Source organism: Arachis hypogaea, chromosome 3, assembly GCF_003086295.3.
Source record: "Arachis hypogaea cultivar Tifrunner chromosome 3, arahy.Tifrunner.gnm2.J5K5, whole genome shotgun sequence".
NCBI classification, from domain to species: Eukaryota; Viridiplantae; Streptophyta; class Magnoliopsida; order Fabales; family Fabaceae; genus Arachis; species Arachis hypogaea.
Genome location: NC_092038.1, coordinates 135,615,510 through 135,685,181, shown reverse-complemented (window position 1 = coordinate 135,685,181; position 69,672 = coordinate 135,615,510). Strand labels below are relative to the sequence as shown.

Below are 69,672 nucleotides of genomic sequence, written 5' to 3'. Positions count from 1 at the left end.
TAATTATATCTTTAATACTCCCTAAACCTCCATTATGCACGTTATACAAATATTTCATTGGCTCTCTATACTTTCCCAATCATTTCGCACCAGTAAATATGGTGTTGTTGATCATTTCATATTATTATTCCTTGCTTTCCAATATTGTTATGCTCAGGAATGTGAGGAAAACGTTGGGACTTCTGTAAGGTTTTCAAGTATTACAGAAATATTAATATTTTAGTTGTTTTAACGTTAATTTGCAATAAATTAAAATCAATAATTAAAATATATAAAACACTAATATTTTTGAAACACATTATGGGAGCAATAACACGTCTACTCCAAAAAATACACATTTATACATTTAAAATTTTAATACCATAATTACATAACAAGATATTTGTATAAACAAAATTCAAACTTGTGGAAGAAATTAGCTTTGCTTCGTCCTTTTTCTGTCCTTTTTTTTATTTATTTTTTCTCTTTTTTTTTTCCCTTCAGTTGTTAAGTGAACCGATCTAGCACCAAATTCACACGTTATTCTAACCTTTTTTGACCATGCCTGCGTAAATCAATTTCCATTCTTAGCTACAATGGTAGGAATTTGGCCATGGTTAGCAAAATCAATCTTATTCAAGCGTAAGCTGCACAACACTTGCTCTGGAAGTTCCTCCTGTTTATGTGCCTGTGGAATAATAATAATAATAATAATAATAATAATAATAATAATAATAATAATAATAAAGGTATTAAAAAGTGAGCATTTGCCATGCACAAAATTATTCAGGAGTAGTGTCAAGGTCGTAATATATATACCTCAATAGTTAAACCTACATCGAGTATTACATTTTTTGAATGGTCTCGAATTGCAAGAAGCCCTTTCCTACATACATAGCTAAAGCGATGTATATCCAGATCAATTTCTAGATAATTAGGTCCCTGCACAATTTAAAAACAAAACAATATATATATATATTAATTAAAATTTACAAGAATGTGATGCATGCCCATTAGCAATTTACTATTTTAAATTGAGGTTCACCTATGCTACTAAAGTAAATGCTTTGTACTATAATATTTCAACAAATTGAAGTTATTATAAAACTATAGAAGTGTGGATTATTGAGAGAGAATGCACTGCCTACATGCAAAAACTATACAAGAGTAAATTACAAATTATTTTTATCATAATAGATTTAAAAGCGTCGGTACTTCTAAATTGACTCGACACTTATTATTATAGATTAGATTAATTCGACAAAATTACTAAACAATTAAATATTTTGAATAGTTTTATCGACCTAACTATTTTGAAGAATAGCAAAAGGGTGAGTTATTATTTAAATTTTTAAGATTTGGTCAAATTTTAATTTATTTTTTAATATTTTCAATGTCCTATTTTAATTTCAAAAAATTTTAAATGTGAATCAATGTTATCCGTTGTTAAATTTAACATGAAAAATTAGTATATTAAAAAATTAATAATATTTAATTTTAATACGTAAGTAAAATCGATTCATCAATAATCTCTAATATAAAAGTTTTTCATTTTATTTTAGGGCGTTGATAATTGATTGTTAATATTTAAAATTTTATACAAGAAAGAGAACAAGAAGAAAAAATGTTATAAAAAAGTTTTGGTTATATTTAGTTAAAATGCAAGAATAAGAAGATATGATTTAACTAATGATGTTGTTAACATTTACATTACTTGCTTTATACAATGTGTACAATGTGTACATATTAAACTCGTCTAAAACTTGTTAAGATAGAAATAAGATGTTTAAAATGTTAAAAACCAAATGATGATTTGGCTTAGTCGTTAAAAGACGAAAATAATATTTTATAATAATAAATAGTAATTAATTTTGCTATACCTTAAAGAAATTGTGATGAGGGCGTGAAAGCACTGGCTTGCCATTGTAGGCATCTATACACTTCTTCTCAGCAGCAGTAAGAGTAAGATCGTCTGGATTAACCACCCCAGCCAAAATTTTTAGCCTCTCCCTAAATGGAACCAAGTTGTCTTTCGTAAACCCTTGCACCTTGTCCATATCATCATTCACCAATTTCTACAAAAACAACCATTGCTTTCTTAATACAAAAATAATGTTATATTAATAGTATACTTAATACTATAAATTTTGCAAACAAATAAATACTCTGAAAATTCAAAAGATGAAGCATGTATAAGAGACAATAATATAATACCCGGATGCTCTCCTTAAAGTGTGGAGAAATCTGAGTGTCGAAATTTTCGGACAATTTAAAATATAATACAAGGCTCATTCCTTCTCCATCACCATCATTAAGAAACATGGATGGTGTGTATGTTGGCAACTGAAAAAGATAAATTAAAGATAAAAATAAAATAGAACACTTTAAGGCTCGTTATTATTAATAATTTTGATCAAAATGCAAAGAATGAAGTAAATGTATATAGCTTGAGATGGAGAGTAAACCTGTATATTAACAATAAGGAGAGAAGGTACATTCTGATGTTCTTTTACAAAGGGAAGTTCAAGATGTTGAGCAATGTGATTTACCTTCCTTGGACACAAAAATAAATCTACACCCATTGGTACATAAGGGCTGAAATCTGGAGCAGGACATTTCTCCTTATTTCTGCATATATAATTCTTAATTAATTATTGCCATATTCAAATATTACTCTAATTTTTTTTTTATAAATTTTCTGATACCATATCATAAAACTACTTATTATAAAAGTTTATGTTGTTAGGTTAAGTCCAACATTCAATTTGTTAACATGCCTGAAAAAATTTTCTCCGCGAAGATGGAAGACTGAAGGTGAAATTTGTGACCAAGAACCAGGGGGAGGCTTATCTTTGGTTGAACCAAGAACTTGAAGCCCTGCTTTAGGACGACGAGCAAATCTTTCAGGTGCTCCTCCTACCCATAACTGATTTAACATTTTAATTCATAACTCTCACAATCTGGATTTATGTATCTATTGTTGTTTGACATGAACTTTTGATCATGCATTGCCTTGACCTGTTCAAACTTCAAATAAAAATATTAGAAACAACAAATCATGTGAAAAGAATGCTACATACAAGTGGTTGGCAAGGAATGCTCCTAATCTTAGTCATCAATTGTTTTTACAGGTAATTTTAAATCTTCTATATATAGTGAAGTATTAATTCATTTCAACACACCATCAAAATTTATATATTTGGCCCCATTTTTATTGTATTTGTTTATTTATAAAGTGCCCTTTCTTTTAAATCTTCACATGCTTAATTAATTGTTTAGGCATAAATAACTTTAATTATTTGTAACCATGTTAAGGATACCCCCACCCATCATTATCTATAATTATTCCAGGACTTTATTTTGACCAATTTCTCAAATGTTCAAAAATCAAAACAGGGCTTCGTATTCTGCATTCCAATTCCATTTCCAATCAGAAGCCATTATATTGGAATCTGTCTTTATCTTTCCCTTCCAATAAGATGGCGACAAGCAAATTCCTTTTTCTTTTCTTCGGGTGTAACTGCTCTTTGCCGCAACAATAATGAAGCAAATAATTTTTTCGGCTTATTAACGATTCTGTGTTTTCTTGGTCTAAATATATGAGAATGTCTAAAATACTTTGAGTAAGTATAGGCCTAAGCGTACAATGTGTACAATGGAGGTTTAGAAAGTATCAGAGATATGACCATTAGTGTTACATTGTTCTATCAGGTTACGCTTTTGAGATGAGTGATTTCATGACATGATATTAGAGTTCTAGATCCGAAAGGTCAAGAGTTCGATTCTTGGTGAACCCAAAATTAGCTTATTCATCGACCAAATATTTAGCCAAAACCATTGGCTCCCTAGCAATACTCAAATACTTTTAGTCGGCTGTATCAAATTTAGTTGTGATGTATTCACAGTATAAAATAATTATTTTTTATATTAAATATGTGAATAATTATTTAAAAAAATAAATATAATTAAATAAATAAATAAAATATTTTATATCACATATACACTAAAATTAAACTCTATATTAATATAGGTTTTTTGTACTTTTTCATATTTAAAATTATCTAACCACGGTATTTGTTGTTATTATTTGCATAAAACTAAATTATATTAGGATCAAATTCTTTTAGTTTGAAATAAAAATATTAAATAATTAATATATTTTTTATTTTTATCTCATTCTTAAATCAATACTGGTCAAGTCTTTACATTTATCTAAAATATTAGTCTCCTAATGTTTTCTTTAAAAATATGATATTGAACTATTTTATTTTTATAGAATAAAATTTGATTTTAATGAAATTATTGCTTTGAACTATTTTATTTCCTCTTCTCACTTCTCATAAGTGACCCACTACTGCTGCCCATCCTTTGCACTGGCAGGCCTGAGCCAGACTATTTACACCTCTTTTCTAGCGTTCTACTTCTACAATTTTACTTCTCATTCGGTCCTATTTTAGTTCTAGTTAATTGTTTTTCTCTATTTTTGTTTTAGATTTTGGTTTTGGTTAATTTAATTTGATATTATCGTTAGATATTAAATTTTTCTTTTAAATTCTAATTGATTAATTAATTTTTTGAATTTTTTAAATTTTTTATTTTTTGAATTTTTAATGTTCTTTTAAAATTATCTGATAGTGATACCCAAGACAAAAAAAAAATTGCGGATATCGAACTCAATTCAATAATTTCAATACAGATCAAATTAAAATTTTCATCATATTTGATCTCATCCAATCCTTGACCACTCTTACTTTAAACAAATAAATTGTACCTATATCATTGTGTCTCAGTGTCTGTATTCTTTTGTTTTTGTCACTTTAAAACTCAAACGCACATCCAATAATTATAACAACAGGGCATTTACCGTATTGACCTCCAGTTTTACAATATTGTATTATAAAAAGCAATTTCTTTGATGAAATAAAGAAAAAAATTTTTAATAAAATAGTATAATTGATAAATAAACATATAATATAAAAAAAGTTTCAGTGTTTAATTAAATTTAGTTTTACTTATCAAATAAAAAAAAATGAATGAATCATCTTTTGAGTGAACAATAAAATCTGTATTGAGCCATATTATATCATCAAAAAGCATATTTATAATTATAATTTTATTGTAAGACAATTATTCCAATAAAAATGTCAAAAATATCTTTTTATGATGATTTTAATTTAAAAAGAGTGACTTATTTATTTTGTCACATTTTAAATAAAGATAATATTTTTATACCATATGAAAATCAAGTCTTATAATCTATTATCTAATAATTTAAATAAAATATTTTTACATGATGACAAATATAAAATCTTTATTAAAATATCCATCTTATTGTAATTCACAGTGACATCCACTATTTTAGGAAGAAAAGAATAATACTTACAGTTAAAAATATAATTATTTTTTATTTTTTTATTAACTTAAAATTTAACAAAAAAATAATAACAGGATATAATATCAAAATTTAATATAATAGAATATTAAAATGTCTATAACCAAAAATTTATAGTAGTTTAATTTTTATTAGATTTAAAAAAAAATAATATTTGACAAATACAAAATAGTCTCAGATAAGAGTGAATCTTTTTAATTTTTTTAATTATTTAATAAAATATTATCTTGTATAATAATAATAAATCATACTTTATCAAAAAATAAAAAAAAAATTTGAGAGAATCTATTTGGCACATACGCCATTGACCCTCTGAATAGCTATGGTTGTCATACGGCGTGGTGGCCAGTTATCCGTCTATTCAAATCACGTGTGTCATTTCAGTATAAAATAAAAATAAAAATTATTGATTAATTATTTTTGTATTGACATTGTATTAATAAGAGCTGGACATGTTTTAAAATTAAATTTATTAAATTGGTAATAAATATATATCCCGTTGTAATTAATAAGATATAATTAATATATAAATAGAAACATAACAGTGAGATAATACATGATCTCTTTTTCGCATTTAGCCACACTTTCAACAATGTCACGGGTATAAGTCACCACTCATCACGGGATCAAACCAAAACCATAATCTTTTGTCTTCTGCGTACACCACGACTCCCTTGGCTTTGCATGCCTTCTTTTATTTATTTCTTTTTTAATATATATTATACGGTTACTAATATAAATAATTAATAAATAAAACTAGGGATTGGATGAGATAGATCTTGACAACATGTGCCAAATCCAACTATCTTAAAATTAATTAATTTATGAATTTAATTTTAATATACTGTTATTATAAAGTAATTTTATATGTTATTTAATTAAATAAAATCATATCAGTAAAAATAATTATTTTTAACATTAACTGCGTGAATAATCATCTAAAAAAACGGATCTAATTATATAACTGTGTAAAATACATACAAATATTAAAAAGTCAATTTGTGCCTTGTTCTGTTATGTTCTTAAACTATTTTTGTTCCATGTTTTTGTTTTACTCCACAAGTTTAATATTCCCCTATAGGCTTCAAGTTTTGTATTATTTGGTACATATATATACACACTATTCAACCCTAATAAGTACTATTAAGTATATATATATATATATATAGACTATACAAAAGTGAAAACAACTTTCCATTCGGGATTCACAGTTATTGTAAAAAACAGTAGATATAATCATAATAAGAATGTGATTATGTAATAAAATAAAATCAATTACACTTGAATAGAAATTTTCATACATATATATATATATATATATATTGGTGGTGTTTGGAATTCGATACTTTGTGCTCAGCTCAATGCTATAGCAGAGACTTGTACGAGTTTTTTCCGTAGACGACACCGTAGATCCAAACAAATTCAATGAGCTGCTGCATCCACGGTAACATAACAATATATTATCCAATTCTATTTTTTTCAATTGCATATCCAATAAATATTTTAAAGATATGTTTCATAAAGACGCGTAAAACATGTTTTTGTAAAGATGTTTACGTGTAGTATTATTATTGGACGTATTAATGAATCGATTATTTTAAATTTTTTAATAAATTAGAATAAAATTGATTTTTTTTATAACAATAACAATAAATTTAATTTTTTAGGAATCTAACTGTATTTTTTAATTTTTAGGAATTTAAATATTCGTAAAACAAAAAGTCAGAGATATATTTGTCTCTTTATCAAAGAATTTAAAGATATTCAGTTTAAATTGTGTAATTTCGGTCGGATAACCGGATCTAATAATTATAATGCAGACAATTGAGTTTATTATTGTTGCTATAATAAACTGATTTTGTTCTAATAATTTATTAAAAAATAAATTATTAACTAGTTTAATAAAAATGTCTAATAATAACATAACACATGTAAACTTCTTTAAAAAAAGATATTTGTAGTGTCTTTATTAAAGTGGTCTTCATATTTTAAATGTTTGTAATACGAAGAATTTAAATATTATTTAAATAATTATTGGTTTATATTTTTAAAATTAGAATGTTAAATTTAATTTTATATATTTTAATTTTATTTATTTAATTATTAAGATTTTTTTATTTTAACTTAATAAGAGATTGTAAAAATTTTTTTAAACTATTGTAACCATCTATGATAAAATCATATACGGACAAATAAAATTGAATAAGTATCTCTCTTGGTATATTAGATAATTAAATAGAAAATTGAGTGATTTTTTTAATTTAATTTTTAGTGTGAACAAGATAGATTAAATTTGTCATTTTTTTATTGTATAAAAATTTTTAATAAAAAATTGAATAATTCTTTTTATATTTATTTTTAATTTATCTTTTTATTTTTTATTTTAATTTTTATCTTTTTATTTATGAGTATTTTTTTCTCGTATTATATTAATAACCTTCATTATTGAAAAAGTTTGTATTTTATTTTATTTTTAAAAAAATTATATTAAATTTATTGGGTTCCACTTAAGTGGGACTCGTATAGGGGTAGCAATGAGTAGAATAAGATATGGTTTGGATCCAACCCTAACTCTATTCGCGGGTTGAGATTTTTATATAAACTCAACTCTATCTTACCTGCAGGTTGAGAATATCCCAACCCTAATCCTACTCGCTCTTAATCTGCGGGTACTCGATCCTATCCGCGGGTTACAAAAAATATACTACATTATTATATAACTTGATGATAATTTAAAATAGAACTGATTTTTATGTAAAAAAAATATTAAATTATCAATTAGTAATTTTTTTTAGTGGCTAAAGATCTTTTGCATTTAGTGAGAGGTTTTTGATTCAACATCCACTTAAAATATATTTTTATATAAATATATAATATAAATATATATCGAGTACGGATTAATCGAGTAATATTAAAGATCAACCCGCATCTTACACAATCCGTACGAGAATCCTACCCGCATCCCATCCCATCCGTTGTGAATTAAATTGGTAATTCTACTTAAGCGAGTAAGATGGGATTAAATACTCACAAGTAGAATACATATTGTCACTCCTAAACTCTGGACCCAAAATTAAAAGACAAATGCAATGCGTTTAGACGAAACGGAAGCAAGTCTAAAAAGGCACTGAGTTCTTAGTTATGATTGTAATTGTATAATAATAATATTAGGAATTAGTATATTTTATGATTTGTAATTATTAATTAATTATTATTAATAATTTTTAATAATATAAAATTATATTTAATAATATAAAATTATATTTTTTTAATAATTAAATATTAACTAAATTTTAATAAAAATGTTGGTCTAAAAATTTAAATGCCTTTATATATTTGTATATTACCATATTCCAACAGCACATACACGATGTGTGCTTTCTCTAAAGTCGCTCTCTTACCACTTTGCATCCTTTAATATGTTATTTTTAATTCTAGTCATTTTCATTCTTTGAAATTTGGGAATGTTACGTTGCATGAATTGGCTTTTTCGCTTGAAATTTGTGATTGATACAGATTCTAAAATTGACCATGTATTGTATTCGCCATTTATAAATCAGTGGTCAGGGAATAATGATAATATACCCGGCGTTAGAAAAAGAAAATGCTGGTTTTATATATGGATTAAAAAACATATTGAGCCAAATGTCAATAGCCATTAAGCTAAGCATACTTCAATGGAATTTTTCAAACCTTGATGTAAGCTAAGCTGACATCGCAACTAATCAACATCAACCATATCGGTTGTGAATTATGCTTGGTTTCTATCTTGCATAGTACTACTTTCATGGTTTTGTTAATAATTTAACATTTCAACAAATTAAAATTAAATTTTTAAGTTTTTCAGTGTTTAATATATCACAAATTATTTTTTTTCAATGCAAACTAATTTTATTTAAAGTATTACAATATTTTTTTGGTAACTTATTTTTTTTGTTGTGACTAAAAAATATTGTAATATAAAGACACATTTTAAATATATAATAAAAATATATTTGACTAATTTAAAAAAATTATATTTCTAAGATATTTAATATATCAAAAACTTTTAAAAAAATATTTTATTCGTAACATATGCCAGTATGCCACAAATTTTAGCTAACTCCATAGCATATTATCGAAGGAGGAACATTAATATTATTGAAGTGAGGTTATAATGAGGATGAAATTTATTATGAAGATAGAGATCAGGAAACTGGGGAAGAAAAAAGGTTCCGGCAAAAGCTAAGTTAATTATTACTTAGTAAGCATGAGACAAATTGGAGATTCAAAAATAAAATAAAGTGTCGTTTTTGTTTTTAACGTTTGGGGATAAATTTTATTTGTATTTTTAATGTTTAAATTGTTTTATTTGTATTTTTAACGTTTATAAAAGTGATTTAATGTTATTGTGTTGTCAATTACACATCATGAATTTTAGTTTGAGTTTTGAAAATCTCTTCTTGAAATAAGAATATAAATACCTGGGACAGAATCGATGATTCACTCCGAAAAATAACTCATCAAAAGTTGAAACTGATTAATATTTACATATTTCACTTTTTTAGAGACATAATTGAACCTAAACACAAATAGTGGGTATAATATTAAAATCGAACACATTTAAGTGAGATATAATTTAAAATGAATACATCTAAGTGAGAATAATTAAAAAATATAATTTGATTTGTTCGTATAATTAATGGCAGAATAATATTAAATCACTTTTATAAATATTAGAGATACAAATAGAATGATTTAAATATTAAAAATATAAATAAAATTTACTCCAAATATTAAAAATAAAAATAATACTTTATTCTTTAAAAATGATATTTATAAATCAAAAGAAGTTATTATGTATTTACGTATAAATATATATTGTTTAATTTGTTTTAATATATATTTTATATTTTAATATACATTTAATATAATTGTTGTAGATTAAACCAAAATGTGGTTAGGTATACATATGTAGCTGCTATAACATGTGCATGGTGCTACGCCATTAGACCTGATATTTTTCCCTACCAATATATAGCATCAACTGCCCTGCCCCACACTTGATAATGGTTCAAGTGTTCAACAAAACAAGGTAGGTTAGGGTAGACCCCAAAAAATGACAAATAATATACGATAGGAACATAGTAGATAAATCTTTGGAGAATAGTGGTTTTTTATACTTAATATTGGAGAAGATAGTGTGGTTTGTTGTTTTATGAAAACGAGAGGTGTATTACCAAATTATAAAGGATAATTAGAAGAAATTTAAAAGTTAGATTTGAGGTAAAAAATTTGAAGATTACATTTGTGTTTATACCAAAAATTTAATGGTCAAATTTGTGTATATAATTTTTTTTTATTTTTTTTAAGTTATAAATTTAACGCTCAAATTTATATATTTAAAAAATTCTATTATAAAATTTGACTATCAGATTTTTTTTATTTTTATACTAAAAATTAAAAGAAAAACTCAATTTATCTATTTTAGTGGATAACACATCATGTTTTATTAAACTACTCTTCTACTTGGTTTTTTTTACCTAAATGCGCATGTAAAATTCTTTAATTCCTAAAATGCGTATGGTTGGAAATTTTTTGAAAATGCGCACTTCCATTTCTTGACCGGCGTCCGTGAAATGTTCATTTCACCCCAAGTGCCCACGAAATGGGCAAACCATATCAGATTCAGCTCCCACGAAATGACCAGCCCATTTCCTTGGTGGCAGCTGCGAAATGGGAGGAACAACTCACGGGCGCCAGGCGCGAAATGGGAGCACTGCGGAGGTGAGTTGGACACTCCATGTCTCTTGTACCGCATATGAAATGTGACAAATCTGTGTGTACTGCACACGAATGGGAACAACGTCTAGGCTATAAAAACACTTCTCCTACATAACTAAAGCCACATTTCCAATTCTCACTTCTTCTACCTTTCCTTCCTCTCCGAAAATTCCATTTTCATAGAAGCTGCTTTCACCAATTTTTTGGTGTGATAATGGCATCTGAACACATTTATGTGGTCATATATCCCAACAGAGAAATTTCGTATACAGCTGAGGGAGTGACCTTTATGTGTGATGACCCACTTTGGATAATGATTCTCCTACAATCATGTCTGCAACAACTTAAAAATATGATTCTGATGAACACTGGGTTGATTGGGAAAAAGGAGATCAGTACGCTGATTTACAGGATACCGGTTGCAGTAGCAAGTTCGTTTACATATCAGAAAATACAGATTAAATCTGACCAGCACGTGTCGATGATGTTTTCTTATCATCGTAGCATTGGAAGCATCTATTCGATGGAACTCTGTGTGAAGCTCCAAGATGTGGGGGGCAGCTCATCTAGTTCGAATAACGTGGAGGAAATGCGAAATTCTGGTGCTGGTGAAGGCATTCCGTTTTTTGGAGATTGGTAGGGCTCGCAGTCCGTCCTTTAATGCCTTCGTGGCCCCCGCCCAGAATGCAGAAATTCCTGACCGACGTCCCTCCCCCACTGTCCATGTCGCATATCCGGAAGGAATGGCCGACGGGTTGGCTAACTCCTCTGAGGAAGACGAGATTGAGGATGATAGCGGAGATGAAACATAAGTTGTTCCGGAAACACAACCGCTTGAGGGCGAAAGGGTCATCCTAACTCGTGTTGAATCGATAAATGTCGCAAGGGTTGGAGGTCTTTCCAGCAGCACCCCCGACCACTACTTGCACCTGAGTCTTGGTCCAATGAACTCGACAAATGCGAAGGACATACCCAGTAACTATGGTTTGACCGGTGAAATGGAGCTAGAGGTTGGCTTGAAATTCTTGAATAAAGATGCAGCAATGCTTGCCATTAAGAACTACAACATCCGTCGAAGTGTAGAATTCAAAGTAGTGGAGTCAGATCATACTCGGTATGTATGTCGATGCAAACTTTTTGGTGACCAATGTTGCTGGATGGTGAGAGTTGCGAAGACGAGGGCGTCCAGATTTTGGGAAGTTCGAAAATATCAAGGGCCTCACAGTTGTTTGGCGTCTACGACGTCGCAATATTATGCTCAATTTGATTCAAATGTCATATGCCAGCACATATTCCCTATGGTTCAGGCAGACGCGACCATTTGCATAAAGGTGTTGCAGGGATCTGTGGAGTCGGCATACGGATATAAGGTGTCTTACAAAAAGGTTTGGCTAGCGAAGCAAAAGGCAATAGCAAGAATCTATGGAGACTGGAATGATTCTTATAACCAGCTACAGAGATACTTCAACGCGTTGTAAACTTTCGTTCCAGGTAAGCCTTATTTCGGATTGCATACTTGTTTTGTAATAATTATTATGTTCATATGAATTTGCACTTTCGTCGTAGGTACAATTGTCGACCTTCAAATCCGACCATACTATGTCGGCAACATGCTCGACCGCGAAAGTGTCATGTTTCATCAAGTATTCTGGTCATTCCCATCGTGTGTCGAGGCATTCCAGCACTGCAAGCCCCTAGTCTCGGTTGATGGAACACACCTGTATGGTAAATACACGGGGACCTTGTTGATGGGAATAGCACAGGACAGAAACAACAACATTCTTCCGATAGCTTTCACGCTTATGGAGCGGGAGAACACAGATGTGTGGTACTTCTTTCTGACTAACTTAAGGAGACATGTGGCTATAAAGACTACGCTCGAACGAGACAGTTGTGTCTGGGAACACAATGTTTACTATGTCCAACACATTGCGTCAAACTTTGCAACAAACTTCAAGAGTAAGGAAGCCAAAAGACATCTTGTTAACGCGGCATACTCAAAGACGCAAGAGCAGGCACAATACTACCTTGAGTTAATCAGCGCTGAGGATCCCGCCACATCCCCGGCAATGATGGCTTGGATAAGAGGGTTAGAGCCACCGAAATGGCTCCAACACCGCGATGAGAGTCGCCGATATGGTCACATGACAACAAATCTTTCTGAGTGCATCAACTCTGTGCTCAAGGGGACTCGTAACCTTCCGGTATGTGCAATTGTCAAGTCCACCTACTACCGTCTAAATGCATTGTTTGTCAACAAGGGTCGGCAGGCAGAAGCACATGTTGCATGTGGCCAGATATTTTCACAGTTCTTGCAAAAGGCAATACTTGCCAACAGGGAGGGAATCACACAAATGCTTGTGATATCATACGACAGGGCGACATCGATCTTCACCGTCGATGAGATAGCCGGTGTAAGGTAACAATCCAGATTCAGAGTTTTCCTCCAGCAACGACGGTGTGATTGTGGATACTTCCAAGCATTGCACTACCCGTGTGCCCATGTGCTTGCTGCATGTGCCCATGCCAGGCTTGACTGGCAGTCTTATGTTGACGATGTTTATCGGGTTGAAAATGTAGTCCGGGTCTATCAGATGGAGTTTCCGCCATTGCCTAACGAGGAAGTGTGGCCACTGCACGATGGAAAACGTCTCCGTCCCAATCCCCATTTGCGCCGATCGATGGACGGCCGACCTGTGTCGACAAGAATTTGGAACGAGATGGACGACGTCGAGCCTGGACCTGGAAAGCGATGCGATATTTGCAGGCAACCAGGGCATACTAGGAGACATTGTCCTCATATTGCTGGCACTTAGCATGGTGGCTGAGCCGGTGATTAAATGTTCTTTTATTTTCGCTTTAATTAAATTCCCCAATTTAATCGGTGTGATGTAATATGTTTGGGCTTAACGAGATGAATGCAATGTTTCCGTTTATTGGCAAATGAACACACACGTTTGCAACCATTAGAACATGAACCTTAACAATACTGAATTCAAAGCATTACAACAAAGAAAACAATAAAAAGATACAAGCACCATGTACGAACACTAAAACATAATACATTGCGAACAACAAGAAAATACTACAATACGACGCTTATACAACAAGGAGAAAGCCATAACGTGAACTAGTGCTGGTGTCCACCATGTCCCAACCTCCAACCTGTACCACAAGAAGGTGCTCGAATGTTGCGACGGGGACGTCCCGGCTGTGCCTCCTCCCCTACATCATTAGCCCCCGCATACGATAAGTGAGGACCCTCTAACAATGATGGCTAAAACGAGCGCATATGAGATCCGGCCGTGTCACCTACAGAAGCAGATCTCCTCCCTCCGACAGGGGGTGACTACCTGAATCAAAGCGTCGAAGTGCAAGTCCTAAATCGGTGGGTGTGTGTGGTGATGCTTGCGTAGGAATGAATTGATCTAAGCCATCAAATAAAGATGAAAAGTTTGTCCAACCAACTCGATCCATATAGTCAATCAGGTCCTGTGTACCGCCCCCTGCGATGAACCACCCTCCTCGTATGTACTATTATAAGGCATATACTGATAGACTGTGGATGACTGAAAGGGGTCATCTGCGACGAACGGTTGCGGGCAGTAAACATCTCCTGGCAAATGCATCTCCGCCGGTGGACGTTCTGGCTGATCCCAAGCATTAACCTGAGGTGGATCCTGTGCTGGAAAGTTTGGGACCTGCATCTCCTCATCTTCGACAGCTTGATGTCTTCTACGGCGTGCACGATGGCGTCTCCTGTCCTGTGGAACTGCTGGTAGCTGAACAACTGGGCCTCTACCGTACTCTGTCGGGGCACCTCGCAGAATGTCATCTCCTCGGGGATCGTGGAAGGCATCCGAGGATGACAAAAACCTCTTTGTCCTCGAGCAATACCACCTATAATAATCACGACTGGGCTGCAAGGTATCTGCCCTATCAATATGTAGCCGATATGATACAGTCCGTCGGTTTGCCAACACTTCAACCCATGTCTGCAAGCGGATGGGCCACCATCCATCTTCGTTGCGCGCCGATTGGCGATGGAAGGTGTCTATATTTAACGGAGGGTTCAGTGGACCTTGTTTGCCGCCAAATTGCCGCATGACTCTATCGATGTTCACAATCTCGATCCAGCGGAACAAAATCAGTGGCACGACCGCCGTATAGAAATCCCCATGTGGAGCTCCAAGAAATTCAGCAGGCACCCTCGAGAGAATACATGCATCCCTGTACGGCATCCACACAAACTACCAAAGCCAAGTGTCATTTACACAGGTAGACGAACTTTCAGGGACAACAAATTCATGCTAGAACATACAACAAGAATAATTACCTCGTCCACCTTCAAATTGTCCAACCTCAGACGGTGCCTTTGTAAGCGTTGCTCGGCGTAGTCATTCTTTCCTCTCTTGCCCGCCCACCTATGAAAGAACACCATCATCATAACCACATTTAAATAAAAATGCAAATGAAATAACAACACAAGTCATAAATACAGAAGATATGTAACTTAATATATTACGATGTAGCTAATGGAAACATGTAAGGGCTCCTCATGTCCGGTGCCCAGAAAGGAAGCCTGAAGTATATCCAAGACATCAGCAATGTATGACAGTCGGACATTCCCTCGATGTTATAATCAGTCGTTAGGCACATGCCTCTATACAACCAACAGAGCGCGGCACTGCCCCAACTATATGTACTAATGGTGTCATAGTTGGCCAGGAGAGGAAGATAACGTATGTGAACCGTGTTATTCGCTTTGTCAGAAAGTAAAACGCCACCCAATAAATACATAATGTAACAACGTATATATCGTGCGAGGGCCTCCTCGAGAGAGTCAAGAGGCATCTATTGTAGTCTACTCCTGAGCCACTTCAATTTTATGTTATACTTCGTGGTCCTAACATGTCTATAAGGAATTTCACCGAGAAGTTCCTCACACCATTGCCAAATATCCCTCTGGTGGAACTTACTCCATGACCTTAGAGTGCTGCTCACCGGCTCACCGTCGATTGGTAACCCTACCTGCATGGCAACATCCTCTAAAGTGACAGTATACTCACCCCATGGGAGGTGGAATGTATGGGTCTCAAGACGCCATCTTTTCACAAGAGCGCTAATCAATGGGTTGTCGTACTCAAAACGCTTTATCAAAGACGCATAATAAAAGCCGGGTCTTCTTAGATATGGCTCAAGCATCTGCCTCTTAATCTCCATACTCGGATCTGCTTCGTCTACAGAGAAAACATCGACTAGTGTGCCATGCGAAGTCAACACACGTGCCGGCTGAAATTTTAATACATCAAAACACAATTATTCAGTTTACAACAATTTTTTTAATCATTAACAAATTTTTATTTATTTATAAAAAAAAACTCACCTTCACATGTAAATGAGCAGAAATGTGAAATTCATTCAACCTATTAAGATTTTCTTCCACATTAATTCCATTTCTACTCATTTTTATGAATTAAAAAATATTCCTCCAGTACAAAAACTTTTGTTCACCCCACCAACAAACACAACTATCCCCTACACCCCACTACTTCTCTTCTGTTGTTTAACCTTCGAATTGGTCCCCTCCCTTCACTCCTTTTTATATTGCTTCACTCACAAGAGTACAATAAATTGCCTCCCAATCAATCCAATGCATGCTCGTACGGAAACTGTAACACTGGGAGTTGCTGCCTTCACTGACCGCCTAACCATTTCGTGTCTGCCACACGTGAGGAGTGCCATTTCGTGTGTGCCTCCCATAACTTGCCCAATTCGTGGCTGTCATATGTGATATGGGCCATTTCGTGTGTGCCATAGGTGAAATGAAGCATTTCGTGTGTGTCATGGCTGAGATGATCCATTTCGTGGCTGATCCAAATGAAATAGTTTGTGTCAGTCGCCAGAACCCATTTCGCGGACACCCCCATGATATGCCTCCTTTTTCCATTTCGTGTGTGATCCTTGCGAGTTGGCAGTGCGTATTTTTAGAAAAATTTCAAACCATGCGCATTTTGGGAATTAAAGTATTTTACACGCGCATTTAGGTAAAAAAGCCCTTCCACCTTAGCCCATGACAATAATAAAGAAGTCTCGTAGCCCACAAATTCAGCCCAACAGAATACATAAATTCAATTACAATTTTAGTCTTTATTATCTTATCTTATCTTTTTTTTTTTATATTTTCTTTAGTTTTACCCTCATAATTTACAATTCAATTTAATCAATCAACAATCAATAAAATTTCTTCATCTATTTTTTTCCTATTCTTTCACAATTTTATCATGGTATCAGAGCCTTGCCTTGGTATCCTCCTTGAAAAGGATATATAAGCTATCATCTTCCTGGTAAAAAACCACTCTACTTCTTTTTCAACCTCCTCCCACAATGAATAATCAATCTTCTAATTTAGCTCAAAATTTAACCAATCTCTATTACATCCATCCAAGTAAAAATCCAACATCAATCTTGGTTATCCCTGTTCTAACAGGAAATAACTATCATTCATGGAATAGTTACTATGACCTGTCTGCGCCTTCTTCCGACAGTTTCATCTGCGTCTTTTTCTGGCAGTTCCGTCTGCATTTTGTTTCAGCAGTTTAATATGCATTCTGTTTTAGCAGTTCCATCTGCATTCTCATCGCGCTCTATGCGCCCTCTTTCTTATCGCGCTCTACGCGTCCTCTCTTATTGCACTCTACGGGTCCTCTTTTATTGCGCTCTATGCGCCCTCTGAAGACCACTCTTATTGCGCCATACACGCCCTCTAAAGATCAATCTTATTGCGCTCTACGCGCTTATTTTTTCATTTTTTTTGAAGATCGCTGCTCAAGCACAACATCTCCTTTTATATTTTTGCCACCGGCAGCTCAAGTTCCGCCGCACGCATTTTTTGAAGATCGCTGCTCCAGCACAGCATCTTCTTTTATATTTTTGCCGCCGGCAGCTCAAGTTCCGTCGCACGCATTTTTTGAAGACCGCTGCTCAAGCACAGCATCTCCTTTTATATTTTTGCCGCCGGCAGCTCAAGCTCCGCCGCACGTATCTTCCTCCGCGTCACCACGTCAGACGCTCAACAATTTCATCGGAACTTATCTAAGCTATGAATTATTGACATTTTCCATCTACCAGCTTGCGGGGGCATATGCAACTACTCTTCCACCTTAACCCATGACAACAATAAAGAAGTCTCGTGGCCCACAAATTCAGTCCAACAGAATATATAAATTCAATTACAATTTTAGTCTTTATTATCTTATCTCATCTTTTCTTTATCTTATCTTTAGTTGTTCTTATCTTATCTTTATTTGTTTTTATCTTTCATAGGACAATGCTCTATATATATTTAATTTTACCCTCATAGTTTACAATTCAATTGAATCAATCAACAATCAATAAAATTTCTTCATCTATTCTTCTCCTAATCTTTCATAATTTTATCATGTTTATCTATTTTAAAAAAAACTAACCTAGAACAGTGAAGTAAAAAGAAACCGACACAAAAGAATTATACAAAAATATTATGTATATATTAAATGTTAACTATTAAATTAATTATTATATATATTTATTTATATATATATATATATATATATATATATATTAGTTAAATTATTTTAATATATATTTTATATTTTAACCTATATTTTCTATGATTGAAAAGCTTATTTTTTTATATATACTTAATATTATGGTTGAAAATAAGCAATTAGCTGGCTTTAGATGTATTATTAGAGACAGCATGAGAATTTGAATGAAAGGTTGTTCTGTCAGTATGCCTCTTTCTAGTGTTCTCTGTTGTGAGTTTCATGCTATCTGGAGAGGCCTTGTTATGGCTTGAGATTGTGAGTGCAAAAATGTCATATGTGAAACTGATAATCTTGATGCGTTTCTTCTTGTTTCGCGAGGCATAACTAGCATGATTAGGAATGACTCTGATCTACTTGACAAAATCAAAGAGATGTTTCAGCGTAATTGGACAGCTACTTTAGTGCTCATCCAGTGCACAGCAAACAGAGCGACTAATTTAATGGCTAAGACTGCTGCTTTAAACAAGCAGGTGTATCTAAAGTGGTTACTACCCCCTAATAATTTAGACATTATTAAAGAGGAGTGCTACTCTTTCTCTTAAATCCTTTTTCTTTGTGTTATATTCAATCACCAAAAAAAATATTGAACCAACAAATTGATAAAACTGTTTTTTTTTTAAATATAACTTCTAATGATGAGCTCTAATTATAACTGCATTATTTGTTTATTATTTCCCTATATATGTATTATTTCTGTTACTCTTTATTCTTACAATTATATTTGATCGAATAGTGTTCATCACTTTTATTTTTTGGATAATATATATGCTACGAAACGTGTTTAAGTTAAATCAATAATTTAGGATTTTTTTCATTTAAATTAAATAAATATAATATTTATGAAAATAAATAAACGATGAAGTGACTATAAAAATGCATCTTTGGTCATATCTCAGATGTTGAGGGTGTTTTTAAAATATGAGCATATTTCGAATGCACAGACTCCGTTTTATGATACAGTGACTGCGAATCATATCTCACATACACCCGTGATATAAACATGCGCTGATATTGGACATTAAATATCTGAGATATGCATGTTTTGTAATGGGGTTTTAGCATCCGAGATAAACGCAGCTTCCAATATATGCGTACCTGGAAGGAAGTGGAAACCTGACGACGTCGTAACCCGTCAGACTAAAAGACGGGAACCTATGGTAGATCCACCATACAAGAAGCGGCGTACACCCCGCAGTGTCCATCACATCACACGATACCGCGATGCACAATGAGTAGTAGGTATGACAGAGCAGTGCAGATCCCTATGACAACCGACTGCAACGATCGAAATCTTCCAGCAGCGACAACCATCTCTAAGGGACAAGTGTAGCCGACTTGTCCGTAAACAGAAACACCCCAATCAGCATCATCAACTAGCATTGAACATACGGACGGAGTGTATCTGGGACTGCCCCATCAGGAGTGTGTGCCACCCGGTCCATGAGCCATGTCATCTTGACCCAATAAAAACCTGCTTCCCTCCTTCCGGTTGTGGTGGCGGCCTGGCCTCTAGTAAATCTTCAACCCACTTCCATGTTGGGTGTCCATACCACTGTTGGAAGTCTTTGGTACAACTCTTAACAGGCTCACTAGCAGTGCGCAGTCCAATGTGGTAGGCAACATCTTGGAGCGTAATGTTGGCCTCACCCCACAGAAGGTAGGTGGAACATGTGGGTCTTCGGCCTCTACAGCTCGACAAATGCAGATATCAATGAATTGTCAAATATAAAATCTTTCAACTCTACTATATGTCCAAATTCCGCCTCCCTTATATAGGGCAACAAGATGATGACAGCGGGAGACCTAGGGTCACACGGCATGAAATAATAACCGTGATTTCTATAATTCCCAAAATACTTACTAGCGCATATTAATTACTTCTAAATCATTAATTTTTGTTAAACATTACTAAAACGTATAATCCACCTAGATAAGCATTTACATTAAATGTAACAAATATCTATTTATTGTACTAATAGGTTCAATGAGAATTACTTATTTTATTTCTTTAGTTTAACTCACAATTAGGTACCTATTTTATTTATTTAATTTAAACAATTATAATTAATTATACAAAGTATACAACGATCCTAAGTAGACCAAACAAACTAATGTAACTCTTCTAACTTCAGCAACTCACAATACCTACTCCACTAACTAAGTCACTAAAGACTAAACATCTAAACTTATTATTAACTAACAATAAAAAATGTTAAACTACTAACTTCAAAGTCTAACGCTTCAATTACGTGCCAAGTATCATTCAGTCTATTGATGTCTTATTCGCGGACATATTGTTGAGGGGGCCATATTTTCTGAAGGAACTCAATTTCACACGTCCAAAAGCTCAAAAAAATGGAATAAAGAGTTGTAATGCACGTTATTCTCGGGTGCTGTGATTTATATACGCAATCGTTCTTATCTCAAATGTTGAGATCCCATCATGAAACGCGCGTATCTTGGATGCTCAGTGTCCGATATCAGCGCATATTTATATCATGGGTGCATTCGAGATATGATACGTAGTCACGGTATCACAGAACGGGTCTGTGCATTCGAAATATGCTCATTTTTTAAAAATACCTTCAACATCTAAAATATGACCGAAGATGTATTTTTGTAATTACTTCACTGTTTATTTATTTTCGTAAATATTATATTTATTTAATTTAAATAAAAAATTCAACCATTTAAAACTAGAATAAATAACATTAATATGGAAAAAAAGGGAATTATAATATTTGGTTTGCTTGGTGTCATTTTTTAAAGGAAAGATATTTTACTCACTTTATTTATTTATTTTTGGTGCAAAGGGATGACAAAATGTTGTTTAGCTCATTCTGTCTTAATCTAAAAAAAAGAAAAATTAATCACTACTTTAAAGAAAATAAGTAAAACTATTATTATTATTTTTTTTGGATATCTACAACAATAATTAGATTAATTGAGGGATGCAAATTATAAAAAAGGCTTTATATATTGTTGTGAGTTTGGATCTCAATTATAGTCTTTGGAAGATCAGAAGCCAATTAAATTTTGCGATTACAAGTAGAAAATATAATTAATAATAATAATAATAGTTAAAATATGTCTTAATAGTATATTTTAAGAGTATAATAATATACTTTTTAAATTTTTTATTATTTCATATACTACAAATATAAATTAAATGTATCTTTTTAATTATCATTTTAATGAAATATCTTTTATAATACTCTTAAAATATATTATTAAGACATAATAATAATTTAATTTTGATGTATTGATAGTGTATAATTATTTAATTAAATTAATGTGTTTGGATGATTCTTTAAATAATAGACCTAAAAATGAATTTTTTTTACTGATATCATAATACATGATTGAATTTTATATTGTATAAAAAATAAAATTTAATAATAATAATAATAATAATAATAATAATAATAGATTTAACTACCATATATTCTTAAAATACAAGTTAAAATTATTATTAGTAAAAAAATTTAAATATTGTATTTTGTTTAATACACAATAATTGGATTTAAAACTAAAGTTTACACAATTTTTTATAATAAATTTATTAATTAATAATTTAACTTGTGTTTTTAGAATATAAATTAACTAAACAACAACAACAACAACAACAACAACAACAATAATAATAATAATAATAATGATAAGAACAAGAAAAAATTTTACTCCTCTCTTCTGAAATATGCTAAAATGATACTTTTTTTCTTTCTATTTGTAAAATGTATATTCCCCTCCCTTATAACTTTTAAAAATTTTTCTCAATAATCCATTTAAATTTTTTGTGTTAACTAATGTTAACTTTATTCATTTTTCAAGAAAAAACGAAATCATTTTTTATAAAAATACTCTTTAGTAAAAAATTGATTTTTTTGTCATTAAATTTTTGTTACCAAAATATCCTTTAATAAATTACTTTTTATTGATTAAATTATTTTTTCTAAGATACCCTTTAATAATTTTTTAATTATTAAATTATAATTTTACCAAAATTTTCGTTAACAATTATAGTTATATTTTATTATTAATTTTTTGATATCAATATATATTATTTTAATATTAAATAAAAAATATTGATAAGATTATTTTCTGATATCAATATATATTAATTGTTATACATATTAATAGTGGTAAGATTTTTTTATTTAATATTAAAATAATATATATTGATATCAGAAAATTAATAGTAAAATATAAAAATAATTGTTAACAAAATTTTTGATAAAATCACAATTTAATAATTAAAAAATTATTAAAGGATATCTTAAAAAAATAATTTAATTATTAAATTTTTAAAAATATTTTGATAAAAATACAATTTGATCAATAAAAAATAATTTAAAAGGAATTTTAGTAAAAAATTGAGTGACAAAAAAATTTTTTTTAAGGAGTATTTTTGTAAAAAATAATTTATTTTTTCTTGAAAAATAGATAAAGTTAATATTAATTAATACAAAAAATTTAAAATAGATTAAAGAAGAGATTTTTTAATAATTATAAAAAAAAATATACATTTTATAAATAAAGAAGAGAGAAGTATTATTTTAGCATTTCAGTTGAGTAAAATTTTTTCTAATAAAAAAAAAAAAAAAACGTGAAGTTGGCCTCCCAATACTCTGTCTTTAAGTTATTTGTCTTCTACCTCAAATTTTAGTCTTTTCTTTGCTTTAACTTGGAGTCAACTTCTCATTTAATAAGGTTGAGAATGTTTATAACTACGAGTGTATTGGTTACATTAACTGTGTCGCTAAGTATATACATAATGGGTTGATCAATGTTGTGATGCTGCAAGGTACATATTAAAATTACAAACTGAATTTTTTTATTAGAAATATAAAAATTTAAGTTTTTAATATATTTATTTTGTATTTATTAAAATAAAAAATTTAAAATTTTTTAATAGCAGTGAACTTATTTTATGTTCTAAAAACACACGTTAAATCCATATATAATTTAAGAATTTAGTTAATATATATCCAAAAAATACATAATAAAATTATTATTAGTAGATATTTTAGATGTTATTTTTAATGAATATAAAATAAATTAATAAATATATTAAAAATTTAATATTTTTATATTTTTAATAAAAAAATTTTTGATTTATAATCTTAACATATACTCTTAAGATATAAAATAGTTAAATCCATAATTTAATTAAAACTAAAGTTTTGCTAAGTTAAGAAACATTAATTGTATTTGTTTTTTTTTTTTTTCTTTTAACTAAAGATAGGAGACTCGAACCCACAACCTCTTAATTGAGTATGAAGAGACTATACCATTTGAGCTATTACTCATTAACCATTAATTGTATTTGTTAATTATAAATTTTTATGGTATTTAATAAATAGTTAGTCCACTTAATTAATATGATTTTTTTTTATATTTGTTTGACTAAATAATAACTAGTTTTATGACTAAATTACCAGTTGAGCAGTAATGAGTAATTAATAGAGAATGATAGAGTACTGAGAGATTAAATATGAGAGAGATGGCTTTAAATTGAAACAAAGTCATGCTTGCTGGCACATACATACATACATACATACAAACACCGAAACATGATTTGTCCCACTTCTCCTTAAAAAGGTAACACTAGCAGGTTGCAGCTGCCGGAATAGCCTTACCCCTACTCAATAACACAACTACTCTGTTAAATTATCTCCATTTAAATATCACACTAAATAATACAATACAGTAGTAAATAAATATGAGTTTATATATTAAAATAAGATTTACATGATAATTTTATAGATAAAACTTAAAAGATAGCATGATTATTAAATACTCTTATTAATATAGCACGTTACTCCATGAAACAGTAAAAAATCTTTTTTTTTTTTCCAAACAGAAACGCACCACAAACATACATATACAGAAGGAGAGAAACCCAAAAAGTGAAAAGGTGTGCCCCAATGTAATTATGAGCATGGAAAGAGAAAGACAGAGAGAGAAAGAGAACATACGCCACAGTAGTCACAGATCTCTTGACTCTTGAGTCTTCAAGAACAACTACAAATAAAGTGTCTGCACCCACCACATAAAAAAAAAAGAGAAAAAGAAAAAAAAAAAAACATCTCACACACAACCCAAGAATCATTATCCAGGAAAGATTATTTCTCTACCTATTTCATAATCTGGGGTTTGCTTTCTCGTCAAGCACTGAACCACACAAAACCTCTCATTACTTGTTTCTTCACACCCACCACCACAACTACCACCACCTCAATTCTCATCCTTTTGTTTTGGTTCCATCTCAATATGTCATTCCAAGCTGCTTTCTTTCGTGTTTGGTTAACTTAAATCTGGGATTTTTTTCCCACCCCATTTATCCCATTGTAACAAAAGAAGAAAATGAGATAACAGTGTTGAGTGTTGTGAAAAAAGCAGCAAAAAGCAGTGGTTGTGTTCTCTGATTAGTGTTCTCTTCTGCATTGCTTTTGTATGCCTTTTTGGTTCTGCTTCTTCAGAAACGTTTGCATTTCAACTTGTAAAATATGAGGAAGCATGGATGGCAGTTACCTTATCATCCACTCCAGGTAGGTGTCAATTTTAAGGTTCATTTCTTTTTTTCTTTCGCTTCTTTTGAGTGTTGTTTTTTCCTTCAATTTAATTTATTTCCTGGTAAAATGCTTGTGTAGGTGGTGGCTATTGCAGTGTATTTGTCTCTGGGGTTTGCCTTCTATGTCTTCTTCGCTCCTTTTGTTGGTAAGAAGATGTATCAGTATGCTGTCATGGGACTCTACACGCCGCTGGTAACCCATCTTTGAATTTTTTTTTTTTTTTTGGTGTTTTGAAAAGGAATGAGATCTATGCTTTTTTTTTTTAATTTTATTTTACATTCAAGTGTTTGATTTCATTTGTGTTTCTGACCCTGATTCCTTCTCATAATTTACCACTCAGTTTAGATAGTAATGTGGCTTGAGGTTTTAGAGAAAGTGTGCTTCTAAAGGGAGTGTCATTAATGGTGTAGTAGGTAGTGACAAGGGTTGATACCACCATTTGGGAGCCTTTATGGTTTTTTTTTTTTGTGAAGAGGAGGGGGGGGGGTTGGTTGGATCCACGGAGGGACACTGGCTTGCCCTTCTCTGATGGCTGACACACTGATTGGGGGTTCAGAAAGAAACCATGTGCCTATGAGACCGAGGGCCGGCTTCCCTCAGCTACTGCATGCCCTTTGACACCTTCCCCTCCCAATGGATACTTCCAGATGCTGGTTTTCTGTAATGACCTTGCTAGTTGCCACCACACCTCACCACTATCTTTAATAGTTTAATGAAAAAGGGGATGAGTGGCTTAGGGTGGAATGGACAAATGTAAGTAAACCTTCTTGTTTGAAAGAATTTTTAGAGGGAGGAGTGTCCCATGGTCAAGGAGCGAAAAAATGTCTATTGCTTGCCATCCAAGATCCCTATTTTTAGTTTAGAACCTCCAAATTGGAAGGTCAAGGAGCGACACACTAAAAAATCTCATACATTGCCATTCTTTTCCATCATAAAAGATATTATACATCCAAACAAGAGAGTGGCATTTTCTTCTATTCCATTATGTGATTTCTTGAGTTCTGTTTCCTTAACTTCATCTTCTAAAGTTGAAGACAACAAATTTGAAGAATTCCAAAATAGGGGCAAATTTGCTAGTAGTACTACAATAATTGATACATTTGAGTTATTTCAGTACTTCCTCTGTTTTCAAATAAGTGCCCATTTATAAAATTTTATTTTTTCCACAAATAGCTGTCTACTTGGCAAATCACTGTAAGATTATTATTTGTTTTAGTCATACCCCTATTAGTACTACTTTAGTCAATCTCGGAATAAGTGGTGACAGAGATAAATGGATAAACTAATTAGAGAGAGAATTATTACTGTAATAATCTAATAGGTAATTTTGTTAATTCACTTCTAAATATTGAAACTCCAATACATTACAATCGTTTTCATACTCCAAGTAGAAATTTAAAGCGGGCACTTAGTTGATAACGGAGAGAGTATATATGATAAAGCTTCTGGAATGTTTCTTAGGTCTTTGTTGTGAATTTGGGATTTGCTCTGGCTTAGTAGCTTAGTTGTTTATATTGATTGTGAGCCGGATATGAAAAGAGTTGGTGTTGTTAAGTTAGTCAGGTTTTTTCTTCTTCAGTGGAATAACAAATGTTTGACTGTTCACACATAGGCTGATATGCACTTCTAAGCTCTGAAATTTTTCCTTTCCTTCTCTTTTCACAGTTGTTTTGGCTTCCACATCTATACATGACTTTCAAATGTATATTTTTTTTGTTGAATTATTTGATGTGATTTTGTACATGCCTGTAACAAAATTATTAGGAAAGAATCATAAATTTACTTGTGTCTTTGGACTGTACATCTGTTGATATCTCTAGCTCACCTCTTTTGGCAGATTACTTGTGTCTTTGGATTGTACATTTGGTGTGCAGCAACAGATCCAGCAGATCCAGGGGTTTTCAAATCCAAGAAGTATCTCAAAATCCCATACAGTGAGAAACATAGTGAACCAAAGAATTCTAAATTAGGAGGAGAATCAACCTCTTCGATACACGGTGCAAATGCTTCAACGGTTGGAGCAATGTCTGTGGACAAGGAGGCACCTGGAACAGAAGGAACTATGAAAGATGCTTCTGATTCAGTAGAGAAGAAGAATGCATCGTCATGTCTTCTCTTGGTATGCTCTCCTTGTGCATATGTCTGCAGCTGCTCTAGCTCAAGCAAGGAATCTTGTGATAAGCAAATAAGCGAAGATGGCATGTTCTATTGCAGCTTGTGTGAAGTTGAGGTGGGTAGAAACATTATAAGCATTCCAACGAAGAAATGCATTTTTGGAATCTATTTTTCAACATATTATCTTTGGTTACAATTTATTATGCTTATGCATTATATAAAAAGTTTATACCATTGAAGAACATAATGTTGTAGGTCTTCAAGTACAGCAAGCACTGTAGAGTTTGCGACAAGTGTGTAGATCACTTCGATCATCATTGCAGAGTATGATATAATAATCTGATTGCTCATTTATTTCCTAACCATTTTAAGACAAGATCTGAAGGACTTTTGCTCCTTGGTTTTTGCAGTGGCTTAACAATTGTATAGGGAAAAGAAACTACCGGCAATTTTTTGCTCTCATGGTTGTTGCTATCCTCTTGGTAAGCAAGATATCTACCTATGCCTACCACCATATCATTCGCATGATCAAACCTGCCAGTCATTACATAATCTCTTCAACTATGTAGGAAGAACTTCTTTACCCATCCATTCAAATATGCTTCTGTTTTGTGGAAATCCTTGGGCTTGTTTGCTTTCTGTTTTTATTTTTACTGTTTACGATTTTCAGAATTTTGTGAAGGATAATATGAAAATGGTAAATGAAATAGAAAATATGATACTATTTTAACTATTTTTACTTTTTCCTTCACAAAGTTATGATACATGATAAGGCATAATGGCATCGTTTGATCCATGTAGCCGACTCTATCTAGTGGGATAAGGCTTTGTTGTTGTTGTAAAGTTATAAAATCCCTTTTTTATCATAAAAAAAAAGAGAAACTAAACAGGCCCATGTATTACCCAAAATATTGTGTGTCTTTTCCATGATTCTCTGATTTCCCTTCCAAGCGCCAAACTACTAAAGAGCAACACCAGTATTCATTTTTATTTCCTATTTAATTTAAATTTAGATTAACTACTAAAAGGTCTATACATGGTTTTTTAAATCTTGGGCTTGAGATTGCAGCTTATTCTTCAATGGTTGACTGGGATATTTGTGCTTATCTATGGTTTTGTTGAGAGAAAGCAATTTTCTGCTGACATCTCCTCCAAGTTGGGAAGTAGTTTCTCTATTGTTCCCTTTGTCATTGTGGTGGTAAGCATTCTGCCTTGTCTTTCTCTTATCTTAGTACATGGCTACTATACTGCTATAACATATTATTTTATTACGTGTTCGGAAATCGGAATATATTTCATTTCTTTTGTTTTCAGTCTGTTTGCACCATTCTGGCTATGATTGCTACCTTGCCTGTTGCACAGCTTTTCTTCTTTCACATCCTCCTTGTTGAAAAGGTAACTTGGCAGTTGCTTGCTACATCATTAATCTGGTGCAATGTTTTATTTCATTTGTAAAACATTAGGCATTAAGAGGAAAAAAGAAAGCAAAGAGAAAATGATGGAGGCCAATTGAAAATATTCTGATATTTGTGTACCCTTTTCTGAATCCTCTGCAAGTTCATCTTTCTAGTAATTCTCATTAAGTGTACGTTTTTGGTGCCAAATGTTATGGTTATTGCTGAGTTACTCAGGGAATCAGCACTTATGATTACATCATAGCTCTGAGGGAGCAAGAGCAGGAGCAGCAAGGAGTTGGTGGTCAACAAAGTCCTCAAATGTCAACTGTCAGCTCACTTACTGGATTCAGCAGTGCGAGCTCCTTCACTACGTTCCAGCGTGGTTCGTGGTGCACACCACCACGCCTGTTCGTTGAAGATCAGGTAACATTTTTTTAAAAAAAAATTCAACTTGCTTTTGGTATTAATGTGCTTTCTTTGTCAGACATGACATCCCTGGTGCTTTTGTGTTCCATTTTCTTATATGGCACCATATGTTGCTTTCATTGGCTGCAGTTTGACGTAATCCCACCAGAAACCGGTTCCGTAAGCTCACTTGGAAAGAAGAGTATTAGAGAAGAACCATCTAAGAGAAAGAATCCTGGAGCAGTCAAAATTAGTCCTTGGACATTGGCGCGATTAAATGCAGAAGAGGTTTCCAAGGCTGCTGCTGAAGCAAGAAAAAGGTCCAAAATTCTGAAGCCTGTGGTGAGACACAATGATGCTTTCAGACTAGAGCCAGAGAGCAGTTTTGGTAGCCGGGGTCGACAAGTCCCCAGAATCGACAACAAACGGCGCGCTGCCAGCAAGCAGGGTTTCCTTCCTGCTGACATAGCTATGGCTTCCATGACAAATGTTTCTGCAAATAATATTGGTAAAGGATTCAGTGGAGTGTCTAGCTTAGCCCCTCTTCAACTTGAACCACGCAGCGCATTTCATATGAGTCAAGCAATGTCAAGCTCAGCTGCGAATGTTGTGACTTCTTCTGAAAGCAGTATAGAGTCTCCCGATATCCACCCTTTCCGGGTGTCTTCGTCAAGAATCGAAGAGGCTAGACAGCTTGCTGGTCCTTCGGCTGCTGGTGGCAGTGTTGCAAATTTGAACGGAATTCCACTGTCAAGGTCAACTAGCGACGGGTATGAAGCCTCAGGCGGGGAAGATAGCGATCAACTTCCTAGTAGAATTGTTGAGAGATCCACAAATTGGACTAATCTTCTTTTCAACCCTGATCAAGATGAGAGAGCTTTTAGGCACAAATCTTCGTCCAACGTGGTTTATAGCAGAAAATTCTAACAATATCTGATTTTGACTTATGTTGGGGAATTGTTGATTCCTTGATTTGTGAGCTATAGGATTTTCTTAAGCATTCCTTAGCTGTGAACCTTGTTGATGTTAAGATGATGTCCTCTATTGAGTTTTGGAGGGAGGATCAAGCATTCAAGCGTGATGGAGATATTTTTGGAACCAATGTACAAAGTTGTAGGTTAACAACGGTAACTGGTGAGGTTTAGCATCCTAGTGCATTTTTATTTATGCTTTGTTTTGTGCTCTGCTTTTCTTTGCTTTGTTTTTGTGCATTTTTCATTTTTTTGTGTCTAAACAATGCAGAATGCCAAATAGGTTGCATTTATCAAGAGTTCAGCTGGCTATATTCGTATTAGATTTAGGAGTTATGACCAATTGTCCTTAGACTCTTCAATATCGTGTTCATGATTTAGAGATGTATCTCTCATCTTTGATTTCTCTCAAAACAAAGGGATATTTATTTGTTGACTCTGCTTTTTTCGTTAAAATTTATTTTATGTATTTCTCCTGAATTTTTGCGAGCATTTGAAAAGGGGAATAACAAATCAACTTGCAATAATTCTATTTCATATACAGTCCTTTCGAATTCACAGAAGACAAGTAATTAATTACAGGCCAAATCTACTTTATTTGACAAATATTAAATCAAATTAGCGCGTGCAATATCCAATAACGAATCGTTATTCATCAAGACGCATTCTTTTTAGTTTTTTTTTTCTAAAGTAAAGAGTGAGACTTATCTCGCTATTTATATGCGAATATGAGAAGATATAGCTCATTGCCGACGCATTGTTTTTAGTTTACACATCAAATTCTGACCAAATTTATAACTTCGAGCATTTTTCGTAATACAAAATTACAAATACATAAATAGTTACTACAGCAATAACAGAAAAATCAATGGAAGTCGCAAAAATAGGTGATTCAACGCTTCTAAAGCTTGGGCTACTTACTTTTGGGCTCCCTCAACTCGAAGATTCACTCGTAAGATACGCGTTACCGCGCAGGTTCAGCCATTGAAGCAGCATCATCGTATTCGTATTAATTCGAAAAAGGAAACAAAGACATGCAATTTATTTCACAAAACTATTGATTGGTATCCACAAGATTCAGATTTTTGTTTTCTCCTTTCAATTTCCAACACGAACAACTAAATATCAAATCATTCAATAATTTACAGTATACACAAAAGTCTATAACATTTCATAATAAGCATTTAAGCAAGTCATTGCTAGTAAGTATTAATTCAACCCTATATCATGATCATAGAGATAGTGATGATGATAGCGTCGTTATGTTACAAACTAACCTCGTTGCCATCGAAACCAAAACGTGATTTAAACTGAAACACGAGGAACAACAGAGACGACATGAGGTACTTTCTCTTCATCGAAAGGGAGGCTAACATACTCCCTGGCGAACTCCTCCGCGATCTCCACCGCCAGCTCGCCGTGCACCGCCTTGCAGTACATGTACAGCACGGTGTCTGCGGCCGTGTGGTAAAGCATCAGCACCATCAGAGTCGTTGACGTCAGCACGATCTGTAACACAACGGCCCAGTCCTTCCACCAGGCGCCAACGCCGCCGCTGGTGACGAGCACGGAGCTGCTCCATAGCAAGAGTCCCTCGAGGAGGCCGAAGAAGAGGATGGTGGAGGCGGCGAGGGGTTTCATGGTTCTGACGAGGGCGGCGCTACGGCGGAGGGGGCGGAGGGCGTAAGAGGATTCGGCGACGGCGATGACGGGGGCGAGGGTCCATGAGACGCGGAGGTTGACGAGGAGGATGGTGAGGAGAATGAGAAGGAAGAAGTAGAGGATGGTTTGGATGAGAGGAGAGGAAGAAGAAGGGGGTGGGATGAAGAGAAGGGGAAGTAGGGGGAGGAGGAGGAGGAGATGGGAGAAGAAGTGGGTGGACAGGAGAGGGAGGAAGGAGGAGAGGATTGAAAGGAGGGCGGAGTGGAGCTTGACGGGGCGGCCGAAGAAGCCGTGGAGGACGCTGTGGGTTATGGAGGAGAGTGCGCCGATGGAGGTGAGGAAGAGGAAGATGGAGAAACAGAGGGGGAAGAGGAGGGAGGTGAGGGTGACTTGGGGATGGGGTTGGTGGTGGGTGTGGTGGGAGGTGGTGGTGGTGAGGCGGAGGAGGACGTGGAGGCGGGAGGAGGTGGATTTGGTGGCAGAGGGGTCAAAGAGAAGGAGGAGGGTCGGGGAGACGATGAGAGAGAAAGAGAGAGGGAGGAGGAAGATGACGGAGAGGGCTAAAAAGTGGCGAGAGTGGGCGTTTATGATTCTCTTGGATTCGCATAGCACCGCCCAGAGGCTCAGGGTACCCATGGCTGCTGCTGCCGTCTGCTTGCTTCTTTCTTGCTTTGGGATCGCGAAGGATCTATTTCGTCTCGCTTTTCTATTTATACACCGCTGTCTAGGTTCAAATTGTTGATCACTTTACAAATTACTTTTTGTTTAATTGCTGTAAGATTTTACTATAATTAAATGAATATTTTAACTTATTTTAGTTAATTAATTTTATATTAATATAGATTAAAATGAATCTAATTAATTCATTTGAGATATTTGTCTAATTATATTGAAATCTTTGTCATGGAACTAATATTTAATTTGACTCCATTCAAATTAATTATTAAAATTACAATTAACTCAATTTAAAAATTAAAATTTATAATAATAATTAATTTTTTAATTTGTATGTATAACGTGTTGATTTTATATGTTAATATGCTAAAATTTATTTAATGTCACTGAAATTTATTAGATTTTGTATAAGTTTGTCTGTCTCTTTAACATTTTCATAAAGACAATAATAACAAATTTAATTTAAAAAATTTAGAGTTTTAAAAAGAGGAATCAAATATTTGAATGTTCTACTAAATTTTAATCACATAAAATCTAAACAAGAAATCTAAATCACAACAAGTTAGTATATTAAATTAACACGTGATTAACAGAAATCAATTCAAGAGTTAAAGAGTTACGATTACAAATTTTAAAATCTAATTACAAGAATCAGTTTAAAAGTTAATATAAATTATGATTGCAAATTTTGAGATTCAATTTGAATTCATTAAAATTTTAAGAGCCAAATTAAATATTAACTTGTTAATTTTTTATTGTATTATTAGAAATATTATGGTGACATAATAATGTTTTATGTTAATGACAATTAAATTAAAGACAAATAGAAATTTACTTAAAGGTCAATTTAAATATTTTTAAAAATAAAAAATTATTTTAATGAGTACTACAAATTTTAAGAACATCTATTTATATAAATATATATTAATTTAATTTTTATGTTTTAAAATATTTTTTTACGTATATGTAATTTTATAATGTTACATTAATAATATATTTTATATTAATCACGTGAATAATAAAAATATCATCAATTAAGAAATTAATTATTATTATTTAGTAGTAAATAATTTGGAGCTTTAGACAGGTCGAATGCAAATCTGAATGCAGATGCCTTGCTTCCTCCAAATGTGACTGTTGATGTGAATGGGACACACTCTTTTTCTGATCTCAGATAATCACGCATACATTCATCATTCCCTTCTTCTTCTTCTTAATTCAAACAACTTCACCTCCCTCCCTCTCAAATTCCCCATAATGCCCCCACCCTCACTTCCTGATTCACCCTCTCTCACCTTAATCCACCTCGTCCAGATCTTGTTTCCTCCCAATCTTGGATTCCAATGAAATAATCAATCTCTTTTCCTTTCTTGTTCATATATAATTTTCTATTTTTTATATAATTCTCGTTTTAGCACTAAAAAATGGAGATTTCAAGTGGAGGTTGTTCTCCAAGGGGGATTTCGAAGAAAGAGGGATCTGAGGAAACAACCAATTTGCAGCTACAGGAACTCTCTCATCGTGTCCATGAGCATGTTGATTTCAATTTGAATAGCCAAGTCCAATCAATGAATGCATTGGATATCCTCAGAGAAACCGTGAGGATCCTCAGGTTCAATTCTTGGGGTTTCATGGCAATCACTGTTGTTCTAATTTGCCCTGTTTCTGCAGTTATACTTTCAAATGTGTTAGTTGATGAGTCCATTGTCAAGAGCCTTAGCATTAGGCTTATGCTTGTTGCAAAAACCAGTGGCCTCCCATTGAGGCCTTTAATCAAACAGTCTTGCCACCGTTTCGCGGAGATGGCGATTTCATCAGCTGTTAGCTTCCCCCTATATCCCACATTGGTGTTGTGTTCTAAAGCTGCTGTGGTGTACTCTGTAGATTGTACTTACTCCAGGAAGAAGTGTGATGCTTCAAAATTTTGTATGATCATTGCTAAGTTCTGGAGGAAGATCGTTTCCACTTACATGTGGTCTTGTACAGTTATAGTTGGTTGCATCACATTGTTCTGTGTTTTCCTTGTTGCGTTCTGTTCCGCATTGTCTGTTCTTGGATTCTCGCCGGATGTTATGGTGTATGCTGCTGTGATGGTGGGGCTCGTTTTCTCTGTTGTATTTGCCAATGCCATTATAATTTGTGACATTGCAATTGTTATATCTGTGTTGGAGGATGTTTCGGGTGCGCAGGCAATGATGCGGTCAAATATGTTGATTAAGGGACAAACTCAGGTTGGTCTGCTCATATTTCTCGGATCGACAATGGGAATGGCTTTTGTGGAAGGATTGTTTGAGCATAGGGTGAAGACACTGAGCTATGGTGATGGATCTTCAAGATTGTGGGAAGGGCCACTCTTGGTAGTGATGTACTCGTTCATGGTGCTTATAGATTCCATGATGAGTGTAGTTTTCTACTTCAGTTGTAGATCGTGTCGCATGGAGGCTGCAGATGGGGAAAGCAGCTCAATTTTAGAAATGGCCATGTCTGCTGAAACAATGGCCATTCAATGACATTGTTGTTGTGATTTTGATATACCAATACCAATTGAATTAATAAGATGAAGAGGGAAGGTGCAAGAGATTGTTCCCAGCAGGTTATGTTGCCATTGAGGAACCTTGCAGCAATACTTCTTCAGAACATTGCATATAGGAGCTTATAGAGTGTATTACATCAGATGGCGTTCAACTTCACGAGATAGCTTATTTCAGAACTTGGTAATGGCTTCTTTTAGTGATTTTACCAACACTGAGAGGCTTAAAACAGGGTACCCAATGTTTTGTTTTCCGTAATGTCAATGGAAAAGTTAATACTTTTGTAGAAAAAAGAAATGAAGAAATTGTTTCAAAATGAGCACGAGCATTCAATTTATTGTTTCTAGGTGATACATAGTTACTTCCAATCTTTGAACACTGTATAGGGTAGCATTTGGAAATGTTTTTGGCGAATTGATCTTCAATTTGAAAAAAACTAATGAACTATAGTTGCTTTATGTAGACTAATACATTCATCACTGGTAGTGGTTTATGTTACTTTTTTTTCCTTTTTCTTAGGTAGAAGTTTAGTGGATAATTCATTCCTAGGTTAGGCCATATGCAATATGCTGAATTCAGGGTTACTATCATATTATAGTGATGGTCCAACATCCAGCGCTTGTTTAATGTTTTATATCTTCAAATTTTAATGGAAACATTTTCTTTATTATACAACAAAACACATGTTTATCTTGATCAACTTCATCTATGCTTTTTGTTTTACAGTTTTCTTCAGCTAAAATGAGTCATGATTCATCTGATTTTTATATATAAGCCTTCTTCAGAGTCATTTGTCATTTTTACCTTTTCTTTTTTCCCCAAAGAGATTGCAAAATCTTTTGAAGGGCTTATATATATAAATATAATAAACCACTGATCACATAGCAAAACTAGAGCAGCTTTATTCATAACCATTAATCAAATTAAAGAATATAAGCTAATATGCCATCCTCAATTACAAAAAAGAATAATCTATGCTATTCCAAATTTATTGGCTACCTAAGTAGAATGAAAACCAATAAGATAGATCCAAATCAATTGAATAAGATGCTAATCCTGTTAGTGCAACTGCAAAGTCAAAACTATTCAGGTCGATCTTGCAGCTTCAAACACTCACCAACACCAATGAATGTATAAAGACATGCTGAGAATTTTCTTTCATACTTCATCCTAAGCAATGGTGAATCATCCACATCATAATTCTCTTCCACCATTGGCCCTACCATTTCCTCAGTTATTTCAAAAGGAGAAGAAGAGCAAACCAATGATCCAACAGTGTCCAAAAAGTGGAAGTCTATGAAACCAGCATTGCAGTCTTCAAATTCTCCTTTAGGCCTAACAATTTGATTATTTCTTCCATCATCAACATTGTTAGCACAACCATCCTCCATCTTGAAATTCTCCATGCAAACCTCTTGGTCAAAATTTGCTACATTGTTAGTTCCACCATAGTCACAAGTAATGGTACTACAGTCACAACTAGTTGTGGCAGCGGAACCATAACTAGCACCATCATAATTCTCTCCAACAGCCCCATATCCCTCAATATCTAGAAAATTTTCTAATTGGTATGTTTGTTCTTCTATTAGTTTAGAAAAAAGTGGTTCTGGTTTTGGTTCTAGTTCTAGCTCTGGTTCTGGTTCTGGTTCGGCCTTTTTTTCTTGCTCAAAATGATTACTAGGAAAAGTAGTAACCATGCAAGAAGAGGAAATGCTTCTAGCTTTGAGCCTAAGAAGGAGGAGTTTCGCGATCTTTGGAGGAAGAGCTGGAACAGAATTAGGATCTTGTGATGGAAAGAAATTAGTGCGGGTATTAGCGCCGCGAAGCAAGCGAGCAGCCTCATCATAAGCTCTAGCAGCATCTTCGGCAGTGTCGTAGGTGCCTAACCACAGCCTAATATTCTGTATGGTGTCTTTGATCTCAGCCACCCATCGCCCTGAAGGACGTTGGCGCACGCCAATGTAGCGCTTCTTTGCTCTTCTTGCCCCAAGTAGTGCAGCTGCCACTGATGCAGCCTCCTCCCTTATCTGCTCCCATTCATTGCTCAATTCTTCATTGTTCTTAGTTCCCACTCCTTCTTCACCTTCCCTCTCTTTTCTTTTATTCACCATATTCCCATTCAAAAATGGTTGGTATGTGGCTTGTTGGTGCATGGTAGCATATGGGGTGCTTTCACATTTATATGGTAGTGGTTTTAAGTAAAATATCTTAAGTTGAAAGTGAGATATTTGGAGAATGGAGACCTCCAATCTAATGCTTTGTAAATTGTAATTACCCTTTTGTTCTATGTCCAATACGGCTTTGTTTACATATGTACTTTTTTTATTCTCTATGAAAACAAACTCAAGAACCGTACAGAGCTTTCCCTTTCATCTTGGAGGAGATTTCAAGGTATGTCTTTCAGTAAGAGACTTTTCTTTAACTGACACTTAGTTGGTAACTGCTTAAAATTACAAGCTTGTATAGTTGTATTTATTAAAGAGTTGTTTGTTTAAACAACCAAAAGTGATTGTCTCTTTTCAGAAACACTTCTTCACTATTGGATTTGATGCCATAGTCATGACCATTCTAAGAAGTTCCCCCATCACATCCAATCGTGATAGAAATGGTTCTCTAAGTTGATAATCAATTTTAGTTGTTCATGTAACATTTTTCAATTATAACTTAAACGTTTCATGGCAGAAATAAAAAAATGTTATTTGTATGAACATTATGTCGATATAGTCTCATTCTCTCCATTTGATACGAATCTCATTTGTTAGATAACATTGTATCAGTGCCATGTTAATTACAATATTGAGAATGTCTATGTAAATATAACAATTAGACATCTCATAGTGGTTGATACTTGATAGCCTTTTTGGCTATTGTTTGGAATATTTGGTGGGAAAGAAATCAAAGGATCTTTCAGAATAAGGCGTCAGAAGTTGCTGATGTTATTCAATCTTTATTTAAAAGCTATAGAGAATGGAATTGTGTTGATTCCTTTAATTATTGATGACAATGCCGGAGATGACAAAGGAATAGAGGTCATAAATAGTCTTTTATTCTTGTTGTTCCACTTTGTTGTGTCGAATTTTGTATTTCAAAAAAAAAAAATAGACATTTCACATTTGATGTGTGCATGCAGCTTATGCAGCCACTAATTAGGCCTATATGTGATTTAGTTCCTTAAAAAAGTGTCCAAATCACTTCAAATGGAAGATTTTGCACTAAGAACCCAAAAACAAAAGGAAAATTCTTTAATAGAAATCTCATGTTGTGTCTGCTTTTTGATTGAGGAAATAGCAGAGACCATAAACAAAATGAGTGTAGGATTCCAAAATTTTGCACCAGTTAAAACATTTCAAAATATTCATTCCCCTTCTCTCTAAACAGACATTAACAAAATAAAAAAAAGAGTAATGCTATGTAGCAAAAAATCACAAATAATAAATAAAAATGTATATTTAATAACATTCTTATTTTTAAGAGAGTGTGAATCACTCTCCTTAATTATAAATATATCTTTTTATTTAATTATACTAAGTCAATTCAAATTTGATGGGAATCAAATCCCAAAAATCTTACTTTCAAAATAATATCATATGTTTTTTTCTCCCTGATACTCACGGATATATTTTTATTATAAGGAAATACAATAAATGTATCCCATAAATATCTATATCAGTTACACATTAATTCTCATGATCAAAATCAGTTAAATGTGGCTCAACAAAAAAAAAAAGAAGTGCCTGGAATATAGTCATTAACTGGGGTTCAATCAAATAAATAATATAAAAAAAATAGAAAGTTTAGGCCGTTTTGAACTAAATTTTATTGGTTACCAAATATTAGGTGAATTTATTTCTTATTGTTGGTCACTTTGATACGATTGTTCAGTACTTAGCCACTATAATACAGATACCGTATAGTCATATTCTTTCATATGTGCTTCTCAATGATAGAAGCCACTATTCTTGAGTTATGACAGATTTTTTCACTGGATTTTCCTTTGATAAATAAAATTGGATTAATTTCCGGCATATGAGGACTATTTGTCATTGTCAAATAAACCTTGTAGAAATCAATCTTAATCACAGTCATAAAAAGAATATACCGTATCAAATCAATAGCATTAGCTTTTATGACGAGATTCATTGAAGTTTCCAGAATAGCACAACTTTTATAGTAAATATTATTATTTGTACATATTTATTTTCTTGTTTGTCGTTTTTACCAACATGTAGTGCGCATTTTTTTACGTTGTGGTAATTAGCTTTAGAAAGACAAGTTTTATCCAATGTAAAAGACGCATAAAAACAAGTTTAGGAGAAAGAGAAAAAAGTTGTGTAATAATAATATGGGTGCTTCAGAGAGTTAAGCCCCATTTTAGTAATTGAGATTGACGAGTTGTATTGATTTAGTTTTTGATTTTTTAATTGTTACGATTTAGTTCTCTAAATTTAAAAAAGTGCACCAATATAGTTCCTCGTGTATCTTTCGTTATCGGAGCTCAACACCGTTAGTGATGTGGCTCAAGCCTTGCCACGCTGAACATATTAAAACAACGTCGTATGCGTTTTAGCGCTAAAAAAGTACTAAATCATGTCATTTGAGGGTTTGAACAATACTAAAAAGAGGGGTGTAACGTTTTAGTATTATTTAAACCTTCAAACGGCATAGTTTAGTGCTAAAACGTGTACGACGTCATTTTTTTTTAAAAGAAGAGCTCAACACATAAAGTGGAGCAAAGAGTACAGACATCTGAATACAAACCAGACCAAACCACCCAGTAATGAAAAGTATGATATATCATTTTGTTATCTCCGGCATTGCCATCAACAACTAAAGAAATCCCCACCTAACCATTCCTTATAGCTTAGAAAGGACATGTTGATAATCTCATCAACTCCTTTTCCTTTATTCTGGAAGATCCTCCTGTTCTTTTCCAGCCATAAGTTCCAAGTAATCGCACAAAAGCACACCATCCATTCTTTGCACACCTCCTTCCTTTGTGACGTCTCTGTCCAACTTAAGAAATGCTCCTTCAATGTACCCGAGCAAGACCATTGTCTACCAACATATGATAGCTATGCACACCAAACCTGCCAAGAAAAACTACAGCCAAGAAACAAGTGGTGATTTAGCTCCACATCTTTGTTACATAGATCACATAAGGTATCTTGTTGGTTAATGACTCCAAATCGACTCGGTCTCTCCTTTGTACTGACCCTACCGGTCAAAACGAACCAAACAAGCAACTCCACTCTTGGCGGGACTAGTCCTTTGTACGACGTCATTTTAATATGTACAGCGTGACAAGACTTGAGCCACGTCACTAATGACGTTGAGCTTCGGTAACGGAAGATACACGAGAGACTATATTGTGTACTTTTTTGAATCTAGAGAATCAAATTGCAGCAATTAAAAAGTTAAGGACCAAATCAATACAACTCGCCAATCTCATAAACCGAAATGGAGCTTAACTCGTGCTTAAGAGCTTAGTTTATAGTTGGTGCATGCTTTAAGTCTTAAGATTTGGCCTAAAGCATTAGCGCATCACAAATAATTTCATTTCAAAATCATTTTCCTTTGCGATTTTGTTTTTCACGGTATTTTTCAACCTGGCGGCAAAGACTAATCCATTGCCATTATGGACTGGAGTTATATTTAACGATTTACCGCTTGCTAATAAGTTACATACACAAAATAAAATTCAAATCATAACACTCACTTACGTTATGTAATATGCTGACACTGCATAATAGACCCGGAAGAAAAAGGCGTAAAGAAGCGACAAGGATACCCCAAGTGTCTCAAAATATTCCCTATTTTGGTGTTTTTCATTTGTTGTTTGCTTAAGCGTTACAGATTATTGCATAGAGTGATAATAGCGAGTTTTAATTTATTTTTTAAATTATATATGTTACTTTTTAAAATATTTAAAAATTAAAAAAAATTAAAAAGATGAATTAAGATTTTTTTATTTTTTTATTTTTTTTTTCAAGATATATAATGTCTCCACTAGGGGTGGCAATGAGTAGGATAGGGTAGGATTTGGAGTTAACCCTAACTCTACCCGCGGGTTGAAATTTTTATATAAACTCAATCCTATCCTACCCGCGGGTTGAGAATATCTCAACCCTAACCCTACCCGCTCTTAACCCGCGGGTACCCAACCCTACTCGCGAGTTACAAAAAATATGCAACATTATTAGATAACTTGATGATAATTTAAAATAGAACTGACTTTTATGTAAAAAAAAGTTTTTTAAATTATCAATTAATGATTTTCTTTTAATAACTAAGGATCTTTTGCATTTAGTGAGAGGTCTTTGGTTCAACATCCACTTAGAACATATTTTTATATAAGTATATAACATATACATATATAGGGTGCAGATTGGTGGGAGTGGATCCTCTCCAGTGGAAGAAAAACTGGATGGTATCCAGTAGAAGATCTCACCTTTCATTGCATTCTCTCTCATATTTATTTCTGGTCCCACTTGTAGAATTAAAGGTGGGAGATTACACTTTATTCTCTCCCGTGACAAAAAAAATGGAGAGGATCCATTTCCGCAGATTGGTCGGGTAGGGTTGAGACTCAACCCACACCCTATCCGACCCGCACGAAAATTCTACCCGCACCCTACCCTACCCGCTGCGAATTGGGTTGGCAACCCTACCCGATCGAATGGGATCGGATTAGGTACCCGCAGATAGGGTACATATTGCCACCCCTAGTCTCCACCTTGGCCAAGAAAATAAAAAGTCTGAAAATAACTTTAATGAACTAGTGTTTGCATTAATGTGCACAGTGTGAGGGCAATCTAATAGCAGTTGTAACCTGATTCTGATACTATATGAAAAATTAAGTAGACTTAAATCAATCTCCAAAACTGGCTCAAGAAAAAAAAAATTGTTGCGTCACACATATGCTTTTATGTTTAGACAAGGTATAACTTTATAAAATGTATTTGGATATACTTTCGTTCACATCGTAATTGAGAGTCAAAAGGGAACGGTCTTTCTAGCAATGCAACTTGGTTTTGATTTTTGGCTAAGAAAAGTGCTAGAGGATCAACAGATTTTGTAATTTGTAGCCATCAATTAATCATTCGATTCGATGGTGTCTTTCATTTGGTATTTAATTTTTGTCAAACTTATCTTTTATAGTAACTATTAAATATTTAAATTTTTTTAACTTTTATACTTTTAAATTTAAAATTAATTATTTAACTTTTTTTAACAATTAGACAATAATTTTTAGACATCAGCAAACACCATAATTTGCATGCCTGGATAGCTATGTTGTATCTGTTTTTGCATTTTGGCTTTTTTTTAATCTGAATATTCATTACCTTTCTATGTTCAAAATTTTATCATGTTTTTTTCTTTTCGATTTCCTTTCTTCTTTTTCTTAATGCACTTTCTCGCTTAAAACACTAAGTTATGCAGTTTTTATAAGATTTATCTTGTTAAAGCTAAAAAATCACATTGGTGAACCTATTATGAGTTAAAAATTTGTGAATCTGAATCCTTTTGAGCAAGGAACTCATCAACCATACAGATTCTGCATATTTCTGAACGTAACAAATGAAGATTGGACAAATATTGTTAACTCTAATTCACAACAACTCTATTTGCAGTTTTGCACACAATGGCACACCTGCATTCCACTGTTCTAAGAAATAGTAATTAATTTCGCATCACATAGAGGAACAGCCTATACAACTGGACATAAATGAATGAATATTGTGCCTCAGTGTTGAACTTAAGATAATAGGGGATCGAATAGATCATCAGTGTTTGATGTGTATTGAAATGGCAGCAAAGCAGGGTCTTTATAAGCAATTACCAACTTCTTGTAAAATTCAGCCATTCTTGGATCATTTTGGTCTTCTCTGTCCTTCTTAATCAAACTCTGGAAACATAATCACAAATTAATATAATCTGCTTAGAACTGAGGACTAAATGCAGCAATGCAATTACTCTTCGAAAAACATAGGCTACAACACTTGACTCTTACCTCTGTAGAGTATGCGATAAATATGGGCAAGAATCGCTTTCGGCAGTACTCGTTAAAGAGAAGAGTGAGAACTGGTAGAGGAAGCATCCAGGAGGATGCTGGAGAAAGTTTTTTCAATGCAAAAATTCCCAGTGCAATCATGTGCATGAGTATCAGAGAGAAAATCATTGTATTGTGCACTGTAGGCCATAATTTCCCACCGGTTTCATACTTTGGTGCATATACATTTATAAACTGCACAATACAAAAGGTAGAGGATCAGCACAAGCTATATCATAGTGAATTTTGGAGAGTTGTATTCTCAACAAAAAAGCTACTTTAATGATGTTAGATTCCAGAATGGCAATGATATCATGGAGACAATGTTCTTATTAATTTAAAAACCACCCCACCCCTAATGGTTAAATTGTTAGGCGGAGTCTTAATAATGGTTTTATATCTAACTCTTCGTACATTGGAAGTAGGCTACTCAATATTTCAAAAATCATAACTATGCCTACTTACTATCCAAAGCAAGACAATTGATAATTGTCATGTATAATAGAAAATAAAGATAAAAGAACCTTCCTTCCAGAAGTAGATAGATAATATAAGCATACAAAGAAATGCTGACCTGGTTTCGATAAATGATGTATGCGAGACAGAGATAGGCCAATAGGAATGGTAAAATTAGTGGAGCTAGGAAGAAATATGTGATACCAAGAAGTCCAAAGAAAAGGACCCTTGGAACATCCCTGTGGAAAGGAAGAGATGGTACTTCAAATTCATCATCAGGACTTGAGAAGGGCCTTGTAATCAAACTGCCAAGTAGAGGAATTATCCGAAAGAGCTCTGATGTCACACTTGTCCATCCTGATGTGACAACATAAGTAATGAAAAAAGATGCCTACAATAAAACAAAGATTTATGGCATTAGAAACAAAGAAATAGAAAAAAAATAATGAAAGTTGGTAACTTGGTATGCAATTTATAGATCAACAATACTAAGATTTATAAAGAGTGATTTTAATATTTGAAGAGGTCACTTGGCAGTCAGGTTTAGGCATCTTGGTCTGTTAGATTAAAGATTTCTATTTCAAAGCGTTTGCCTGATTAAGTAGATTATTAAGTTTTCAATTTATTAAAAAATTAAATTTTCTGATTCACTCACTCACTCAGGATGAGAAAAGAAGTATAACGTTTGAGACATAATTCATCATGATGTTTCATTACATGATGCCGAAAGACATAGTTATCCTAACACTAGATTGCTTTACCTGACACAAAGCATTGTTTAATTCTGGCTATAACTCAATAGATATTGTCTAACCTGTGCTGGAACAGCAACTGCCAACCTCTCAGGAATGTGCTTTGGATCAAGGATGACAGATAGCAAGGATAAAAATGACCCAGAAAAAACAGTTGCAAGAAAGACGTTCCATACTGTGAACCATATCACTTTGTTGCATGCACTACTTTCTATATCACTATGTGAGATGTAACCTTGCATGGAGGTAAGGAACCCCATGATAGGAGGTACCGCTTTCAGAGACAATTGAAGAATAAGACTGGGAAGATATCCTGTGATTATTTGGGTAACAAATTTTCTGCAAGCAGATTCATGAAAGGTTCAGGAATTATCCATTAACAGATTAAAAGAGAATTTAATGTAAAGCTAGCATGCCTTCCTAATTAAGATATAGCATACAAAATTAAGGTAGTTACAATGAATCTGACTAGAAAGGATTAATCACAGATGCAGATTATTGAGTTTACAGAAAATGGTATCGACTGTCCTATTAGCAATAATTGAAATCACAACAGCATCAAGGAAACCTGGCAGAAAGCCTTCGAACAATTCATGGTGAATAATATACAATCAGATATCATCTTTATCAATTGAAAAATCCAAGTTACAAGCACAACCAAAATGTACTTCAAATGATGCTTTGGCAAGCAGTTCCTACGTGTGACAGGCAATTCACAAGCAATCAAGTTATAATGCAAGTATCAATTCATTAAAATTTTTCTTTCAGCGCAAACTGGAACACATGCTGATTTACATTATGCTTGTAAAGTGTATACTCGAGAGATAATCAACTATAACTTTGATCTAGTTATCATATAATCCTATTCTAGGACAATGGAACCTTAAGATGTGGGGAAACAAGATAGCAGAGTTAGCAACTTAGCATGACAAAGAAGAGATGAGCATAAACAATTACAAAAATATATCAGCAAACCAACTTCACTTACATGGTTAGAATACTTGTCAAGAACGGAAACAAAACTTCCAGTTGTTTGAGGTTGGTTAGGCCCTGTACAATCACAACTGGTATAAGGAACAAAAGTGTGAATAGAGTAGTTGCAACTAAAACCACCAATTTAGAAATCCATCTTCGCATGAATGATTCAGAAAAGAAAGGCCAGTAAACATCCCGAGGTTCTGGAGCTGGCTCAGCAATCCACTGGGTGGGATTGACTGATTGCTGCATATGGAAGGCAGTTGCAGCGGCATAACGAGACTTGAAGAACACAAACGCAGCTCGAGCCTCCTTGAACATTAAAGAAGAATGTGGATTCGATCAGACATAAGGAAAGGGAAATGAGATAACAAAAGATTGAAATAGTTCTAATATTATATAGTATATTAAGAATCAGATGGGTGGCACATACTTCTGTTGCCAGTGAATTCTCTGACTGATGCAATCTTACATTCTGTTCAATTTCGCCCAACTTCTTTCCATATTGATCTATAAGACCATCGTCTTGTCCAAAAAGTCGAAAATAATCACCTTGTTTATTCTTTTGGCGATTGTGTTTTCGTAATTGAGTAATCTTTTTATACAAATTCTTTGCTTCAATCTGTATTTAAGGGGAAACTCATATAATGAGCTATATAATTACTGCAAATAAAATAAGTACAACAAATCAAAGTCAACAGCATTGCTTCCATCTTTTACATACAATGACAAATAACAGGTTACCAGAAAAGATGCTAAAATCACTGAAGTTAATAGAATAACAAGATATTACTCGAAGATTTTGCCATTTTGGTCACTAAAATTGTCTCAGAGAGTTTCCCTTTTGGAACAATAATAATCACCTGGGATATCTCATTAATGTTTTAGACCTTCTGCAACATGAATCTCAATTGCTGGAATATGGAGCTTAAACATTATTAAGTGATTGAGAAGTGGAGAAAATAAGGGGAAATAGTAAACAAAGGTTTTGTATGATTTAAAATCATTTGATATGGAAAGCCAAAAGATAGATGGATGGGTTCACACACACTTAAAAATTTCCAAGAAATTGTAAACATAGAGAAAAGAGTAGTGAACAGAAAATGGAAACAAAATTCAACAGAAAGCTTACTAGGAGACTTCTGATTTTGTTTGTGCGACGAATGACCACATGCGACACATATGTAGATGGGTAAAACTCCCTAAAGAAGCTCTCAACACTGTCACTGATACCGTAACTTGAGGAGCTTGGAATGCTGCGAACCAAAATGGTGAACTGATGTGGCCGAGGATCCGATGAATAAAAATAAGAGAGTCTTTTCAAAGCTATGTACTTATATTCCTGAAGATTCAAATATAAATGAGTAAAGAGTAAGCAGTTGAATTACTGAATCTTGTACCAGCCACTACACCCAAATAGGGAGAGGGAAAGGAAAAACCTTATAAAGCTCTTCAGAATTATAGATATAGTATAGATGTGCTTACATGGTGAAGTAGTAAGCATATAAATCCAGTGAGAATATATACAGCAAAGAAATGAACCCACAACCTGAAATAAAAAAAAAAAAAAGCACCAAGGACCTCAATACAAGGCAAAGCGGAAACAGAGATAAAACCTGAATTTAAAAATCTACTGAATTCAAACTAGAATCACGAAGCAGTATTCACCAATTAGAACCACTGTTTACATTTGATATTGTGAACACATCCAATGAGTTGTTGGCGAAGTCAACAACATCAAAATCTTGCAGCTGATTTCCCCAGCAATTGACTGGAAGAAGCACAAAGATCCCTATAATCCCAGCAAAAGTAAATATTTTCAAACTGCACATTCAACAAATTACACAAACTGTTCAATTTATTCTTTTCTATTCATGAAGGCAAGCCATGGAATTGGAACCATCCTGCAACAGAGGATGTGCCTGCCAGTTGGAATTTTGGATAAGAAGAGAAGGCCTAGAAGAGTAAACTCATCAAGGCATTCCCTTCCCTCCAAGATCCCAACTCGCAAACACGCCGGAAGCTAAAGAATAATCTAATACCTGAACGTTATCATGCGCATAAACACAACAGCATCTAACCCTGACAATGATAAAAGTTCATCTTCAGAGAGCCTCCATGCTCTTGCAACCCAGTTGGAGAAAGGTAGTATTCTCTCTAGATTGAAACGTGGTATCCTCTTGGATGTTCCCTCAGCAAGTAGGCGCGGTATATAGACTGCATAGTTACTTGGTTGCTTCCTCAATATGGAGTAACATGCGAAGAACACTACACAGAGACCAGTGTTTATCCCAACGGATGTCAAGAGTGCAGAGATAATCATGTTCTTCAAGGGAATCTCGGAACTAGAAAGAGAATATCACAACACTTAAAAAGCAGTCTTCAAGTTCTTGGAGTTGGGTAGGTATGGTAAGAGTCTAAGATCATGCTATGTTATGTACCCCTGGAATCAATAAAATATTCAAAATAAGACCTTACAATTGTTTGTTTTATTATTGACTTATAACGCTGGTTGGCTTTTTTAATAGAATATAATTAACGACCAAGCAATCATATTGAAAAAAAATAGCAATTAGATTTTTAGTTTCTCTTTCTGAATTTTTAAATAAGTAGAAATTATTTTATAATTTTTGAATAGGTAAAATTTATTTAATTTTAGAAACATAAAAAAGTAAAAAAAAAAAAATCATACTAATCATTTATGTATAATGTATAGAATAAAATAATTTATAGAGTTAGTTAAATACCCTTAAAAAAACACTAATAAAAAAAGAAGGGGGAAGTATGAAAACATTCTTGTGGGAAAGGAAGAAAATGGCCTAACATGCAAGAAGCAAGTGACATAATTTGAAGAGAAATGTGAGAGGTGGGTTATTAAAATTTATTTTATACGTATATTTAATTACATAATGTTATATTAATAAAAATAATTATATTTTTTATTAATTACATAAATAATTATTTAAAAAAATTTATATGATTTTATGTAAAATATTTTATATTATTAATATATTTTTTTAATTTAATAATTAAATAATATATTTTATTTCACACTTATAAATATTTATGATTAATTGACGATAAAAATTAATAAATTTTGATATTTTTTTAATTTTATTGTGGTCACTCAGCGTGTACAGGTGTTAGCCAACGATTTAGGCGTATTTCAAATAATTCGCAAGATTTGGTCCCACTTCCACAGATTAAGGACACATGGTCACCACGCCTTCCCATAACTACAATGGAGGGAAGAGATGGGCCGCTTGACAGTTTAACTTGCAATTGATTGATGATACTGCTGCAAAATTGTGATCCCAGAAGGGTCCAATAGTTCAATTCTTTCGGCTTCAAAATTCAAATTCAATCATGGTTTCATCTTCATACTATTATTGATAATTATAATATTATAGGAAATATTATTTATATTAATGGAATACCTTGTGTGTCCTTTGGATACTTTTGAGATGGATGTGATAGAAAAATATCTGGCCCACCATATCCTTCAGTGTAAGGTAGTGAATTTTCCCCTACTAGAACAATCCTACAAAAGTTCAAGCCATCCAAAAATGAAAAACACCAAAATTACCAAGATATTTATCCACAAGGTTGATGCAGATATTTATGATCATCAAATAGGGATTAAGACATGCAGAAAATTGAAAGAAGATCTTTGTATTCAGTTTCAGCTCTAATAAGAAGTGAATGAAGCTTTGCACAAAATTGAACTCATCATAGCATGGATAACAGAGATTCAGAGGACATCAACGAATGGCAAGAAATAGAACCAGGTCTCAGATGGGGCATGGTGACGGTCAACGATGACTACCTTCAGGTTCCCGTTGACCAATCCTCTTCAACTGACGACCCTCCAATTCACCATCAACAAGCATCGTCGTCAGAAACTGTTTCGACGGCGGCGTCGGAGGACGACAACGGAGCTTCGTCGCCGTCGTCCGTTGAAGGTGATACGGCAGTGACGGCGGAGGCGCCTGCACCGTCGGATTGGAGGATTAGGGTTGCGAATGAAGGAAGGAAGCTATTGAAGCTGCGGTTAGAGGCTGCGAGAAACGGCGTCGTTCGTGTGGCTTCCATGGTTCGTGAATGTGTGGTGTGTGTGGGTACGTTTTGGTCAGTCACGTGCGTGTTTGGAGTGGCTGCGGCGGTTCTGGTTGCGGTGGTTTCCGTGGGGTTTCGGCGGCGGAGGAGGAGAAGGGTTGACCGTCGACGGAGCGTAGAGGAACTGGTTGATCTTTTGAGGGAGAAAGACGAGGTAAGTGTAAACATTTCTACGGCAAAGAGAGAAAAATAGTATTATTTGCACAATTAAATTCATATCTAAGGATATTTACCAAATTTAAGCATGTCAATAGATGAAGAAATACAAGTAGATTAAACTGTTATTGATCAGAAAATATTAATAATTTTGCATGTACTACTTTTAATGTCTTCTCTATTTTACTAGAAATACTTGTACACCTAGTAATACCATAAATTTCATAGGTGTATTGAATTATTTATTTTCGTATTAGTGAAAATATTTGTTTTTACAATTATTTTATGAGTGATCATTTAAAAATTTAAATTTGATTAGGTAATTGTGTAAAAAAATATATTATCAAGACATCAAATTAAAAGTAAAATCTTTAAATGTAGAGTACAAGTGTACAACACTTTTATCCTTTGATCTAATTAAATAATATAAACTTTAGATGTGTGTATTTTTTAACTTTTAGATGCTTAACATTTTAATTTTGTGTTTGTATTGACTTTTTTTTTTTCTAGCACTAAGTTACACCACTGATAAAGTTAGTTGGACTAATTCTTAAGTGCTTCAAATGGAAATTTTTGCTTAGTTAGTTCATCTCATTTTGGCACAATTGTTTGTCAGAAATAGATAACGACGATCCATTTTAACAGATGATTTATTGTGATCTGCTCTTACTTTAAAAGATATACGGTTAATGTGGAAGACATTACCCTAATTATATATCTGGTGCAGAAAATTGGGCAACTCTTGATTCAAATTGCACAATTGAATGAAGCATTGTCCTCACGTCGCAAGGTTCCAGTGCTCCGAATCAGCAGCTGAATATACATTGCAAGGCCAACCAGCCTGATGAGTTTTGTAGTGCTACTTTGGACTTTACACTTTAGTTTTCTTCTTTTTATATGAAAAACTGTATGTTATGGCTTGAAACTTGGCCGCATGTCAACGTTACATTTTAAGAATCTTATATTCTTATATAAATATAGTTCTATTTGTTATCATTAATTTGGTAGTTATTTTTTTCCCTGCACAATCTATAAGAATCAATAGTCAATATATCTAACCATTTATTACGTTTTCCATTTTTTGTGTTGATCGAACTGCTTTTTTTGGGGGTCGTGGATATTGTCATACATTCAATCGCATGACATGAATGGCTCCAGTTTTTTTTTTTTTTTTTCCTTCAGAGTTTATGTTTTTCTATTAATTCATCCATTAGTATATTGATAAGAGAGGCATATGTATACTATTGTTGCTTAATGGTTACGTTTAAAATTTGGCTTTCACGTGAAATTTGAAAGCTATTCTAGAAACCACCATTCTTATTAGAATCCAAAATTTGTGCACAAATAAATTTGTGAATTTGTTATATAATAGCTGTGGGTCGTGTCGTGGCTCACCAAAGAAGGAACGCCCTACTATTGGAACGTTTCGAATGAGGAATATCCGCTAGCTGCTCCTGCTACCAATACCATGTGCCAAAACTTCAGTTGGTGTCACCAATCTGCAGAATTTCCTATCGCACTTTTTCTTATTTGTGGGCTTTATTATTAAATAACGGCAACCCATAACAGTTTACTATTATATATGGCATTAGATATATCATGTAATGTCCGTTAATTGAAGTCAGATCTCATTCACTATTGGTCAATTTTATGGTATCTTATTTTAATGTCTAAATTATTTGACCTTTTTTTTAAGTAAAAAGTTAAATATTTAAGATTTATCAAATATTATTGATTTATTTATTTTAATAAAATAGACATAATATTAAAAGCACCATGGAATTACCTTCACTATTTTAGATTTATCAACTTCTTCCCGTCAATTAAAAAAACGATTTATCAGCTTTCGCACTTGTAAAGGGGTAATTATATATAAATGTAATTATTTTTTAATATTTATATATTTTCTTAAATTAATTTTAATATTCTGACAGTATAAATAAATATTTTTTGGTGTCTGACAGTATAAATAAATGTATATTATTATCTGATTAAAATTAATTTAAAGTTTAGTTACTCGCTGACGTGATAATGCATGAAAATAAGTAATTGTATGAACAAAAAGTTTATGAGCAATGCTAGGGGGCCAGCAACTTTTGTGATTGGTAGCCATCAAATAGCCATCAATGATGATCTAATAGTATGAGATTAATGTGAGATTTCATCCAATGACTCACCTTTCTCTGCTGGCTACATGCTGGTCAAAATTCAACAAAACTGTTGGCCCCTAGACTTTTCCAAAGTTTATTTCTGCGAAATTCTATCCTAATTCCTATGACGCGTGAATTATAATACATAGCGAGAAAAGTCAACGTCACCTTTTATTCTTTTATGTTTTTGACAACTAGGATAAGAAAAAAAAATTAAAGGAAAAAACACTTTACTTACTGGAATTAAAAAATAAAAATAGAGATGGTTTATCTGCTATCTGGAATGAGTTGATTCTACTGCAAGTTGATCCCTTCCTTTATGAAAGATCTCATTTGAAAAAGGTTACAGGATCTGCATATATAAACAATTGAACCCCACAATGCAGGGCAAAATTCTCGTTTCCTTGCTTCACACTTGATCTCACTATATAATATATAAACCCCAATTTCCCTGTTTCAGTTCATTAATATTAATAAATAAGAATAGTACACACAAATTTTAACACAAGCCGTCACTTCGATTCCGCCATCATGAGCTCCGGCGGCGATTCTTCCGGCGGAGGAAGCAGCAGCTCTGCCAACGCCGACAACAAGGAGAAGGACAAGCAGAAGGAGAAGGCTAGGGTGAGTCGCACCTCCTTGATACTGTGGCACGCGCACCAAAACGACGCCGCTGCGGTGCGTAAGCTTCTCCAGGAGGATCCTTCACTCGTCAAGGCAAGGGACTACGATAACCGTACTCCTCTCCACGTCGCCGCACTCCACGGATGGCTCGACGTCGCTAACTGCCTCATCGAGTACGGTGCCGACGTCAACGCTCAGGATCGCTGGAAAAACACCGTAATTCAATTCAATTCAGTTCTCCGCCCTCCTTGATTATGATTTGTGAGAATTATGAGATTTAGGTTTTTCTTTTGGTGCGCAGCCTCTTGCTGATGCGGAAGGAGCTAACAGGACTTCGGTGATCGAGCTCTTGAAAACTCACGGTGGATTGTCTTATGTGAGTTCCATAACTTCCGTTACTTTCTTGATTTTTGTGCAATGATTGATGGAAAACTTGAATGCGTGAATGTGGATGTGGTTTTTTGATGATGATGATGCAGGGGCAAAATGGTAGCCATTTTGAGGCGAGGCCAGTACCGCCGCCGTTGCCGAACAAGTGTGATTGGGAAGTTGACCCTAACGAGATTGACTTCTCTAACTCCTCGCGTATTGGAAAGGTTTCTCCCTTCACTTCACTCCAGCTACTGCCTTCTCTTTGTTTTAGTGCCAGTGTTCAATTGTCCCTGCATCATATAAAACTTAAGCTATGTTTCTGGCTTTTGGTCAGTTGTATTTTTGGTTGTTTTGTTCTAATACCCTAGATAATAGTTTATTCATTGAGAATTGGCATTAAATTCCTGTGATGCTTCAGTAGCTTGGGTGAAGATCAGAAAACACATGAACTCGCTTTAATTTCAGGTTGTCTCTGTGCTCTTGGCATTTCGTTGTTGTTTGAGTAACTGATCACCAAAGGGAAGTTTTTTGTGTTGAATTATTTAGGACTGAGTTATGGAAAGAGAGAGGAGATAGATACTTTGTTTATTTCAGTTGCTGAACTTGTATTCTTGTATGCATGAAGTGTTTCTTGGTATTATTTCTGTCTTTTTGCTAGCTTATGTTCATCCTTTTTCCCTTCTATGCACCATGTTTCTTGATGGTAGCTTTGTTAGTAGCTGCATGTTTTCTTCTGTTGTATGCATGTATTGTTTCTTGCTGTTTCTTTGTAGGGGATATCACTTCACTTGTATTTTTAAAATTTAGCTACCAATAAACTATGTTGGCATATGATATCTCATGCAGGGATCTTTTGGTGAGATTTTAAAAGCCTATTGGCGTGGGACTCCAGTTGCTGTTAAACGCATTCTTCCATCTCTTTCAGATGATCGATTGGTGATGTGAGTCTCTTTCTCGCATTTCTAGCAATTTCTCCAATTTGGTTGCTGCTAGTTTCTGGTTATTTATTATGTGAAGGTTTTGTGATGCCATGTGGTTGGTAAACCAGTTAAAACTAATGTCTAAGGATTTGCTGAACTGTTATCTATCCTATATCAAGTCTTACATGAGGCTATAGTGAACATCTCAACAAGTAATTGAACTGTTTTCGCTGAGTGCATTTTGTCTGGTTAAATTTACTTCCTATTTAGGGCCAAATGATTTCATTCGAAACCCTTTTGGTATTTGGATGTTATGCCTGTTAATGATGAATAATCAAAACTAAAGAAAGGGAAGGCTGGGGGAGGGAGGCACACACACACATACTTGTGAGTTGTGCTTAATCTGGTACTCATGCAGTAATAACTAATAAACCATAATATCTCTCTGCCCCATCTTTTTTATCATCTTATTTATCAATGACTTATTTGTCTCTTTATCTTTCATTCTTTGTCTGTGTTTATTTTGTGTGTGTTGATTTTTCATGCAGTCAGGACTTCAGGCATGAGGTCAATTTGTTGGTGAAGCTTCGACACCCTAATATAGTTCAGTTTCTCGGAGCTGTTACTGACAGGACCCCCCTTATGTTAATTACTGAGTATCTAAGAGGGGTACGTGAATGACTATAATATGTTCCAATTGTTGACTCTGCATCCAGTTTCTGGCCTAAATGTTGAACTTCTGTTTCATTCATTGATAGGGTGATCTTCATCAGTACCTCAAAGACAAAGGTTCATTGAGTCCTTCAACAGCTGTCAACTTTTCCATGGATATTGCCAGGTATGATGCCTTGCCTTCCTTTTCCTTTTTATTTCTGCTATGGTGCTATTCTTAATACCATTTCACAAAAGATAAATTCATAAATGAAGGATAAGAAATCATCTTATCTTTTAATAATTTAAAAATAACTGAAAAAGGAAACAGAATGAGAACTACTTGGCTGAACAATTTTGGTCAAGAACTATGACATTGTGCTTCAACTGTGGATGCTACTTCACCACATTTCTGAAAGAACCTTTCTCTTTTATTTCTTTTAATGCTGCTCAAATGCAGGGATTGGCACCTTCAAAGATGTCTAAACCTACTTATCAAGAGTATTTTGAATGCTACTAATCAAATCCCAATCCCGTGAAAGTTTGGGATTCCCCGTAAATGGATATTGTCAAACCTAATGCTTACGCTCCTTACATCTCACTGCTATCAGTATGCAGTGAGCTGTTTACCTTACCATGATTTCTGACTATCAACCAAACCTTCATCCTAAGGATTAGGATATGCTACAAAGCAAACATTCAAAGACTGGTTTCCAACAGATATTACATGGCTGTTTTCCTGTTAAGAGATATGGAACTTATCTTTTAATTCTAGTCAACCTTTATTTTACCAAGGGAGTTAGGGAGTGGGAGTGGGAAGCTGAAGTGGGAGGTGTTAAGACCTCCACTGAGAAATTGCAAGTGAATGTCAAGCAAGTGGACTTGCTTTTGTGTTAGTAGTTCAGGGCTTGCAAGGAATTAAGCAAGTAAACAGCTGCGTGCGGAAGATTATTTCACAAGTTGACTTTGAGAGATTGAGATTTTTTTATTACCGATGCCTCAGTTAAGTAATCTGAGCAAATCTTGTTTAGGAAGATGTCCACCAGAAACTGCTGATGTATAGCTTTGCCAATTTCAGAGCAAAGCATCATGTATTTATCATGCTGAGATCATGGCAATAAAAAATGTATAAGCATTTGCAGAAGTCCGCTTCCCTTAATCAAATCGTTTCAATAATCTATATTTGTGGATGTTTTCTGCAGAGGCATGGCCTATCTTCACAATGAACCAAACGTTATAATTCATCGAGACCTAAAGCCAAGGTACGTTGGTCAATTGCCTCCTATATATGAATGTTATTTTAGCATGGATGACCTGCCACAGACAGTATAATCTTTATTTATGTATTAATTTTAAGTTTTAACAAATTGAAACAGAATTTGGTTTTCTTCCTAGATTGACTAAATTTTTGTCACAAAGAGCATGCAGCTGGAATATGGATTTCTTTATGCTGAAATTTGAATTTTGTTACATGCTAAAATTTCAGGAATGTTCTTTTGGTCAATTCTAGTGCCGATCATTTAAAAGTCGGGGATTTTGGATTGAGTAAAATTATCAAGGTCAAAAATGCTCATGATGTATACAAGATGACCGGTGAAACAGGGAGCTGTGAGTATTCTTAGAAATTATTTTAAATTAATAGTCATTCATATGCAAAATTTAATATAATTTCTTTTTTCTTGGATATATAAAGACCGTTACATGGCTCCTGAAGTTTTCAAACACCGAAGATATGATAAGAAGGTTGATGTGTACTCCTTTGCAATGATTTTGTATGAGGTAATTCAGCTTGCTTAAACATAGGAGTTTCTTGTGATATAAATTTGAAGCTAGTTTTGATTCAGTTATCCTTGTCTCATTTAGATGCTTGAAGGTGAACCCCCTTTTGCAAGTTATGAACCTTACGATGCAGCCAAACGTGCAGCAGAAGGACACAGACCTACTTTTCGGGCAAAGGGTTATACCCCCGAACTGCAAGAGTAAGTCATATATTTCTTCAATCCAATTTCCTAGCACCCAAAGTAGAGACTCAGTTCTGGACATGATATCAGACTCTTTGACCAAGGGGTCAAGCATTTCTGTTACCATTATTCAGTGAGCTGATCCTGCATTTTTGCCTATTCATCCTTCCTGACACATGGAGAACACTCAGAAACTATACGCTTATTAAAGTTACTATTGAACTTTTCACATGAACTGATCAACTTAATAATCAACTTCTGTATTCTTACCCTCCTTTCATACATGGAGATCATTAAGAAACTACACGCATATTCTTGCTGCTTAGAACTTCCATTTTCATCAAATATGAACCAGCTCATTTTTTGCATCCGTACAATTAGAGGTTCTAGAAGTTGCAATCAGCATATATTTGTTTTGTTTACATAAACCACTTTTGGCCTCTAATAAGTAATCCATGGTCTCTGATTTGATTGTTCTTAGGTTAACGCAACAGAGTTGGGCTGCTGACATGAATCAAAGACCTTCATTTATAGATATCCTTAAACGGCTTGAAAAGATCAAGGAAAATTTACCTTCAGATCATCACTGGCATTTGTTTACTTCATAATTGTCTAATAGCAATGATATGTCCAGAAATTCAGATTGGTTTATTGGCCAATACCATTCCTGTGGTTTGGCTTCTCTGTTATTGGATTTATGGATTGGTGGAGCCAACGGGAAAACCTAAAAAGTCACCGGTGGTTAACCAAACAATATCAACTGTTTTGTATTGTAATGAGCGGGAACAGGCGATGTTGATATTTTTTTTTTTCCTGTGATTTGTTTCCCTATTGCTTTTTTTTTTTTTTTTGTACCTTTTTTCATTTTTATCTCATTGATGCTCCCGTTCCATTCAGGTTAGCATATGATAAGTGTAATAAGTTGTATACAAACTGTTCGAGGAATTAGGCCAAATCATACTATCCACTATTCGATGTTATATCTTTTGTTTAAAATCTACTGTTTCCATCCTTGGATATTTTTTACCAGTTACAAAATCATGTGGTATAGATACCAGCATCATGTCTCAGATTGTCTTTGTAGAAGTTCTATTTCGCTGGTTTCACGTGATATTTCATGTAAAGTAAAATAATGCAAACAATGGATTAGGAAGATTATGACTTATGAGCAAGTATCCCCAAAACGCAGCTCCATTCTTATAATAGTTAAGCCACAAAATGCATGTCGCAAATTCGATCCTTTATTATTAGTTTATTACTACCTCGAAATTATCATCATTTTGATATTTTAAATAGGGCGAACCCGTATGATCTTTGGATTGGATTCAATATCCGTGTTTTTTAAGTTTAACTATATGAATCAGATCTTGAATATATCTATAAAATATATTAATATTTAAAAGTTTATTTTTGTTAAAAAGATTAATAATTTTTTTTTAATTTATTTAAACATGTTTACTTTTAAAATATTGAACTAAATATCAAATTGGTACTCGAAAAATTATAATATTGACAAAATTGTATCTGATTTTTATTATGGACAAAATGGTCGTCGAAAAATTTTAAAATTTGACAAGTATACCCTTGAATTCGCTGGAGTACATCTTCGACGAGTACAATGCTGACCTGGCCACTAATGACCTAGCAAAAAAATCCCAACCCTAATCCCTCCCCTCCCCACCCCAACGCCCTCCCCACCGTGTTGCTGCTTTTGACGCTTCTCATGGTTTTAGTTTCAGTTTCGGGAGTGGGCAATAACTACGGCACGCTAGGTATCCTTCCATCACCAAAGAAAGTAGCACGAATTAATACTCAAAATGACCCCTAAAATTTGGGGACATACTCAATTTGACCTCCCGAAATTTTAATTGACTCAATTTGAACCTCCAATTTTTAATAAGTGACTCACGTTATCCCTTCTGTTAATAGCCATTAACGGCACGCTTACCAAGAATGTTAAGTGACACGTGGGCCTGACACCTAGCCTTATTAAACGACGTCGTTTCCTCCTTGGCTCGTAATCTCTCTTCAAGCGACATCGTTTTAGCCATTTTGAGTTTAAAATTCAACAACACTTCATTACCAATGATCAAACCACTCAAAACAGAGAAACTCTTTTTCTTCTTCTTCATTCTCTCGCATGCACCATACTGTGGAAGATTAATGTCGCTGCTAGTGTAGGTAGCCGGCAAAGCTCGTCGCACGCGTTTCCGTTTGCTAGCACAAGGAAGAAGAAGCTGCGCACCACTGTTTCTCCGAAAAAGGTTAGTAACGCAAGCATTCTATGTTTGGGTTCAATGTTATGTTTTGTGTCTTCTCTTGGTTGGGGTTTACAAGCCATTGATTTGTGCTCTATTTGATGTTCAAATGGATTTGGTGAATTGTGAAAGAAGATAGTTTTAGTTATTGATTCTCTTCTGTTAGGGTTTTTTTTTTTTTTTAAAAAGTTATGATTAATGTTAACTGTGTTACAGAGAAAAAAGCACATCCAAGTTAATGAATTCTACCACTTCTTTATGTACCAGTTTCTCCTTATAGATGATTTCAATAGCTGAGCTTTTACTGTGATTAGTGTTAACTGTTTTTTTTTTTTTTGACAAATTACTTGGTTAAGTTTTTTGTAATGATATTTTTTTTAAAATATAAAATGAAAAATTCATCATGAATGAGTAAATAGATTATGCTTGTCAATGTGATAATACGTAAAATTGTATAGCTATTGTTACAGGAATAACTTTTGTATATGAATTTTTATATTTTTTGTTCTGAAAAAAGATTGCTTGGCATGTTAATGTAGAGTCATCTGATGCATGATATAAAAAGCCTTGGATGTTAAAGTTAAATTGTTAATTGTTTGAATTATATTTGTAGATGGGTGATTTGATAACCATTGTCTATCATCACGGAGGCAGCTTTGTTACAAAGAATGATGGCAGTGTAGTTTACGAAACAGACAATACGGATGAATTAACTGAACTAGATGAAGATAGATTGGATGTATTTTCACTGAGGGATTACTACAAAGAATTCGGTTATGCTGACATTGTTGAATGTTGGTGGCTTATTCCTGGGAGACCTTTAAAGAGTAGACTAAGAGCACTTTCACATGACAAGAAATTGTTAGAAATGTGCTATCTTGCAAGAATGAACCAAGGAAAAGTCCACTTATATTTTGAGCATGGAATTTTCCAACCTCGTGATGATTAAGTACCTGAATTAATAGAGTTTACTCCCATTTCTCCTGAAGAAGACAAGAATGCACCTATCACCACACCAAATTCAACAGAAAGCTCAAATGATGTCTCAACTACAAATCTAACAAGAGCCTTCAAACAGTAAAAAGTCTAAAACTGCAACAAAGTTAAAGAGGGTCTACAAAGAATTTACTTGTATCTACTGTAGTGTTAAAGGACACATTAAAAGAAGTTGTACTCATAGAAATGCTGATGATATTGCATGTGCTCTTACTGCAGCAGCAGCAACTGTTGTAGCTAAATCCAAATTCCAAGATGGAGCTAATGCAAATTCAAGAACTTACATTATAGTTTGGACATCCAAAAAATGGTCTCTCTGGATTTGCTTCTGTTCTAGACCAAAGAACGGGACGCATTCCACAACCACACCAGTGTAGAACCTTTCCAGCTCTAACTCGATTTGGATTCCTTCCCAAACTTCCATGAATGAGACCTGTTGCAGCTTCCAGAACCTTAGCTGGTGCTCCTCATCATCTTCTCCAACACCCAAACAACGATATCAATTTGGAAATTTGACACTTGTTAGGATTTTATATTCATTAAAAGGGGGGCTAAATTGAGTCTAAAAAATTTTTTTCCATGTCAGCAAAGTTTTATCAGGCCACGTGTCACTTAACGTTCTAGGTAAGCATGTCGTTTATGGAGATTAATAGAAGGGCTAACGTGAGTCACTTATTAAAAATTAGGAGTTCAAATTGAGTCCATTAAAATTTTAGGAGTCAAATTGAGTCTGTCCCAAATTTCAGGGGTCATTTTGAGTATTAACTTAAAGTAGCACGGCTTCTTCAGTCAACACTCATCGACAAGGTTAAGATCTATGACTCTAACCCTGAAATCCTCCAAGCTTTCTCCAACACCGCCATTGACTTCATTGTCTCCCTTGAGAACTCCTGTGTCGCCCACATCAGTTCCGACATCTTCGCTGTACATTCCTGGTTCTCCACCCGCATCCTCCCCTTCCAATCCGCCATCTCCGTCGTCGCCATCGCCATCGGCAACGAGTACCTCACCACCACCGTTGACAACAATGATGACCACCTCGACGCCAACGGCCTCGACCGCAAGATTAAGGTCACAACGCCGCACAGCATAGCGGTTCTCGCTTCTTCCTTCCCTCCTTCCTCCGCCACGTTTGCCATGAACCTCGTTTCCGTAATGACCAACATTATTACCTTCTAAATTGGTATTTATTTCTAAAATATTATTAAACATACATTTTTTTTAATAATAATAAAATATATATAATAATTATTAGTTCAAATAAAACATAAAAAAATATTTATGTATTTTTTTAGATTTGTAAATATGTGAATGCCTACATGAAATGTAATCTAATTTTATTAGTGTACATATCAGATCGATATTCGTAATTTTTAAATTCGGATTCAGATAAGCTCGGCAAATATGCTAATTTTAAAGGTTAATTTGTACTCTACCCCGTAAAATATCAAATAAAAAAGTTATTCTCGTTTTATCTTTTGTTAAAAAATTACATAGCCGACATATTACATTTCAATTTAAACAATATTATCACCTATAAGTATTTGGAAAAGAAAATAATAATGATTTAAATATATGTTTAATCCTATTTGCTGATGTTACATTAGCATTTGAATTTGCCACCTCCACACTTAACAGAGCACATTGACTGCAAAATCTAAAATAGACTTTAAATTTTAGAGCAAAACTAAAAAAAAAGAAATTTAAAATAAAAACCAAAATAATAAAGCAGATATTTTATTGAGAAAGGTTCTCGGATTGAAGAGCATAAGCTTCGTTTGGGTTTTATAAAAAAAAATTCAAGTTGACGTAAATTTGATTTGCATTTATCAAAGGTAACATTCTGAAAGACTTTACAGAATAACATTATGCTTATGCTCTGGATAAATTAAGCCGGTATATGTTACAAGAGTACACTAGAAACATGTAACAGCTATTAGCAAAATTTTAGATGAGTTTCTTTTTCTCAAAGAAGGACTTCAAGTGCCATAGCTGCAATCCTGCTACTGATAGGCACACTATGAGCGAAAGCAAACTCAACCAGAACATTCTTGTATTCGTTGTTCTGTTCAGCTCCTGCATTTCTTCTTCCCTGGAAAAGATATATAATGTAAATAAATAAGAGAGCATGAACAATGCTTGTTAAAATATACTGCCAATGTGAATTGAATTAAGAATTTACAGAAAATTGTCATGGTTTTTAACCTTCCGCGAAGATAGAACATCTCGTCATGAATGGAACTAACAGTTTCATACAGCTTTTTTAGCTCCAGCTCCATCACCTGGTAAATGTGAATGAAATCAATATAAGAAATTTTACTTGTATCGAACATAAGGGGAAACAAAAGAAGCAAAAGACTAGTTTTAAAAACTAATAGAAGATCGGTGTTTTCATCGGTTGGTATATGTTTCAAATCAAATGACAAGTGGGTGAAACGAGGAGGGTTTGCGCACGTCTGGATTAACTCAAGTATAGGGCAAAATATACAAGGAAAAGCACATAAATATTTGGAGTTCAGCAATCAACTCTCCCGATATTGATTGGGCTTGTTGCAAACATTTTACATAGCCAGATATACTGTTAAAAAATAAAAAGAGGAAGGTTGTGTTAAGCCTTCAACAGCCAACGCAAAGCATTGTTGAATATTTATGATATGGAGCTGGAGTTTAGCAATCATCATCTAGGAAAGCCAGTCATGTCGATAAATTTAAGCCCAGAAGAAAGACACCATTGGCACTTAACAAACGAATATGGGTTTTGCTAAGGACACTAAAAGTTTACAAGAAAAAACAAAAGATGAGTTATAGAATAATATAAGAGGATATTTGCAAAGATGATTTATTGTCACCATTTGATATACCATTAGTCAAAAGTTTACATGATTATAAGCTCAAAAGTGCAGTTCTAAATCTGTATCTCTTGTCCCAAATACAGATACATATACCTTCTTTTCCATTTTCTTTTTTTGGATAAAATACCTAAGCAAGTTGAGCTTCAGCTCAGATAGCATGCATTCTCACACCAGTATACGTAAGTAATAGAATGACTAAAAAAAGAGAGAACAACCTTGCATTTCCTTTGGCTAATATGAGCAACACAATCATAAACACTAAATTAGAAGCACAAATTGATATCCAAAACTACTTCAGTTACTTGTTCAGTCAACTGAGTTTATCTATAGAGCACACACAAAGAACCAAGCATGCTTCCAACAAAATCATCTGGAACTAACACAAGTACACTACAAGGCAACCTATCCTCATAATCTTAACATAGCCAAATATGCCACTTTCACATAACAGAACATAGATTAGCTGAAATCAGCTCCCCTAAGAAAATCATTTCTTGTATGACATTCAGCTGGAAACTAGATGGAACATAAACAGTATAGGGGGCAGAAATCATCCTAGACATAAAGGATATTAAAAAGAAACAACACTCAACTCAATAATCGATTAATGTTAGGAACATATTTATCATACAGAGGGTTAAGTGATACACAGTATCATAGAAAATAGTAACTCACATCAACTTGGCCTTTCTTAGCAACATTGGACCAATCCTTGGCAGCCACACCGGTCTTCCATTCAAAATCAACTGTCATAGTTGTGGAAGGGTTAGCATCCGCAGCCCAAAAACATGTCATGTAATCTCCAGCTTCAACTGCCACAAACGCAAAACCCCCCTGCTGAACTTTTTCTCCATAGTGATAGTTGTTCCCATAAGACGATGTTACCTAACCCCAATAAAAGAAAAAAAAAATATTTAAAAAAATCACCCCATTAACTAAAAACAGCTCAAATTGATCCAAATCACAAGAACCCAATACTGGGCATGAAAAAGATTGGATTTTTATATTACCCTAACGGTGACTCTGTGTGAATCAGGCAAAGGGTAACCGTCGTTGTGGTTGACGACGGAGTACTTTCCGACGGTCATGGAATTGCTCTTGATTTCCTCGGAGATGCATTTGGTGTGACTGGATTGGAGGTCGAATCTGAGGGATTCGATCCTCGGAGAAGAGAAGAGCAACGAAAGGAGAAGGAGAGAGAGGTGCAAAAGAGGCTTAGGGTTCGAACAAATCATCGTCGTCGTAAAAGAAAAGATGCGGTGGAAGATTGAAGATTCGGATGAAGATCAAAAGAGGTGAAGTGTGGAGAGTTGCGAGAATTAAAAACGGGGCATTCAATTCAAGTTTCCAACTAAACCAGCAACGAGGCTCGTCAAACTCTGGTGCCTACGTGGTCGCCTTTCATTGGAAGACACACGTATCATTTTGTTTATTTTATTTTATTCGATAAAATTTGTAATTAATGCTCAGTTCCTTTGACTTCTCTAATTTATCATTTATGACATAACTCTTTTCTTTTTGTGTATACTATTTATTTTGATGAGAATTGTTATATTCATGACTTTAATATTAATCGATTATTTGTGTAAATATACTTTATATAAATATTCAATTATATATATATATATATATATATATATATATATCACTTATTGCTATATAAGTAAAAATATTTTGAGATTCTTGCGATCAATAAAAAAATTACAATTTTTATTCTCGAAAATGTAAAATATTAACAAAATTATCTAAGAAATAAAATTAATATTCGCATGAAATATAAATTTTATTAGACAAAAATACTAAAATTTTAAATTTTTATTAACTCTTTAAAAAATGTATTTAGTTAGAGAAAGTATAGAGAGCCAACTTCACTCTTAAAAAAAGAGGTTTAATTACTTTGTTGGTTCCTATAATTTCGTAAAATTTTCAATTAGGTTTCTATACTTTTTTTTTCTTTTAATTGAGTCTTTATACTAATTTTTTTTTAATTGGGTCTTTACAATTTTTTTCCTTTTATTTGGGTCCTTGTACCAATTCTTTTTTTTTTAGTTGGATCCCTATAAAATTAAGCCAATTACTACTAAGAAGGACTTAATTGAAAAAAAAATTGGTGCAGAGACCCAATTAAAAAGTAAAAAAGTATAGGGACCTAATTAAAAATTTCACGAAACTATAGGGACCAACAGAGTAATTAAACAAAAAAAATTGTATAATCGAAACTAAGAAACAACCTTCACGCTAATTTCTCTCAATGTCTCTCTGAATCACTCACTGTTTAAAGCCACCACCATGAGAGGTGAATTTGTCCGAAGAGCACATTCAAGATTGCATGATTCAAGAAGAGAGGATGACCAGCTGATTAGAGCAAAAAAAAAGTGAGAAAGAATAATAAAGGGAGACGTTTTTCAGGGGAATCCTCGATGGTTCCAAGGGACGAAGAATGGATGCATGGGAATACAAAGGAGAAGCAGAATAAAATGCTTCTCAATAAGTCCTTCAGTAAGGAGGTTGTAAGCTAGTAATGGAGTTTGAAAAAGATGACTCTTTCTCAAAGTCAGGAGAAGAAGACTCATAGAAGGATCGGGTTATGGATTGTGAGCAAAACATGGAGGATGGTCAGACCAAACAAAGAAGTCAAAGATCAACGAAAAAATCACAAAGCCCATATATCATAATTGAGAAGATAGATGGAATCTTTAATGTAATGATAAATGATACGGGACTGAAGCAACTGAGGAATCCCTAGTGGAAAACTTTGATTGTCAAGCTTTTTGGGAGGAAAATTTCCTTGCCAGTGCTCACCAGAAGACTTGAAGCAATGTGGAGCAAACAAGAGAGCATTGAAGTGATAGATATTGGGAATGACTATTTTATTGTGAAATTTTATTCCCAAAAAGACTTGGACTATGCATTAACTGAAGGACCCTGGAGAATCTTTGATCATTATCTAGCTATAAAGTTATGGAAACCAAACTTCAACCCTATTGAAGTTACAATAAACAATATAACAGCATCAGTAAGACTTCCAGGCTTGGCTATAGAGTATTATGAAAAAGAAGTTCTGAAGAAAATAGGGAATATTCTGGAAAGAACATTAAAAGTCGATACAAATACAGCAAAGAAGAGTAAAGAAAAGTTTGCAAGACTATGTGTAGAGTTAGACCTGACTCCCCCGCTAGTGTCACAATATGCTATTAATGGGGAAAGATACAAGGTTGAATATGAAGAACTCTATAACATACACTTCCAATATGGAATGGTAGGCCATGAGAAAATAAACTGTCCACAGAAAGCTTAGACAGAAAAGAGTAAAAAAGGAGAAGAGGTGATGATTGAAGGAGAGGGAAGCCATAGAAGACAAGAGAGGCCTCAGAGTCCATGTGAGGAGGGCAGAAATGAAAACACAAAATATGAGAAGGGTAAGAAAGTAAATGTAGAAGAAGACAGTGTGTACGGACCATGGATGGTAGTACAAAGGACGAATCGTGGAGGGAAAAAAGCAAAAGCTGCGGGTGAAGGTAGTGGAGGTGCGAATGGAGCATCTAGAAGGAATCAGAATATGGAAGGAGGTACTAGACTTGCTATTTTGAGTGAGATAGGGGAATCCCCTATTATTGAAGAAGGTCCTAATGTGAATAAACAACCATCAGACAAAGCCGATCGCAATAAGAATGTTACACAACCCATCCCTAATATTTCCACAAAGAGTAAAGAGAAGGACCCATTACAAGGAACCTTAGTAGTTGTTTCCTCTCAAGGCCAACAAACCCAGCCCTTGAACAGATCCTCTAATGCCAACATTAAAGCTATCAACCAACCCAAAAAACACAGCCCTTTAATAGATCTACTTCTGCCAAGCCAAGCTCTAATAACCTGACCTAAAACCAAAACCAAGTTCTTCTTCTCATTTCTAAAACCTGGACAACAACCAATCCCACAAGAGTGACCCCACACCTGTTTTAATCCAGAAACCAAACCAAGAGTACAACTCTAACTAGACACAGCTCAATAACCACCTTGACTCAACCTTCAACATCAGGAATAACCCTTTTTATCACCAACCTTGGCCCTAACCTTTCTTTTGACTCTTCACCCAAAAGCCAACCCTTAAACCTTTACATTTCCTCTAACATGGAAGACGAAACCATTCCTGAAATAGTGGAACCAGATGAGGTCATGGACGAACAACAACAACCAGACCCAAAGCCTCCTGATCTAAATTCCATCAATACTAAAGTGTTGATTGAAACAATGAGACATTATGAAGAACAAAGAATGACTTCTAACCCACCACATGCAACTCTAGTGCAAAAGGGGGAGGAAAATGTTTCGATGAATGAAGAAGAAGTAGTTGACATGCATGAGGATGAAGAAGCCATGCAGATGGAAGATTAGGTAACCCTTTCGTTGCTCTCTATTTTCTATGAATATTCTGGTTTGGAATTGCAGAGGGGCGGCGAGTAAAGTGTTCAGCCGTACTCTATTGGAAATGATGAGAGTCAATAGACTTGATATTATTATTTTATTAGAGACAAGATGTAGTGGTTATAAGGCGAGAACAATGATCAGAAGATTGAGATTTTCGTTGTTTCATATAGAGGAGGCAAATAGATATAGTGGAGGTATCTGAGTTTTGTGGAGAGATCAGGACCTTTCCATAAATATAGTGCATTCCAAAATGCAATATGTTCACATGAAGGTTCAGAGGAGACTTGAAGATGAATGGTTTTTAACAGCGGTGTATGCTAGTCCTCAATAGGCTATTAGAAGGGGTTCATGGGAAGAATTGAAAAGATTCAAAAATAGCATATCAAAAAGTGGCTTGTAGTGGGTGATTTCAATGAGATAGTAGACCCATTAGAGAAAAAAGGAGGAGACAAAGTAGATACTGAAGCCTGTAGGAGGTTTAAGAAATGGATAGAGGATTATTCGTTAATTGACCTGGGAGCTGTTGGAATGCACTTCACTTGGAGAGGCCCCAAATGGAATGATCTCGACAGAGTTTTCAAGAGATTAAATTGTGCTTTGGCCAAAGTGGATTGGAGAATCAAGTTCTAAGAAGCAAGGGTGGATGTCCTCCTAAGGTTGAACTCTGAGTCTCTGACCACTGTCCACTCCTTGTTATCGTGAATCCCTATATTAGCAAAATCAAGGACAAGCCTTTTAGATATGAAACAATGTGAAATTTGCATCCGGGGTTCAAGGAGGTCATCAAAATCCAATGGAATAACAATTTGAGTATGAACAACTCTCTTAACCTCTTGATAGAAAAGCATACTAAGTGGAATAAGGAGATTTTTGGGCACATAAGGAAGCAAAAGAGGAAGCTCATGAGCAGAATTGGTGGGATTCAAAGATCAGTAAGCTGTGGGAGTAATCCTTTTCTAGAGAACCTAGAGATGAAGTTAAGAAAGGAGTTGGAAGATATTCTTGATAAAGAGGAGATCATGTGGATGCAGAAGGCTAGAGACCAGTGGGTGGTAGAAGGGGATAGGAATACCAAGTATTATCATGCGCGCACAATAATTCAGAGAAGAAGAAATAAGGTGGTCAAGCTAAAAGACCATAATGGGGAATGGATTGAAGACTCAAACAAGCTAGTAGAGCATGCGGTAAATTTCTTTAAGGCTTTGTACAAAGAAGGAAACCCAAGCAGTCCCTCTATAGAAGGCGACTGAACCTAACCGGGCCTAGAAGATGATATTAAAAACAAGTTAAATCTTCTGTCCAATGCTGAGAATATTAGAGATCCTGTTTTTAATATTGGGTCATTTAAAGCCCCTGAAACGGATGAGTTCCCTGCTATTTTTTTATAAAGAACATTGGGATGTGGTGGGGGAAAGCCTGATTAGACTAGTGAGGCAGTTTTGGATGAACCCGAAGTTTATTAAGGACTCTAATGCAACCTTGATTACTCTTATTCCTAAAGTCAAGGTCCCGGAATCAATCATGCAGTTCAGACCCATCTCTCTTTGCAATGTTAGCTACAAACGTCTCTCCAAAATCATTGTTGATAGGTTGAAACCAACGTTAAAGGACAAAATTGCACAATTCTAATCCAATTTCGTGCCGGGATGATAATACATACATGATAATATATTGATAGCAAAAGAGTTGTCGCATTCAATGAAAAAGATAAAAGGAAAAAGAGGGTTCATGGCAATAAAGTATGATTTTGAGAAGGCCTATAATTGACTTAGGTGAAAATTTTTGAAAGATTGCTTACTGGAATGTGGGATTGGGGAACAATTTACAAACCTAATTATGGCTTGTGTCACATCAGTGAAATACAATGTGATATGGAATGGGAAAAGACCGAAGAATTCCAACCTTCGAGAGGCCTTAGACAAGGCGATCCGTTGTCACCGTACCTATTCGTGATAGCGATGGACAACTTGTCTCATGTTATTGAAGAGAGAGTGGAGAAAGGAGAATGGAAAACTATGAGGGTTAGAAGAGAAGGCCCAATCATTTTCACATCTATTATTTGTGGATGACTTATTGATTTTTGGAGAAGCAACAAAAGAGCAAATGGGCAAAATTAATGATTGCATAGAAGTGTTTTGCACGACATCGGATTTGAAGGTTAGCAATGCAAAATTCGCCATCATCTTTTCTAACAATGTGAAAAGAGAAGCTCAAAATGAAATATTGAAGGACGGCCAATTTCAAGAGAAATCTTTTATGGAAAGATATCTTGGAGCCATAATAAGCAACCAAAGAAGAGGAAAGGAGAAATTCAAAAATGTCTTGGAGCGCATGGAAAGTAAACTAAAAGCATAGAAAGACTAGATAGAGCTGTCATCAATCCAGTTCCCATAAATAGTGGGAATGACATGGTCTCAGCATATGTGGATGAAAACGGATGCTAGAATTTTGAAAGCATGAAGGAACTGTTGCCAGAATCAATTTTAGATAAAATTAGAGTCATTCCTCCACCGATAAAAAATATGGAGGATAAGGTTAGCTGGAGCTTAACCTCAAATGGAGAATTTTCTATCTCCTCCACCTACAAGAAGTTGGCTGGCTGGCTGGAATATAGAAGGGAATAACAATTTTTGAAGGGCCATATGGAAGTGGAAGGGTCTTGAAAGGGTAAAACTTTTTATGTGGCAGGTGGCACATGAAATAATTATAACAGCGAGTAGAAAAGCAAAGATAATGGGAACTAGCCCAGGTTTCCATTTCTGCACGAGTATTCAGGAGACTATTTTATATGTTCTAAGAGATTATCCAAGAGCAGCACAAATATGGATGCGTTTTATTAATCCTGCAGCGGTAGCAATATTTTTTGGTATTGGCTTACAAGATTGGCTAGAACTTAATTTA

At 34.1% G+C, this 69,672-nt stretch overlaps 11 protein-coding genes across 14 annotated transcripts; 6 read left to right on the top strand and 5 right to left on the bottom strand.

The window, feature by feature from the left end:
* Positions 1–322: 322 nt before the first annotated feature.
* LOC112734130 (protein ENHANCED DISEASE RESISTANCE 2) lies at positions 323–3,054 on the bottom strand. The gene is made up of 6 exons (XM_025783341.3): positions 2,757–3,054; positions 2,445–2,607; positions 2,194–2,322; positions 1,860–2,054; positions 799–921; positions 323–667 (listed from the first exon to the last, which is right to left on the bottom strand). The coding sequence occupies exons 1-6, from the start codon at positions 2,915–2,917 to the stop codon at positions 554–556; spliced, it is 885 nt and encodes a 294-aa protein (XP_025639126.1). The 5' UTR covers positions 2,918–3,054; the 3' UTR covers positions 323–553.
* A 9,690-nt stretch (positions 3,055–12,744) lies between these two features.
* LOC112735571 (uncharacterized) lies at positions 12,745–13,950 on the top strand. Its single transcript, XM_025785101.1, has 2 exons — positions 12,745–13,553; positions 13,665–13,950. The coding sequence occupies exons 1-2, from the start codon at positions 12,745–12,747 to the stop codon at positions 13,948–13,950; spliced, it is 1,095 nt and encodes a 364-aa protein (XP_025640886.1).
* Positions 13,951–24,632: 10,682 nt separating this feature from the next.
* Positions 24,633–30,622, top strand: LOC112734127 (probable protein S-acyltransferase 22). The gene is made up of 9 exons (XM_025783337.3): positions 24,633–25,274; positions 25,377–25,490; positions 27,136–27,528; positions 27,669–27,737; positions 27,824–27,895; positions 28,483–28,611; positions 28,728–28,808; positions 29,045–29,233; positions 29,366–30,622. Exons 1-9 carry the CDS (start codon positions 25,233–25,235, stop codon positions 30,140–30,142), a joined length of 1,866 nt encoding a protein of 621 aa, XP_025639122.1. The 5' UTR covers positions 24,633–25,232; the 3' UTR covers positions 30,143–30,622.
* Positions 30,623–31,247: 625 nt separating this feature from the next.
* Positions 31,248–32,575, bottom strand: LOC112734129 (uncharacterized). Its single transcript, XM_025783340.3, has one exon. It carries the CDS (start codon positions 32,482–32,484, stop codon positions 31,492–31,494), a length of 993 nt encoding a protein of 330 aa, XP_025639125.1. The 5' UTR covers positions 32,485–32,575; the 3' UTR covers positions 31,248–31,491.
* A 1,038-nt stretch (positions 32,576–33,613) lies between these two features.
* On the top strand, positions 33,614–35,734 carry LOC112734128 (uncharacterized). The gene has a single exon (XM_025783339.3). It carries the CDS (start codon positions 33,948–33,950, stop codon positions 35,031–35,033), a length of 1,086 nt encoding a protein of 361 aa, XP_025639124.1. The 5' UTR covers positions 33,614–33,947; the 3' UTR covers positions 35,034–35,734.
* A 402-nt stretch (positions 35,735–36,136) lies between these two features.
* LOC112735570 (uncharacterized) lies at positions 36,137–37,207 on the bottom strand. Its single transcript, XM_025785100.1, has one exon. It carries the CDS (start codon positions 37,205–37,207, stop codon positions 36,137–36,139), a length of 1,071 nt encoding a protein of 356 aa, XP_025640885.1.
* A 5,369-nt stretch (positions 37,208–42,576) lies between these two features.
* LOC112734123 (CSC1-like protein At1g69450) lies at positions 42,577–48,764 on the bottom strand. Of its 3 annotated transcripts, XM_025783331.3 has the most exons (11): positions 48,725–48,764; positions 47,330–47,730; positions 46,956–47,111; positions 46,773–46,836; positions 46,420–46,629; positions 45,721–45,909; positions 45,301–45,599; positions 44,375–44,651; positions 43,679–43,951; positions 43,066–43,299; positions 42,577–42,960 (listed from the first exon to the last, which is right to left on the bottom strand). In XM_025783331.3, exons 2-11 carry the CDS (start codon positions 47,608–47,610, stop codon positions 42,811–42,813), a joined length of 2,133 nt encoding a protein of 710 aa, XP_025639116.1. In that variant the 5' UTR covers positions 47,611–47,730; positions 48,725–48,764; the 3' UTR covers positions 42,577–42,810. The 3 variants fall into 3 exon arrangements, with proteins under 3 accessions (XP_025639116.1, XP_025639118.1, XP_025639117.1); XM_025783333.3 differs by lacking the exon at positions 48,725–48,764 and having other exon boundaries at positions 46,976–47,079; positions 47,330–47,750; XM_025783332.3 differs by lacking the exon at positions 48,725–48,764 and having other exon boundaries at positions 46,976–47,111; positions 47,330–47,746.
* LOC112734125 (uncharacterized) lies at positions 48,493–50,559 on the top strand. Its single transcript, XM_025783334.2, has 2 exons — positions 48,493–49,557; positions 50,287–50,559. Exons 1-2 carry the CDS (start codon positions 49,024–49,026, stop codon positions 50,374–50,376), a joined length of 624 nt encoding a protein of 207 aa, XP_025639119.1. The 5' UTR covers positions 48,493–49,023; the 3' UTR covers positions 50,377–50,559.
* Positions 50,560–51,721: 1,162 nt separating this feature from the next.
* On the top strand, positions 51,722–57,233 carry LOC112734122 (serine/threonine-protein kinase VIK). The gene is made up of 11 exons (XM_025783330.3): positions 51,722–52,549; positions 52,635–52,709; positions 52,813–52,929; positions 53,552–53,646; positions 54,174–54,294; positions 54,384–54,463; positions 55,479–55,538; positions 55,763–55,884; positions 55,970–56,055; positions 56,140–56,255; positions 56,719–57,233. The coding sequence occupies exons 1-11, from the start codon at positions 52,241–52,243 to the stop codon at positions 56,843–56,845; spliced, it is 1,308 nt and encodes a 435-aa protein (XP_025639115.1). The 5' UTR covers positions 51,722–52,240; the 3' UTR covers positions 56,846–57,233.
* Positions 57,234–61,295: 4,062 nt separating this feature from the next.
* On the bottom strand, positions 61,296–63,804 carry LOC112734121 (transmembrane emp24 domain-containing protein p24delta9). Of its 2 annotated transcripts, none has more exons than XM_025783328.3 (4): positions 63,354–63,804; positions 63,019–63,228; positions 61,697–61,773; positions 61,296–61,583 (listed from the first exon to the last, which is right to left on the bottom strand). In XM_025783328.3, the coding sequence occupies exons 1-4, from the start codon at positions 63,576–63,578 to the stop codon at positions 61,439–61,441; spliced, it is 657 nt and encodes a 218-aa protein (XP_025639113.1). In that variant the 5' UTR covers positions 63,579–63,804; the 3' UTR covers positions 61,296–61,438. The 2 variants fall into 2 exon arrangements, with proteins under 2 accessions (XP_025639113.1, XP_025639114.1); XM_025783329.3 differs by having other exon boundaries at positions 61,674–61,773; positions 63,354–63,749.
* Positions 63,805–65,161: 1,357 nt separating this feature from the next.
* Positions 65,162–65,641, top strand: LOC140183641 (uncharacterized). The gene has a single exon (XM_072232105.1). It carries the CDS (start codon positions 65,162–65,164, stop codon positions 65,639–65,641), a length of 480 nt encoding a protein of 159 aa, XP_072088206.1.
* The last annotated feature ends 4,031 nt before the right edge of the window (positions 65,642–69,672 follow it).

Excerpts from the sequence above, each read along its gene's own strand:
- LOC112734125 (XM_025783334.2), top strand. The coding sequence starts at position 49,024 with ATGGATAACAGAGATTCAGAGGACATCAACGAATGGCAAGAAATAGAA. Across the intron at positions 49,558-50,286 it reads TTTTGAGGGAGAAAGACGAG|AAAATTGGGCAACTCTTGAT; the intron begins GTAAGTGTAAAC and ends TATCTGGTGCAG.
- LOC112735570 (XM_025785100.1), bottom strand. The coding sequence starts at position 37,207 with ATGCACCAACAAGCCACATACCAACCATTTTTGAATGGGAATATGGTG.
- LOC112734130 (XM_025783341.3), bottom strand. The coding sequence starts at position 2,917 with ATGTTAAATCAGTTATGGGTAGGAGGAGCACCTGAAAGATTTGCTCGT. Across the intron at positions 2,055-2,193 it reads ACTTTAAGGAGAGCATCCGG|AAATTGGTGAATGATGATAT; the intron begins GTATTATATTAT and ends TTGTTTTTGTAG. Across the intron at positions 922-1,859 it reads CTCATCACAATTTCTTTAAG|GGACCTAATTATCTAGAAAT; the intron begins GTATAGCAAAAT and ends TAAATTGTGCAG.
- LOC112734127 (XM_025783337.3), top strand. The coding sequence starts at position 25,233 with ATGAGGAAGCATGGATGGCAGTTACCTTATCATCCACTCCAG. Across the intron at positions 25,275-25,376 it reads TACCTTATCATCCACTCCAG|GTGGTGGCTATTGCAGTGTA; the intron begins GTAGGTGTCAAT and ends ATGCTTGTGTAG. Across the intron at positions 29,234-29,365 it reads GCCTGTTCGTTGAAGATCAG|TTTGACGTAATCCCACCAGA; the intron begins GTAACATTTTTT and ends CATTGGCTGCAG.
- LOC112734121 (XM_025783328.3), bottom strand. The coding sequence starts at position 63,578 with ATGATTTGTTCGAACCCTAAGCCTCTTTTGCACCTCTCTCTCCTTCTC. Across the intron at positions 63,229-63,353 it reads CACACAGAGTCACCGTTAGG|GTAACATCGTCTTATGGGAA; the intron begins GTAATATAAAAA and ends TATTGGGGTTAG. Across the intron at positions 61,584-61,696 it reads ATGTTCTATCTTCGCGGAAG|GGAAGAAGAAATGCAGGAGC; the intron begins GTTAAAAACCAT and ends TATCTTTTCCAG.
- LOC112734128 (XM_025783339.3), top strand. The coding sequence starts at position 33,948 with ATGGAGATTTCAAGTGGAGGTTGTTCTCCAAGGGGGATTTCGAAGAAA.
- LOC112734123 (XM_025783331.3), bottom strand. The coding sequence starts at position 47,610 with ATGATTATCTCTGCACTCTTGACATCCGTTGGGATAAACACTGGTCTC. Across the intron at positions 46,837-46,955 it reads GTAAACAGTGGTTCTAATTG|GTTGTGGGTTCATTTCTTTG; the intron begins GTGAATACTGCT and ends TTTTTATTTCAG. Across the intron at positions 46,630-46,772 it reads TATGCTTACTACTTCACCAT|GAATATAAGTACATAGCTTT; the intron begins GTAAGCACATCT and ends TTGAATCTTCAG.
- LOC112734129 (XM_025783340.3), bottom strand. The coding sequence starts at position 32,484 with ATGGGTACCCTGAGCCTCTGGGCGGTGCTATGCGAATCCAAGAGAATC.
- LOC112734122 (XM_025783330.3), top strand. The coding sequence starts at position 52,241 with ATGAGCTCCGGCGGCGATTCTTCCGGCGGAGGAAGCAGCAGCTCTGCC. Across the intron at positions 52,710-52,812 it reads CTCACGGTGGATTGTCTTAT|GGGCAAAATGGTAGCCATTT; the intron begins GTGAGTTCCATA and ends ATGATGATGCAG. Across the intron at positions 55,885-55,969 it reads GACCGGTGAAACAGGGAGCT|ACCGTTACATGGCTCCTGAA; the intron begins GTGAGTATTCTT and ends GGATATATAAAG.
- LOC140183641 (XM_072232105.1), top strand. The coding sequence starts at position 65,162 with ATGTGGAGCAAACAAGAGAGCATTGAAGTGATAGATATTGGGAATGAC.
- LOC112735571 (XM_025785101.1), top strand. The coding sequence starts at position 12,745 with ATGCTCGACCGCGAAAGTGTCATGTTTCATCAAGTATTCTGGTCATTC. Across the intron at positions 13,554-13,664 it reads GATGAGATAGCCGGTGTAAG|GCTTGACTGGCAGTCTTATG; the intron begins GTAACAATCCAG and ends TGCCCATGCCAG.